At 36.5% G+C, this 72,089-nt stretch overlaps 4 protein-coding genes across 4 annotated transcripts; 2 read left to right on the top strand and 2 right to left on the bottom strand.

Moving 5' to 3' along the window:
- Positions 1–30,024: 30,024 nt before the first annotated feature.
- Positions 30,025–31,877, top strand: LOC131635387 (protein CANDIDATE G-PROTEIN COUPLED RECEPTOR 7-like). Its single transcript, XM_058906010.1, has one exon. The coding sequence runs from the start codon at positions 30,215–30,217 to the stop codon at positions 31,535–31,537; it is 1,323 nt and encodes a 440-aa protein (XP_058761993.1). The 5' UTR covers positions 30,025–30,214; the 3' UTR covers positions 31,538–31,877.
- A 3,984-nt stretch (positions 31,878–35,861) lies between these two features.
- On the top strand, positions 35,862–38,151 carry LOC131635384 (uncharacterized). Its single transcript, XM_058906006.1, has 2 exons — positions 35,862–35,988; positions 37,574–38,151. The coding sequence occupies exons 1-2, from the start codon at positions 35,862–35,864 to the stop codon at positions 38,149–38,151; spliced, it is 705 nt and encodes a 234-aa protein (XP_058761989.1).
- A 1,219-nt stretch (positions 38,152–39,370) lies between these two features.
- On the bottom strand, positions 39,371–56,418 carry LOC131635365 (uncharacterized). Its single transcript, XM_058905980.1, has 8 exons — positions 45,960–56,418; positions 42,691–43,611; positions 42,349–42,596; positions 42,061–42,264; positions 41,708–41,800; positions 41,514–41,621; positions 41,030–41,392; positions 39,371–39,788 (listed from the first exon to the last, which is right to left on the bottom strand). The coding sequence occupies exons 2-6, from the start codon at positions 43,475–43,477 to the stop codon at positions 41,547–41,549; spliced, it is 1,407 nt and encodes a 468-aa protein (XP_058761963.1). The 5' UTR covers positions 43,478–43,611; positions 45,960–56,418; the 3' UTR covers positions 39,371–39,788; positions 41,030–41,392; positions 41,514–41,546.
- LOC131635383 (uncharacterized) lies at positions 44,029–57,606 on the bottom strand. The gene is made up of 5 exons (XM_058906005.1): positions 57,005–57,606; positions 56,542–56,706; positions 55,435–55,497; positions 46,409–46,471; positions 44,029–44,503 (listed from the first exon to the last, which is right to left on the bottom strand). Exons 1-5 carry the CDS (start codon positions 57,604–57,606, stop codon positions 44,029–44,031), a joined length of 1,368 nt encoding a protein of 455 aa, XP_058761988.1.
- Between the last annotated feature and the right edge of the window lie 14,483 nt (positions 57,607–72,089).

Below are 72,089 nucleotides of genomic sequence, written 5' to 3'. Positions count from 1 at the left end.
ACACACCACATTACCGATCGTATACTGATAATTAAACGCTACACCAAATATATATACATAAAATAATCAACCAATACACATATAAGAATCAAACGCTACAGTAAATATATATATATATATATATATATATATATATATATATATATATATATATTGTAACACCCCATACATATATGTCTAGAATAATATGTAGTGATGCTATAAATGGTACAAGAAACATACATAAGCGATAAACACAAGAAATTAAAATCATATACAATTCAAATGTCCATCCAAAAACGTATATGATCGGCTTGTCTTCAACAATGCACAGCGGAAAGATAGCGTCTGACGAGGTCTTCCTGCCAACTACTTGTCCACAGTCTTCAAAGCAATCCTTCAAGCAATCCGTCTACTACTAACCTGTTCCTGAAAATATTAAGATGATTGGGGTGAGATTACTAAATCTCAGTGAGTTCCCCTATCTTACGGGTTCTCTCGGTTCTACAAGGTTCATGCAATCAAACGGACTCACCGAGAATCCGGGTTTTCCTCACGGCTAGGTACAAATACAAACAAGGTAACACCACCATTGGAAGTCCCATAACTATCCAATGAGGCAACAACAACAAGAACAAGCCAAGTACAAACAGATATGCAGACCCGTACCCATGTACGAGGAATCCAGGAGTAAGTTTACTTGCCTGCTACATAGACTACGCATCCGCACCCTCGATGAGTTACCTCTCATGCCTAATTGTCGAGAGACTTGTACATGCACATCGCAAGTGAAACGAATAATCCTATGTGGTTTATCCGCGACGAGTTACAGCGGTGATTTGCCTATATGGCATCACGGCCCCGTCAATCACTATACGCAGATGTGATCACTACAATGTACAAAACACCATCAAGACTACATGAGCTCACCGGGCGAAAGCCTAGTGATATGGTCTACATGACATCACTAGAGGTGAGTTTACTGAGAAGTGCATCCTATATGGTACCACTACCTCACCATACCAAGCACGCAGATGTTTACCTGCTAGAGGAACGCCATAGAAGACCCTCTCAGCGCATCGCAATGGTAGCTCAGGTGCGTAAGACATACCAAGATCACACAGCAAGGTATCCCAGACCATACAGCAAGGCACGAACTAAAGATCACACAGCAATAGTCGTGGTCTTAAGCGATCTATCATCTATTAGCCAGGCCTACTCCGATTCAAGCATACACACATCCCCGAGATCACACAGCACGGTATAAGCCATCACACAGGCAATCACATCCGAATGTTCAACCGGAACAAACGGGAAACAATGCATAATTATACATAACATTACATGTGATTCATACATCATCAAACATGTATACAAATGTCATAACCATAGTGTAATCATGCATTCAATAATCATAGAAACATATATTCAATCAATTAATTCTATGAAAATTCTCATTTCATAACATGAGGCTTTCGGTTCCCGATTCGGAACGAAACTGCACTCAACAGGGAAAGGTATAAATTCTGCATCAGGCCATTTCGCGACGCGAACCTCCAGCGAAGCCCCGATTCGCTACAGCGAGCAGTAGCGAGCTCCAGCGAATAAATCAAATCAACTCCCAGACTCATTCGCTACTCGTTCGCTACAGCGAACCATTCGCTATAGCGAGCCAAGGTTCGCTACAGCGAAGTTCTCAGCACAGGGAAAATCATAACTTCTATAGTACTCAAACACTTCTTTAAATAAGTTCAAGGGTCCAATACTCAGGTTAGAACAATATTATACAGCCTAATAACCAAGGTAAACATCCTGGCCAAAGTTCCACACAAGGTAAGCATCTTATAGACATAATCTCAAGGCTAAAAGTGCTTATTCCAATATCAAGCAACACCTAATCCTATACCATAATTTATATCTGCACCAAAAGCATGTTATCTAGGCAATTCCATATAAAGAACTGGAAGACCTTTCCAACGCTTCTGACGGCGCTCCGTTTCGAGTTGTAGAACTCAAGTTATGGCCGTTTTAGTGAAAGCACAATTATGCAGTCTGCAGGCATTCGCTGCAGCGAACACAGAGTTCGCTGTAGCGAACCTGACAGTGCAGAATACGAATTTGGGTTCTAAAATCCATACTTTCCACCCCAATTCATCCCAAAACAAGCCCTAACATACAATGATGAACCAAGGCTTATATTAATCATCCAAAGCATAAGGAAGCATCATAAGAACACATTTATATGAATTGATCAAGCATGCAACAAGTTATCTCAAACTAAACCCTTGACATGTAAGGTTCCCAAAATCCTACCCACATTTCCTAACTATGGAACTCACCTTATCCCATGAAGATTCTGAGTTGTAGAGGTCAAAAGGATGGTAATGGTGCTCTCAAGGTTCTTCTTTGATCAAAACTCTACCTCCAATGTTGTCAAACCCGCATGCATGTCTTCCCTAAAAATCAGCATCAAACCCTCTACTTCAAACGCGTTTTTCTCCATGATAAGGAACATGCAAGAGGCGACCCATATATGCAAATTGTAGAGAAATTCGTAAGCTTTCCAACGGGACCAGAATCAGCTCAATCGGAGTTACGAGTGAAGAGTTATTACCTTTTTGGTGGAGGCTGTCTCATAGGTGCGAAAATGGAGGATGAAGATGATGAACATGAGTCTTCCTCTTCTCTCCCATGCTTCTAAGCTCTCTCCTCTTCTTTCCAATTCTGATATTCTAAGCCAAACAAGCCCTTATGTCCATGCAAGCAATACTAAAATTCCATTTTATCCTCCAACCAAGCTTTATTCACCATAATGCCATTTGGTTAGTTTCTAACCAATCTCATTTGGTCTTAACCAATCTCTTTTATTTCCAACTACTCTATCAACTCACTCATAACCATTCTTAGATTAATATGAAATAATACTAAATGTGCACTCTAATTACCAATTAGCCAATTAAATGATAATTACCAGTGTCAAAGAATCGGGGTATTACATATATATATACATTCAAAAACATAAATTTAGCGAATTCACAGAACAATTAGTCGCACACAAAGAGATATTATAATTCCTTAAACCCCACATATGGTCCATCATATCCCCGTTTATAGAGCAAGAACCCCACCCTTACCTTGTATCCGGAGTCCACTCTACGATTCCGGTCGAATCCAAGCTTTCCGGCTTCGCGTAATTCTTTCGTTTTTCTCTTCGCGGCCTAATTCTCGTATCTCTTTTCTTTTCCAATTTTCCTCTTCTCTCTGCCGTCCTTCTCTTTTTCCCAAATGTTATGTTACTTAGTTTTTAAAAACCTAGGTGTATCCTCACTTCTCAATTATTCCAATCTGGGCCAAAACCAAATTTCAACATAACACCACTCAGCCCATCTAATTTATTTTATTAAAACTCCCAATTTACTCGTTAACTCTTATTTTACGGTCTAATTTTATTTGCTCTGAAAATTCCCAAAATAATACCCGACACTCTAATAATATTTCTACTACTAAAAATATTAAAAATCTCGATTAATTGTCGATCCGCTATCCCGAACTAATACCTATTAAATCATCCCAAAATGCGAAAAATTCCATAAACACTCCAAACGTCTAAATTAAGCGAATAATCGAATTTTCGGGCGTTACAACTCTCCCCCACTTAAAAGATTTTCGTCCTCGAAAATTTACCCGACACCGCCATCATCAACTTCACTCCCACGTCCAACCTTTCAACATATCAATCAATTAACACATCTCACTTCGACTACGCATATGTCAACCATTACAGTACCTCTTTGCACCTTGCAACTAAACCACTTTCGAGAAGCAAAGCTTCTCCCCCACTTCGCTCAAACTAACCCTGCAACAAAACAAACAAGTACCAACAGTGTTTCACACACATGTCGCGTACTAAGAGATAAACAACAATTAGACGACTCTGGCCGGACGGACCGACCTGCTCTGATACCACTAATGTAACACCCCAAATCTACCCGACAAATTTTACGGAAAAATCAGAGTATAAATTTCAAACAAGTTCATTTGAGGTATCACATATTTGTCATTCGAAAACATTTACGACTTACTTTCCTTCATATAGATACATAGCACAGAAATTTAAAACGACAATTAAATCATTACTCGAAAATCACTTTGTTTCAAATTAAAACAATTAACTCGCAGCGGAATCAACAAACTTCATAATTATTCAAATAATATCGTAGCATCTTTGCACGGTAACTTTAAGTTATAATTTAAACAAAAACCATATAAAATTCAGCAAATAAAACAATAAGTAAAACAATCGTTTATCCCCCCCGAGTGCTACGTATCAGAGCGAGACACCAACTCGAATAACAGCAACTAAAGACTTCATAAAATCACTTCAAAACTTCCACCGCTATCTTGAGTACCTGTCCGTTTCCCACGGTAAGGGAAACATCATTCAGAAGGGGTGAGATATCAAACAATATAAACAGGGTGATGATAAACAGTATATTCAGGTTCAAGTTATAATAATTATCGCTTTGCGGTATAATCGTTACCGCCTAGTTTACTTCACTGTTTCAATCAACAACACAAGTCACAATATCTCACATAAGATCATATTCAAAGTTCACAACAAGTCACATAAATTCACACATCAAAATACATAACATCATAATCACACAAATGAAATGCGACTCTAACAAATGCACATGCATGTGGTACCCAGGGCTTCAGCCCCCATCGCCAATTGCCAGATAATAGAGGCATCAAAACAGGCATAAGCCTTTGTCGCTGTTTGCCAATCCAGGTCGTCGCTAAAACATGCAAATCATGAGACACTGATGAAATAAAAACAAATCACAAACATCTCAAAACAACGTCGCGAGACATACGCCTATATCACAAACACGTCGCTAAACATCGTCACAAAGGCATTCGCCTACATCGCCAAAATATATCAATAGTTATTGATAAACAATCGTCACCTTAAATCCTACACTTCGCAATAATTCACAAAAACTCATCGCAACATCGCAATATATCACACGACAAATCAACAACAATAATTCATCACAAATAACTCACGCAAACATCGTCATACTTCACAAAGCTCACAAAAATACGTCACGTCGAAACATTACCAAAAACACCGCAAGCACAAGGGTTATCAGATTATTCTCGAACACTCCTAATATTATTCAACTCGCTATATTTTTTTTTCCGTCTATTATTATATTTCTCTGCTACTTATATAATGTCTCTGTTACGAAATTGGTCATTACACTGATGGGCAACAAAGTGCTACTGTTATTTTAATTAACTTCTTCTGTATTATTAACTCATAAAATTTATAATAATATATAATTATAATTCGACAGAGTTTCGAAGAGACTCTAAAGAACTCTACAATAATTCATACAACTCTAAAGTGCCCAAATATACCCTACTGACAATTCTTATTACATATAAGGGTAACTCTTATGCATCAAATTGGCTAATAGTCTGACTCAAGTAATAATAAAACAACTCTAAAGGGTCAAATACCTTCAATTTTAATCTATAGTTTATCAGATTTTACTCTAAACAACTCGAAAGTAACTCTGACAACTCTGTTGACAACTCTAATGTAACACCCCACACATAAATGACTAGTATATTATGCATGAAACGTTAAAATTGATATTGAGTACATACAAAAGCCAAATACATAAGAAGATCTACATTGAATACAACATGGAAAATATACTAAAAAGCATAATGCATGAGTCTTCAATGGATCTTGCACAGCGGAAAACAAACCAACAAGGTCTTCGAGCCAACACCACTTCTCTGTCTTCAGTCCAAACCTGCTACTGACCAACCACTGCTAAACTACACTTGAAAAAAAGATAAGTTGATTGGGGTGAGATTACTAAATCTCAGTGAGTCCTCCTATCCTATGGGTCCACTCGGATCTACAGGGTACATGCATCAAAACCGAATCCACCATTGATCCGGGGTTTTTCCTCACATCCGGTACAAGTACGGAGCAAACACATGAATCGTCCACCATAGGAGTCATCATATCACAAGTACACAAATAGTACAACAAACACGTATGCCAAAACCCATACCCGTGTATGGGGAATCCAGAAGCGCGTTAATGCCTCGACTAGGTTATAAAAACACACCCTCGATGAGTTACACCCATGCCTATTGTCAAGAGACTCGTACAAGCACACTGCAAGAGTAGTTAAGCGGGTTCGCACAAGCCTAATTGGCCGCGAGATGACATTATCCGAAATGGCGTCATTGTCCCGGTAACTACCTGTACGCACGTGTGTTCACACCAAGTACCGAACCGCCATCTTGACGCATGAGCCCATCGGGCGAAAGCCTAGTAGTAGTCTACATGACTTCACTAGAGGTGAGTTACCGATTATGTGTTAACCTAAGTGGTCACATAACCCCCACCATACCGAGCACGCAAGTGTGTTAACTCCAAGTGGGAAAGCCTCCAGACCCTCACAAGCACACTGCAACGGTAGCTCAGGTGTGAGCCCAAGATCACATGATCGGGGCTGTCCCATTGATCACAAAGCCCGGGACGACTCATTGATCACAAAGCCCGAGTCATAAATCAACCTAGCCCCTGGCCCGCTTCGATTCAAGCATACACACGCATAACAAGCGCAAGGTCACACAACGCACACAAACCCAATGTTTAACTGAAACAACGGGCTTTAGCAATTATTCATGTTCCATCACATTGCATTCATAAAAGCATTAAGGAACAAGCATTAGTAGTTACACTATCACATTCGATTTATGCATAATTCACAATTTCCGTATGTTCAAATGGAAGTATTGAAATTTAATACTTAACAGCGTCACATGCTACCAACAGGTACGCATAAACAATAAGGGAGGAACCCGGTTACGAATGAAAACCAGAACTGCACTCAAGGGGTAAGAAACAAAATTCTGCAATCAGCATCTTCCGCTTAGCGGCTCCTGTCCGCTTAGCGAGTTCGCGATATTTTATTTTTCCACAAACAGCATCTTCCGCTTAGCGGCCTCACGTCCGCTTAGCGGACTCGCGATTTTCTGGAAAAATGTTCATCATCCACTAAGCGGCCTTAGCCCGCTTAGCGGACCATAGCAGAATCAGAAAAATGCAGAACGCACCAGTTCCGCTATGGGGGTAATCTAACCCCTAGAATCCACATGCATGCGACAATTAAAGACATATCCAGCCAACAAATAACAAGAGCAACCAACAATTAACACAATTATCATGTTAGTGTCATGGATTTATGATTATTTCTCACAATCCCTAAACCCCAATCACTAACCCTTACATGCAAATCCCCAAGTTACTATCTAAGGACTCACCTTGGATTAATAGAGGTTTAGATGGTGTCAATGCAGCCTTTGAACTCTTATCTTACTCAAACTTCCATCTCCATTAGCAAGAAATTCGTAGCTCTCCATAACACACATTCAGCATAACTAACACAACTTCAAGGTCATTTTTCTCCTCCAAAACAGAAGCTATGAACGTGAACCATAGGTGCAAATCGAAGAGAAATTCATTAGCTTTCCAATGGGACCAGAATCAGCTCAAACGGATTTACGAGCAGAGAGATATACCTGATTTAGTGGAGCTGCACCATGGAATACGAAAATGGAGATGTGGACTTCTTTCTCCTCTTGCTCTTAAGTTATTCTTCCTTTCTTTCTCCACAATTTCTGATTTAGAAAGTCCAACACCAAACAATGCCTTAAGTTCTCATGCAAGTGATATTTATTGTCCAATTTGCCCCTTCAACTAATCTTTATTCACAACAATGCCATTTAGTTCCATTCTAACCAATCCTCTTTGTTTCTAACCACTCCACTAATTCTTCTAATAATCATTCTTAGATTAATAGAGAATAAGACCAATGATCTCTCTCTAATTACCATTTACTCATTTAAATGATAATTATCGGTGTCAAAAGATCGGGATATTACATCCCCCCCTTAATTAGAATTCGTCCTCGAATTCCGTCTGTTCACCACGAAAACTAACCCCTCATATCTATCCAACCAAGGGAAAGAATGTTACTCACACTCCTGTTTAGATAATTTCACTACTCTGTCTGATGGTCATTCCATACGAAGAGACATAATCTGCCAAAATACTTGCGTCCCACTATACATGATTAGAAACCTTAACCGTCAAGCAACACATCTATTCAGATACTTCGCCTTGACATACCTTGGGAAATATCCTTCCAGGGTCCTTGATCTTCACTGCTCTGCACTGAATCCCCAGAACTTCAGAAACCCTAGTAATCCACTCATATTGGATATCTGCTGTTCAAACTCTATTGTGTTCACCCTTGTCCAACACACTTATTGATTCACTCAGGCTCCTTGAATTACTTCCCATCCAAGCATTCTTGTCACAATATTCCGTTCTATGGCGACGCTTCAAATTATTCTCTACCAAAGTCCATACAATGATGTTAGGTGTTAGCCAAATATCTTGGTCTTAACTTCTGGTTTCCAAAATGTTAGGATGGTTGTCTCAAGTTTACCCCTCACTTATACAACTGAATCTCCTTACTTAACTCTCGCCTCAGTGCTAGACATATCAGTCATAACCGCAATCCAGGATAGCGTAGCATCTTGCAACTATATCCTCGACATTCGACAACCTCACACAAGATTCTACTGATGAGAGGTGAAATTCAATAGCTGACCTGTAACCATTGCCTAAGTCTTTCTGCACGATCATAGTGCACAAGGCTTAACCACAAAGAACTTGTGGCAGCTGAATGTCTCCACTAGCCTCCAGCATTTTGGCGATCACGATACTATGTCCAACCCTTGATGCTTACAAGTTCAACTGATGATCTACGAACATCGGATCACATGTCATCCACAAGGTCTCTCCCCAATTTGGCCCAATGCCGGTATCTCTCGTGGTTATGGTGGATCCCCGAGAGAGACTGACAAAATGAAATGCTGCTTCGACGAGTTCCTCTTGGGAAGATACTTCCATCCCAAGAGAAGATCCTACAATTAGTCCGTTCATTCCTACCTCAGACTTATTTGGTTCTTCCTCGATCCGTTGCGCTACTCTGATTCCAACGATTCACACACCTTGAAATCCTCTGAGTTACGCTATATCCATAGTTCAGTTAGTTTCCATTAATACACAATAATTCCTTATCTACAGCTGTCCAAATACAACATGTGCCAGGAATCCATATACATCCATCGCCGATTACAACTCCTCGAAGTTGCATATTCCCCAGAATCAAGTCTCTAGTTACTCTATCATTTCAGATTAGATCCATCTATCACAAATTAGGCACACGTTTCGATCTCAGGACATTGAAACCCAAATACTCACTGACTTAGAGGTTCGTCCTTGTCACTGATTTCCACAGCGTACAACTGCTACGTTTTTCATCCAACCAAACTTTGTTGCTCAACCGGGTGTATCGAATCCTTCACGACGTACTGCAGCTCATGATAACTCTAGCAGTTTTACACAACTTCCACCCTACCATACACCTTCATTCTCTTAGTGTGGTATCACCTCTGATAACTCGTGCGACTTACTGATATAACAATCCTCCCATAGCCACACTCCATTCACACAGTCATCTAATGTCTGTTCCACCTCTGAATCAGACACTAAACCGACTTCCTCGGCGGTTGCATCCTTCATTGCAGCGCTTTCAACGGTCTGAGTGTAGCCACAATGAAAGAAATTGTACTTTGCACCTCGAATATCTCTTTCATAGACTCCTCAGCAGTTCTCAAACAAAAATGTTTATGCTTTACCAAAATTAACACTTCTCCATTCAGAGCATCTAGCAATACCTTACCAGACACATCACACATCGAGCCGATCCAAGATACAACTTGCATATTCCATCACCGGTCGCCAATGATACATGATAGCCACTCACCATGCTGACCAGGATATCATGACCGCACATGAGTCCCACTCTAGACATTCATGCAAAATTGCCGACTTAACACTTCATGAAACGAGAACATCCCAAGGTACAATCTGATACTAACTCACACGATCACGATCGCTCAGGGTCTCCATAAGTATAGTATTGGATCTTGATCCATTTCACCATCGGCTGTCTAGTCATTCCTCTACTATCGAGCGCGACGTATGGATCCTTATCCCACATACCTTATGAGAGTCTGGATCTTCATTTCACAAGTGCCAAATCAGAATTCTACCTTGAGCTTTAGATCACCTTTGTCCCACTCATGTCGGAAAAAGGATGACTCACGCATCTTGTGCACGATAGTGATACTGTGGAATTATACCCGTCTGGTAGTACCAACATGGTGGTCCAACTCCGAGGCCATGTATCCAGGTAACCTACCTCAGTGGCGTATAACGATCTCCACGCGTATCCTAAAGTCACAACCGACAAGTGTTTGAACAGGCCTCCAATGGGTTCATTGTTCCTCAAGTCCTTCGAATCACACTCCTCAGGATGCTAAAACCTGAGAGTGCTACACACCAAGGTTTACTTACTCGGAAAGCCAAAACGCCAAGCACGAAGATTTGAAGTTCAACTTCGGATTACCATGCGGTGCGCGTACCCACTCGTCCCACGCATGCATGAGATTCCAAGGATAATTCAGTTCAGATAGGAATATTATAGTTCCTAACATCCGACGCAACTGCGATTATCCTGCTGACGTTCCAGATAGATCTTAGTTCCTACTCGCCTGAACGCCCAACACCAAGCGTAGTTTTATGACTTCACTCGGGGTCAGACAAACAACAACTAACAAGAACTTAGGTCACTGCATTTCACGCTTCTACATCATTTCATATTCCATCTAGCGTAGTTCTAGAACTTAAATACAAAATGATAAGAACGGAAATGCATGCCCTCTTCTATTGACAAGGTATTCAAGCTTCGCCAATCTTAAGTTACCACACTCATACATTCCACCAACACCTACTAGGTAACTACTCTCGCTTAGGGTACTTCAAGTTGGATCAGGATCTAATACTTCATCCATCCAATTACTGTCCGTGCCAGCGTAATCAGAGAGGTCTGACTCCTCTATCCGCGCTTCCAAAGGTTATTCTGTCCTATCGGCTCACCAGCCACACCTAACACCGACAGCATCATTAGTACTGAATTCTAATAAATCCCAGCTCAACACCTTCGGAGAATCTCACTTACAAGGCCCTATCTCAATCCTTACTGGATTTCCTTTGCTATTACCAAGACTTAGAGAAAGTTTCACTCCGTCCAATCAAAATCTTGTGAGTTCTAGTTGTCTCGATCCACACCTTGGTAGTCCGGGTATCACTACTTCACGTCAACCGCTCTCCTTAAACTTGACGACTCCATTATTCTCCACTTACATCGTCCAAACAATCCATTACTCATCCCACTCCAACTACTTGGGTTCACAACACTTACAGGTTTACGAGTCCTCGTGGCGGCTCTACCGTAATTCTACCGTCCCACACTCAATCGATGAGTTGATCAAGTTCAATGACTGAATGAGATACTAGTAAAATCAGGCTAGCAACGCACACATGTGAGGAGGAAAGGATTTGCTAGTGATGTCTCATGGCTCGGCCGAGAATCGACCTGCTCTGATACCAACTGTAACACCCCACACATAAATGACTAGTATATTATGCATGAAACGTTAAAATTGATATTGAGTACATACAAAAGCCAAATACATAAGAAGATCTACATTGAATACAACATGGAAAATATACTAAAAAGCATAATGCATGAGTCTTCAATGGATCTTGCACAGCGGAAAACAAACCAACAAGGTCTTCGAGCCAACACCACTTCTCTGTCTTCAGTCCAAACCTGCTACTGACCAACCACTGCTAAACTACACTTGAAAAAAAGATAAGTTGATTGGGGTGAGATTACTAAATCTTAGTGAGTCCTCCTATCCTATGGGTCCACTCGGATCTACAGGGTACATGCATCAAAACCGAATCCACCATTGATCCGGGGTTTTTCCTCACATCCGGTACAAGTACGGAGCAAACACATGAATCGTCCACCATAGGAGTCATCATATCACAAGTACACAAATAGTACAACAAACACGTATGCCAAAACCCATACCCGTGTATGGGGAATCCAGAAGCGCGTTAATGCCTCGACTAGGTTATAAAAACACACCCTCGATGAGTTACACCCATGCCTATTGTCAAGAGACTCGTACAAGCACACTGCAAGAGTAGTTAAGCGGGTTCGCACAAGCCTAATTGGCCGCGAGATGACATTAGCCGAAATGGCGTCATTGTCCCGGTAACTACCTGTACGCACGTGTGTTCACACCAAGTACCGAACCGCCATCTTGACGCATGAGCCCATCGGGCGAAAGCCTAGTAGTAGTCTACATGACTTCACTAGAGGTGAGTTACCGATTATGTGTTAACCTAAGTGGTCACATAACCCCCACCATACCGAGCACGCAAGTGTGTTAACTCCAAGTGGGAAAGCCTCCAGACCCTCACAAGCACACTGCAACGGTAGCTCAGGTGTGAGCCCAAGATCACATGATCGGGGCTGTCCCATTGATCACAAAGCCCGGGACGACTCATTGATCACAAAGCCCGAGTCATAAATCAACCTAGCCCCTGGCCCGCTTCGATTCAAGCATACACACGCATAACAAGCGCAAGGTCACACAACGCACACAAACCCAATGTTTAACTGAAACAACGGGCTTTAGCAATTATTCATGTTCCATCACATTGCATTCATAAAAGCATTAAGGAACAAGCATTAGTAGTTACACTATCACATTCGATTTATGCATAATTCACAATTTCCGTATGTTCAAATGGAAGTATTGAAATTTAATACTTAACAGCGTCACATGCTACCAACAGGTACGCATAAACAATAAGGGAGGAACCCGGTTACGAATGAAAACCAGAACTGCACTCAAGGGGTAAGAAACAAAATTCTGCAATCAGCATCTTCCGCTTAGCGGCTCCTGTCCGCTTAGCGAGTTCGCGATATTTTATTTTTCCACAAACAGCATCTTCCGCTTAGCGGCCTCACGTCCGCTTAGCGGACTCGCGATTTTCTGGAAAAATGTTCATCATCCACTAAGCGGCCTTAGCCCGCTTAGCGGACCATAGCAGAATCAGAAAAATGCAGAACGCACCAGTTCCGCTATGGGGGTAATCTAACCCCTAGAATCCACATGCATGCGACAATTAAAGACATATCCAGCCAACAAATAACAAGAGCAACCAACAATTAACACAATTATCATGTTAGTGTCATGGATTTATGATTATTTCTCACAATCCCTAAACCCCAATCACTAACCCTTACATGCAAATCCCCAAGTTACTATCTAAGGACTCACCTTGGATTAATAGAGGTTTAGATGGTGTCAATGCAGCCTTTGAACTCTTATCTTACTCAAACTTCCATCTCCATTAGCAAGAAATTCGTAGCTCTCCATAACACACATTCAGCATAACTAACACAACTTCAAGGTCATTTTTCTCCTCCAAAACAGAAGCTATGAACGTGAACCATAGGTGCAAATCGAAGAGAAATTCATTAGCTTTCCAATGGGACCAGAATCAGCTCAAACGGATTTACGAGCAGAGAGATATACCTGATTTAGTGGAGCTGCACCATGGAATACGAAAATGGAGATGTGGACTTCTTTCTCCTCTTGCTCTTAAGTTATTCTTCCTTTCTTTCTCCACAATTTCTGATTTAGAAAGTCCAACACCAAACAATGCCTTAAGTTCTCATGCAAGTGATATTTATTGTCCAATTTGCCCCTTCAACTAATCTTTATTCACAACAATGCCATTTAGTTCCATTCTAACCAATCCTCTTTGTTTCTAACCACTCCACTAATTCTTCTAATAATCATTCTTAGATTAATAGAGAATAAGACCAATGATCTCTCTCTAATTACCATTTACTCATTTAAATGATAATTATCGGTGTCAAAAGATCGGGATATTACATCCCCCCCTTAATTAGAATTCGTCCTCGAATTCCGTCTGTTCACCACGAAAACTAACCCCTCATATCTATCCAACCAAGGGAAAGAATGTTACTCACACTCCTGTTTAGATAATTTCACTACTCTGTCTGATGGTCATTCCATACGAAGAGACATAATCTGCCAAAATACTTGCGTCCCACTATACATGATTAGAAACCTTAACCGTCAAGCAACACATCTATTCAGATACTTCGCCTTGACATACCTTGGGAAATATCCTTCCAGGGTCCTTGATCTTCACTGCTCTGCACTGAATCCCCAGAACTTCAGAAACCCTAGTAATCCACTCATATTGGATATCTGCTGTTCAAACTCTATTGTGTTCACCCTTGTCCAACACACTTATTGATTCACACAGGCTCCTTGAATTACTTCCCATCCAAGCATTCTTGTCACAATATTCCGTTCTATGGCGACGCTTCAAATTATTCTCTACCAAAGTCCATACAATGATGTTAGGTGTTAGCCAAATATCTTGGTCTTAACTTCTGGTTTCCAAAATGTTAGGATGGTTGTCTCAAGTTTACCCCTCACTTATACAACTGAATCTCCTTACTTAACTCTCGCCTCAGTGCTAGACGTATCAGTCATAACCGCAATCCAGGATAGCGTAGCATCTTGCAACTATAGCCTCGACATTCGACAACCTCACACAAGATTCTACTGATGAGAGGTGAAATTCAATAGCTGACCTGTAACCATTGCCTAAGTCTTTCTGCACGATCATAGTGCACAAGGCTTAACCACAAAGAACTTGTGGCAGCTGAATGTCTCCACTAGCCTCCAGCATTTTGGCGATCACGATACTATGTCCAACCCTTGATGCTTACAAGTTCAACTGATGATCTACGAACATCGGATCACATGTCATCCACAAGGTCTCTCCCCAATTTGGCCCAATGCCGGTATCTCTCGTGGTTATGGTGGATCCCCGAGAGAGACTGACAAAATGAAATGCTGCTTCGACGAGTTCCTCTTGGGAAGATACTTCCATCCCAAGAGAAGATCCTACAATTAGTCCGTTCATTCCTACCTCAGACTTATTTGGTTCTTCCTCGATCCGTTGCGCTACTCTGATTCCAACGATTCACACACCTTGAAATCCTCTGAGTTACGCTATATCCATAGTTCAGTTAGTTTCCATTAATACACAATAATTCCTTATCTACAGCTGTCCAAATACAACATGTGCCAGGAATCCATATACATCCATCGCCGATTACAACTCCTCGAAGTTGCATATTCCCCAGAATCAAGTCTCTAGTTACTCTATCATTTCAGATTAGATCCATCTATCACAAATTAGGCACACGTTTCGATCTCAGGACATTGAAACCCAAATACTCACTGACTTAGAGGTTCGTCCTTGTCACTGATTTCCACAGCGTACAACTGCTACGTTTTTCATCCAACCAAACTTTGTTGCTCAACCGGGTGTATCGAATCCTTCACGACGTACTGCAGCTCATGATAACTCTAGCAGTTTTACACAACTTCCACCCTACCATACACCTTCATTCTCTTAGTGTGGTATCACCTCTGATAACTCGTGCGACTTACTGATATAACAATCCTCCCATAGCCACACTCCATTCACACAGTCATCTAATGTCTGTTCCACCTCTGAATCAGACACTAAACCGACTTCCTCGGCGGTTGCATCCTTCATTGCAGCGCTTTCAACGGTCTGAGTGTAGCCACAATGAAAGAAATTGTACTTTGCACCTCGAATATCTCTTTCATAGACTCCTCAGCAGTTCTCAAACAAAAATGTTTATGCTTTACCAAAATTAACACTTCTCCATTCAGAGCATCTAGCAATACCTTACCAGACACATCACACATCGAGCCGATCCAAGATACAACTTGCATATTCCATCACCGGTCGCCAATGATACATGATAGCCACTCACCATGCTGACCAGGATATCATGACCGCACATGAGTCCCACTCTAGACATTCATGCAAAATTGCCGACTTAACACTTCATGAAACGAGAACATCCCAAGGTACAATCTGATACTAACTCACACGATCACGATCGCTCAGGGTCTCCATAAGTATAGTATTGGATCTTGATCCATTTCACCATCGGCTGTCTAGTCATTCCTCTACTATCGAGCGCGACGTATGGATCCTTATCCCACATACCTTATGAGAGTCTGGATCTTCATTTCACAAGTGCCAAATCAGAATTCTACCTTGAGCTTTAGATCACCTTTGTCCCACTCATGTCGGAAAAAGGATGACTCACGCATCTTGTGCACGATAGTGATACTGTGGAATTATACCCGTCTGGTAGTACCAACATGGTGGTCCAACTCCGAGGCCATGTATCCAGGTAACCTACCTCAGTGGCGTATAACGATCTCCACGCGTATCCTAAAGTCACAACCGACAAGTGTTTGAACAGGCCTCCAATGGGTTCATTGTTCCTCAAGTCCTTCGAATCACACTCCTCAGGATGCTAAAACCTGAGAGTGCTACACACCAAGGTTTACTTACTCGGAAAGCCAAAACGCCAAGCACGAAGATTTGAAGTTCAACTTCGGATTACCATGCGGTGCGCGTACCCACTCGTCCCACGCATGCATGAGATTCCAAGGATAATTCAGTTCAGATAGGAATATTATAGTTCCTAACATCCGACGCAACTGCGATTATCCTGCTGACGTTCCAGATAGATCTTAGTTCCTACTCGCCTGAACGCCCAACACCAAGCGTAGTTTTATGACTTCACTCGGGGTCAGACAAACAACAACTAACAAGAACTTAGGTCACTGCATTTCACGCTTCTACATCATTTCATATTCCATCTAGCGTAGTTCTAGAACTTAAATACAAAATGATAAGAACGGAAATGCATGCCCTCTTCTATTGACAAGGTATTCAAGCTTCGCCAATCTTAAGTTACCACACTCATACATTCCACCAACACCTACTAGGTAACTACTCTCGCTTAGGGTACTTCAAGTTGGATCAGGATCTAATACTTCATCCATCCAATTACTGTCCGTGCCAGCGTAATCAGAGAGGTCTGACTCCTCTATCCGCGCTTCCAAAGGTTATTCTGTCCTATCGGCTCACCAGCCACACCTAACACCGACAGCATCATTAGTACTGAATTCTAATAAATCCCAGCTCAACACCTTCGGAGAATCTCACTTACAAGGCCCTATCTCAATCCTTACTGGATTTCCTTTGCTATTACCAAGACTTAGAGAAAGTTTCACTCCGTCCAATCAAAATCTTGTGAGTTCTAGTTGTCTCGATCCACACCTTGGTAGTCCGGGTATCACTACTTCACGTCAACCGCTCTCCTTAAACTTGACGACTCCATTATTCTCCACTTACATCGTCCAAACAATCCATTACTCATCCCACTCCAACTACTTGGGTTCACAACACTTACAGGTTTACGAGTCCTCGTGGCGGCTCTACCGTAATTCTACCGTCCCACACTCAATCGATGAGTTGATCAAGTTCAATGACTGAATGAGATACTAGTAAAATCAGGCTAGCAACGCACACATGTGAGGAGGAAAGGATTTGCTAGTGATGTCTCATGGCTCGGCCGAGAATCGACCTGCTCTGATACCAACTGTAACACCCCACACATAAATGACTAGTATATTATGCATGAAACGTTAAAATTGATATTGAGTACATACAAAAGCCAAATACATAAGAAGATCTACATTGAATACAACATGGAAAATATACTAAAAAGCATAATGCATGAGTCTTCAATGGATCTTGCACAGCGGAAAACAAACCAACAAGGTCTTCGAGCCAACACCACTTCTCTGTCTTCAGTCCAAACCTGCTACTGACCAACCACTGCTAAACTACACTTGAAAAAAAGATAAGTTGATTGGGGTGAGATTACTAAATCTTAGTGAGTCCTCCTATCCTATGGGTCCACTCGGATCTACAGGGTACATGCATCAAAACCGAATCCACCATTGATCCGGGGTTTTTCCTCACATCCGGTACAAGTACGGAGCAAACACATGAATCGTCCACCATAGGAGTCATCATATCACAAGTACACAAATAGTACAACAAACACGTATGCCAAAACCCATACCCGTGTATGAGGAATCCAGAAGCGCGTTAATGCCTCGACTAGGTTATAAAAACACACCCTCGATGAGTTACACCCATGCCTATTGTCAAGAGACTCGTACAAGCACACTGCAAGAGTAGTTAAGCGGGTTCGCACAAGCCTAATTGGCCGCGAGATGACATTAGCCGAAATGGCGTCATTGTCCCGGTAACTACCTGTACGCACGTGTGTTCACACCAAGTACCGAACCGCCATCTTGACGCATGAGCCCATCGGGCGAAAGCCTAGTAGTAGTCTACATGACTTCACTAGAGGTGAGTTACCGATTATGTGTTAACCTAAGTGGTCACATAACCCCCACCATACCGAGCACGCAAGTGTGTTAACTCCAAGTGGGAAAGCCTCCAGACCCTCACAAGCACACTGCAATGGTAGCTCAGGTGTGAGCCCAAGATCACATGATCGGGGCTGTCCCATTGATCACAAAGCCCGGGACGACTCATTGATCACAAAGCCCGAGTCATAAATCAACCTAGCCCCTGGCCCGCTTCGATTCAAGCATACACACGCATAACAAGCGCAAGGTCACACAATGCACACAAACCCAATGTTTAACCGAAACAACGGGCTTTAGCAATTATTCATGTTCCATCACATTGCATTCATAAAAGCATTAAGGAACAAGCATTAGTAGTTACACTATCACATTCGATTTATGCATAATTCACAATTTCCGTATGTTCAAATGGAAGTATTGAAATTTAATACTTAACAGCGTCACATGCTACCAACAGGTACGCATAAACAATAAGGGAGGAACCCGGTTACGAATGAAAACCAGAACTGCACTCAAGGGGTAAGAAACAAAATTCTGCAATCAGCATCTTCCGCTTAGCGGCTCCTGTCCGCTTAGCGGGTTCGCGATATTTTATTTTTCCACAAACAGCATCTTCCGCTTAGCGGCCTCACGTCCGCTTAGCGGACTCGCGATTTTCTGGAAAAATGTTCATCATCCACTAAGCGGCCTTAGCCCGCTTAGCGGACCATAGCAGAATCAGAAAAATGCAGAACGCACCAGTTCCGCTATGGGGGTAATCTAACCCCTAGAATCCACATGCATGCGACAATTAAAGACATATCCAGCCAACAAATAACAAGAGCAACCAACAATTAACACAATTATCATGTTAGTGTCATGGATTTATGATTATTTCTCACAATCCCTAAACCCCAATCACTAACCCTTACATGCAAATCCCCAAGTTACTATCTAAGGACTCACCTTGGATTAATAGAGGTTTAGATGGTGTCAATGCAGCCTTTGAACTCTTATCTTACTCAAACTTCCATCTCCATTAGCAAGAAATTCGTAGCTCTCCATAACACACATTCAGCATAACTAACACAACTTCAAGGTCAGTTTTCTCCTCCAAAACAGAAGCTATGAACGTGAACCATAGGTGCAAATCAAAGAGAAATTCGTTAGCTTTCCAATGGGACCAGAATCAGCTCAAACGGATTTACGAGCAGAGAGATATACCTGATTTAGTGGAGTTGCACCATGGAATACGAAAATGGAGATGTGGACTTCTTTCTCCTCTTGCTCTTAAGTTATTCTTCCTTTCTTTCTCCACAATTTCTGATTTAGAAAGTCCAACACCAAACAATGCCTTAAGTTCTCATGCAAGTGATATTTATTGTCCAATTTGCCCCTTCAACTAATCTTTATTCACAACAATGCCATTTAGTTCCATTCTAACCAATCCTCTTTATTTCTAACCACTCCACTAATTCTTCTAATAATCATTCTTAGATTGATAGAGAATAAGACCAATGATCTCTCTCTAATTACCATTTACTCATTTAAATGATAATTATCGGTGTCAAAAGATCGGGATATTACATCTAACAACACTATTGAAGATAATTTAAATTAACCAAATAATACAAATATTCATCTCTAACTCAAAATTACTAAAATATTTTACCAATAATATTAAACCATTATTATTATTATTATTATTATTATTATTATTATTATTTTTAATAATGACCTATCATATATTAAGAATTGAAACGTAACAGTCAGAAGTTACATAATATCTATGTTAATTGTTGGATATGATTAGTTAGAAATTGTTTTTTTTTTTTGTGGTACATATTGTTCCTATATAAAGCATAATAACCATTCAGTATATATATACAAGAATTATATGATCGATGTTATAGTGCATACCGAATTGTTCCCTACCAAAACTTATTATACACATGTCGATGCATTTTATACACCGGCGCTACACACCACATTACCGATCATATACTGATAATTAAACGCTACACCAAATATATATACATAAAATAATCAACCAATACACATATAAGAATCAAACGCTACAGTAAATATATATATATATATATATATATATATATACATTCAAAAACGTAAATTTAGCGAATTCACAGAACAATTTGTCGCACACAAAGAGATATTATAATTCCTTAAACCCCACATACGGTCCATCATATCCCCGTTTATAGAGCAAGAACCCCATCCTTACCTTGTATTCGGAGTCCGCTCTACGATTCCGGTCGAATCCAAGCTTTCCGGCTTCGCGTAATTCTTTCGTTTTTCTCTTCGCGGCCTAATTCTCGTATCTCTTTTCTTTTCCAATTTTCCTCTTCTCTCTGCCGTCCTTCTCTTTTTCCCAAATGTTATGTTACTTAGTTTTTAAAAACCTAGGTGTATCCTCACTTCTCAATTATTCCAATCTGGGCCAAAACCAAATTACAACATAACACCACTCAGCCCATCTAATTTATTTTATTAAAACTCCCAATTTACTCGTTAACTCTTATTTTACGGTCTAATTTTATTTGCTCTAAAAATTCCCAAAATAATACCCGACACTCTAATAATATTTCTACTACTAAAAATATTAAAAATCTCGATTAATTGTCGATCCGCTATCCCGAACTAATACCTATTAAATCATCCCAAAATGCGAAAAATTCCATAAACACTCCAAACGTCTAAATTAAGCGAATAATCGAATTTTCGGGCGTTACAGAAGGTAAGGGGGGACTCTTCCTTTTAGTATCTATTATGTGATTATAGGTAATCGGACTAATTAGGATATTATTTAATTCAATTGGTTGTATTGGTATTGGGATTCTTAGGTTTGGGAATGAAATAGTTTGGGGGAATTGATGATATTGCATGAAATTATGAATGGAAAAATGTGTTTTCATGGTGTTTGATGATGTGTGATAATGTCTGCGATGTTTTTATACCTTTATGTGATGTTTGGAATGCATTTTGGGTGGAGAATGGGAGAGATCGCAAGTCTGTTGCAGAGATGAGAATTCTGCATTCTCGCACATCCGCTAAGCGGAGCTAGTCCGCTAAGCGGATGCTGTTTGTTTTCCAGAAATTGTTTGAGCCCGCTAAGCGGAGGTCCCAACGTAGTTCACTTCTGTCACGAGTCGCTAGTGGGCCGCTGAGCGGACCCTGCTGTGCAGAAATTTTCCAAACTTCAAAATTGTGTATCTTGTGATCAGTGTACTCTTTTTATGTGTCGTTTTGGGCATTGCAAAGCTAATTAAATGTTTTATAATATAAAATAGAATTATGGGTAGTGGCCGACTTTATTTCTAAAACTTGATTTAATTGCTTTGGTGGGATGAAACATTGTGCAAATATGTGAATTGCGGATAAGATAATGTAATGTTGTGGTAATGAATGCATTGTGATTTGCTGTGTTCAATTAATGAATTGGTGACATGATTGAATGATTGTGGAACATGGGCATACTCGTTGGTGGTGATAATGGTGAGTTTGTGAGACGATGTATTTCATCGGATCGGTGATGTTTAAGTATGTCATATGTGTGTGCATTCATTCATACATCATTTAATAACTAAATCTCGGTGACGTATGGATTAAGGGTGGACATAATTCCCATTGTGTGGAATTTGTGTCGGTAGGGCCGTATCTCGGTGATGTTTAGATCGGTCGGGTGGATTAAGTCCACGGTTTATTAGTACCACATGCATAGTGTCAGTTGGTCCATATGCATATTGATATAACATGATTGAATGAGTTCCAATGTTATGTTTTGGTGAGGTAATTGTTGGTATGGTTGCTTGATGATTGTATGAAGATCTGAATATAATGCAATTTGGGTGAATGGTATGCTATGAAGATATGTTGCTTATCAATGCATAATATTTATTAATTGTGAATGAGACTCACCCTTACATGTTGTCATTTTTCAGATTGAGGATAACGGCTTTCGACTTGGTGAGGATTAGCTCATAAGTCAGTGTGTTTAGTATAGCGTCAAGTGTGATGCTCTGATATTGTAACTTTATAGCGTCAAGTGTCATTTTTTTGAGTTTATAAGTTTATAACTTTAATTGTTTGTTTTTGAGTTATTTTATGGGATATGGTATCAAAGATGTTGTGCCTATCCGTTTGATTAATTTTCCGCTGTGTCGACATGAGATGTTGTGAACTATTGATGAATGTTCCTTAGTGAATGCATGACAATGAAGTACGTTATTTGTGTTTTAAATCGAATTGTGGCACCCGTGTTTCATGTTATCTGATTATTTATTTAATTGCCGCAGGGTTTAGAAGGGTGTTACATTATCTCTCCTATAGGTCATGATAGATAAAGAGGAAATCAGCGACGACTTGCTCTCTAGGTTGTGGCAAGTCAGTTCTCCATCTTCCCTCAACTCTACTGGATTAAACCCCAAGATAGAGTTCAAACTCGTTATTTCTTATCCTATAGGTTGTGATAGATATAAAGCAGTCTATGATATAATTTGTTGAGCAATAATGAATTATCTGATCTGTGTTACTTATCCCTCTAGGTTGCGGTATGTACATAGTGACTACGATATATTTCGTTGTGCCAGTCCCAAAACGACAATGAATTACCTAAAATTTTCTTATTTGTCTTCTAGGTTGTGATAAGTATGCAAAATCTAAGATATAATCCATTGTATTAGTCTCGAAGCATCAACGTATTATCAAGTTGGTGTTATTTATCCCTTAGGTTGTGATAAATTTCCAAATCTACGATACATCCTGCTATGTTAGTCTCTAAGCCTTAGCAAGTGTTCTTATAAACCTTTTCAACCTTATCAGATTAGTCCCTTGGCAAAGATAAGATCGAACTCGCATTATCTATCCCCTAGGTAATGATAGATAAGCACAATTCGCGACACAACTTGCTCTGCCAGTCTCTAAGCCTTAGCAAGTCAGTTATCTATCCTTCCCCAGCAAGTTATCACCAACAAAAGACGTGAGCAACCTCGCACGCTTCAATCAACAAAAATATGTGATCAGCCTCACATATTTTTATCAACATAATCATAAGCTACCTTCGGATCCGCATTTCAAAAAACACGGGCATTGCATTTATCAATCATCGCATCATATCATTTCATAACATTTTAATATCAAGCATACATACCATGCATCATACATACATCAAGCATAATCATATCAAACATGCAGTACATTCAAACATGCCCATAAAAAACTGCGGAAAATCTCAAGGCAGGCTTATCAGCAAAGATGCGCTCAATGTTCAATTTCCAAGCTTAACATCATCTATATCCCATAATACCTCGGTTAAGGACAAACATAACCTCTAGAGGTATCAAAATCAAATTGACATTAGGCGGTATATCTACGATTCATAGCCTAGTTATTCAAGTTTCGATTGTCAAAACTCAATTTTCAAGTTCAAACTTTCCTATTTTTCAAAATCACACTCTCAATTATCGAATTCAAATTTCACCCTCTTGCGTTAGTCTCCGAGCAGTAATAAGTTACCTTCAATCATAATTAGCCCTTTGGAAGTGATTGATTGGCTATTTGCGTCATCTTTGTTTAATTTCCTTCGATATGTATGAGTTATCCGCGTCGCTATACCAAGGTGGTATATGTTCGCTTATTCCAGGCATTGATGAGTTATCTGCGTCATCTTTGCTCTCCTTTAAGTTCTCACTTACTTTATTTACAAACTATTATTCAAACATTTTCAAAACCTTAACAACTCTATTGGATTAGTCCCTTGGCAAAGATAGAGTTTATGCCTGCATTTGTTTACCCCCTATGTTGTGGTAGAAATGCAAAATATGCGATAGCATTCTTTCTCGTATCTATCGGATCAGTCCCTCAGCAAAGATAGATATGTCAAATTCATACTCCAGGCATCGATGAGTTATCTACGTCATCTACGCCTCTTTCGTACTTTTCATAATAAGTTGCGTTTTACTGGTCAAATTTTGGGGTATTCTATTATTTAATAACCCTTCAATTCTAACGTGCGAGAACCGCACCCTCTCGCACCCTTCAATCGAAAAGTAATTAAATAAGGGCAGCTGTCATACCCCAAATTTGCCCATCCCATTTCAAAAAGTTAAATAATCTTAAAATTGGGTTTTAAATTTCTTTGGTTTATTTACACTAACATTTTGGGTTTTAAAATTTCTTTGGTTTTATTTCCACTAACATTTTGGATTTTTAAATTTCTTTGGTTCATTTACACTGACATCTTGGGTTTTATGAATATTCTTTTTCAAGTCTATTTAAAAATATAAGAGTTTATTTAAAAATTAATTATATTTTAAAAATAACCAATGCTTGTTCACCGTTATATACTTTCAATTGACTTTTTGTTTCGAATAAATGACATAGCACAATTGGTAAGGAAACAAAGCTTGCAAGCATGAGGTCATGGGTTTGAATCCCATTACTCCACATTTAACATTTTTTTCTTCTTATTTTTGTTTCCATTACTCCACATTTAACATTTTTTTCTTCTTATTTTTGTTTCCATTACTCCACATTTAACATTTTTTTCTTCTTTTTTTTGTTACTAATTTTCTTTCCTTTTTCAAATATCAAACTTTGGGATTTTTATCTTGGATAGTTTCATTGAGATTTTAACCTAGTTTTTTCACTTATAAATAGCCCTTAAGTTCGCACTTGGGAGGACATCAACAATTTTTCAGCCTCTTTCTTACAAACTTTCTTTTTACTTTTGGTTTATTCTAAGGTTTCTATCTTGAGCAGAAACCTTGTTGTTGTCTTTAACAGACAACGACCAACAAATAACCACAGTTTCTTCAATTCACAACTCATACTCTTTTAAGCCTTTCAAACTTTCTAGGATTTTTGGACAATGATTTAAATATGAGCCCCCCTTTACTTTTCAAAACTTTTGTTAAAAACTATTTTTTTAAAATTTTTTTGGCCAATGAGTAAACCTTCAATATGAGGCCTCCTATTGAATTTCAATTCTTTTTCAAAAAAATTGTTTGTTTTAAACCATATGATGATAAATCTGATGGTATAACTTTAAATATATTTTCATATTATTTATCAATTCCCCAAAGTTGTTGTTCTCGACGAACAACAACAACAAGGTTGTTGATCTTGACGAACAACAATAATTAAAACCCAAAAATATTGTTTAAAAACCTAAAGGCTAAATAGGTCCCCTTGAGTACAAGGGAGGTAAAGCGTGCCTAATACATTCCCTTTGCCTAATTTAACTACTTACCCAGATCTCTTACTTTAAGGGTTTCCCACTTGCCATGTCCTTTCATTAGGATAAAACAAGTAGTGGGTGGAGGCTAGTTTAAACGTAAATTTTAAAGCAGGTTGCTACAGATGCATCATCAATGGGAATAAAACTTCTGTGGTTCTTTTCTTCTTGAATAACAAGATAATACACCCAATTGATGGATGGTAAATGGTCCATGAGCAATATTAAAGTTTTCAGAATAGAAAACAAGTATTTCAAATCTATGAGAAATTTAATGACTTTATCTTCAAGTATGTAACTTTGAGCAAGCTATAGAGCAACACAACTGTTGAAGTTGGTATTTGTGAGTTTGTTTGAAGTCTCACATTGCTTAGGTTCCCGGACTGTTGGGTGTATAAATATGTGAGGACAACCTCACCTCTTGAGCTAGCTTTTGAGGTTGAGATCCAAGCATATTTAACATGGTATCAGAGCCGGGTTAAGGACTGCAATGTGGGCGTTTGGCCCATGCCCACGCTAGGCGTGAGGGTGGGTGTTGAAGTTGGTATTTGTGAGTTTGTTTGAAGTCTCACATTGCTTAGGTTCCCGGACTGTTGGGTGTATAAATATGTGAGGACAACCTCACCTCTTGAGCTAGCTTTTGAGGTTGAGATCCAAGCATATTTAACAACAACTACATTGTTAAATACATGTGCAAATTGGTAGAGGTGTGTGTGAAATAAGTTCTTCTCATAAACCTTTTAATTCAAGAACATATTCAATAATTGATATGGAGGATTACTTCAGATTGTTGATAAATGAACAAAGTGTGGTAATGTGAATTATGCCAGTATTTGAAAATCTTTTAAGTAGATCATTCCATACATCAAAAAATTTCTCACAGAATACCAATGGCTTTAATTCAGATCAAGAACAATGTGAATTTTAATCGATCTATTAATGAATTTGAAATTATTTTTGGCATCCATGATTCGCTTCGTTGATATACTTTAAGCCAAATAATTTGAACCATCTAATTTTGGTTCCAAAGTAACAATGCTAAAACCTTCGCGTGGATGAACATATAAGGAAGATTCAGTGTCAATCTGAGGAACTTGAGGAGCGGTGCATAAAGGCATGTATGGATGATCAACGATGGAAACTTAAGTTGCTGAAAATATCAAAAGATGAAATGCAAAACTAATTATAATAGAATTGCTACAATTTGATTGTAGAATAAAAAACAAATATAAATCAAGGGGATTACTTCATTGACTCGGAACCACCCTATGTAAACCCCAAATTGCACTTCATTGACTCGGAAGTATATTTTCGAATGCATCTTTTAAGGATATGCATCTCTAAACTAAATTACGAAAATATGAGGGTGCGACTCAGTTAAGAAGGGGTGTCATACATTTTTGGAAAAATAAGTGTGGCTCACTTTCACATATATTTGGTGTATACTTCCATAATCAACCTTTAGGCAGTAACATTTGATATTATTTTTAACCTTTGATTGTTTATTTACTACATACCATGAATAATTTCCTTTAAATAGTTAAAACTTTATTAAATATGAACTTCACTTAGAAAATCCTAAACCATAATCCATGCATGATGTTAACTTAAGTTTGATGCCATGTTTTGAGGTTTACACTTGTTCATAACATGATTGATCCTTTAGAGTTGTTCTCATTTATTCTTTCCATATATTTTGTGATTTAACCTTATATGTTTGAAATGATTACCATTTTCACATGCTTGGTACATCGTGATATGATCGCTTTACTTGATGATTATCCATACTCATTTAATGTTCACACCTTGTTAGATCACATGTACATATTTGTTTGGCTTACATGTTCCTACCATGATGTATATGTATGCTTTGTATAGACTTATTTTTCTTGATTATTTGATATCCATGTTAATGATTGATCACATGTTCACCTATCCATATGTTCATGCCCTTAGATCATACCTTACTTGACTTTATGATTCATCCATATACTTTTTGAGTACTTGCCTACCATGTTACCATGTTTAACTTTGAATTTCCTTGTTGATTATTATTATCATTATATATCCATCCTTATCCATGAGATTACCATGATTCACATACACATATTCATATGTTCATACACATCTATATGACACATATACTTGATATGATTATGATCTTGATGCTTAACTTTGTTATGGTATGTCTTCTCTTCTTTAAATTATAATATTTGTATACTTATTTGTGAATATATTGACTCCTTTATTTTGATTGTTGAATTGTCTCCTTTGAGTCATATTGATGTTCCATCTAGGATTTCCCCTTTGATATCATTTTACCTATGTGAAGGATTGACTTTGATATATTTATTTGACTTTGTTCATGATACATATACCATATCTCACACATATTACTTGAGATACTTTGATTGCTTGAGATGCTTATGCTTGCTTGATTCCTCATTGATATTGCTTGTGTCTCAAAATCCAAAGGAATGAGATAGTATTGACTAAAATTGTCAAGGTACTCATCTCTTTCTTATCTTAACCTTTGCTTTTTTACTTTTAAAACTTAGCACCTCAATTCCTTGCTTTGCATTTCTAAAGCTTAGCCCTTTTAAATCTTGCTTTGCATTGCTAAAGCTCAGTCCCCTTTTTAACCTTGCTGTACATTTCTAAAGCTTAGCATATTTTAAACATGCTTTATAATTTTAAAACTTAGCATTTCAAACTCTTGCTTTGCATTTTTAAAACTTAGCGCCTTATAAAACTTGCTCTGCATTTCTAAAGCTTAACATTTCAAAAAACTTGCTTTGTATTTGAAAAACTTAGCACTCAAAAACATTTTGCCACTTTGACTCTTTTCTTTAAGGGGAACTACAAATGCTCTGACTTTCCTATTGCACTTAAGGGATATGTAGGCCCAAAATGCGATGTCTGGTTGAGCACATAATAAAACTCTCTTCTCACCACCCCACTTTTTTCACAAACAAGTATACCAACAATAAACTTTAATATGCATATTTTAAAGAGGTTCCTATAAAGTATTATAGATACATAGGATGCTAATACCTTTATTTTATATAACCAACTCGCAAATTTAAAAGCTCTATTTTGTTTTATTAGTTTTGTTTTAAAAATTTCCTTGGGTTTTACTTCGTTATTTTCTCATTTTCTTTGAAAAAAATTAAGCGCGGTGACGAATTTTACTAAAATACGAGTTGAGTCAATCAATAGTTAATTCTCAATTTTTCATTGATACATTGACAACTCTTTCTTGTCACAAATCATGATGATACGACCTTGAAAAACTATATATGTAGAGCTATTTAGGGGTGTTCAAAACCAAACTGACCCAATAGAAAACCGCAAAACCGAATCAAACCAAATCGAAACCGCAAAAAATTGCATTTGATTCAGATATGTTTGGGCCATTTTTTAACAAACCGCGTTATTTGGTTCGATTTGCAGTTTGTATTTTACAAACCGAACCAAACTTCATTATGTTACAACCCCCAAACTTCAATTAACTTATATCCAACTCAAACTCAAACCTATTATGCCTTAGCCTTACGATTATGAATGCTTTTCTCTTTCTCACACTTTTAAGGTTTCAGTTTAAGTCTTCTCAAATCTCTCCTAGTGGTATTGCACCTTTTTCTCATCTTCTTTTCCAAACACATATCACACATTCTTTTCTAGTCTTTCATCTCTTAAGTTCTTTATTTTTCATCTTATTATTTTTATTCAACTGTTCTCTCTTCCAATTACGTTTTTAATGTTCCTTTTCTTATCTAATAACATCTCTTATGCTCTTTCTTTTTCATTTCTCTAATATTTCATCTTCTCTCTTTTTTTATTTATTTCATTATAATGTTTTTGATATTATTTTATGCTACTATTTTATGTTTTTTATTCCACTTTTATCTAATATTATTTTTGTATATTAAATGATGTTATTCAAATATGATGAATTTTGTTGTTATTTGATAACGTATAGATGACTAAATACAAAGTTACGTTGTCATCAATATGTGTATGTCTGACTCAATAAATTTTTGTAAAAAAAAACCAAACCAATTCAAATTGCATTGGTTTGGTTCGGTTTTATTTCTAAAATCCAACCGAACCAAACTAAACCGCACACTTTTTTCTCATACGATTTAGATGATTTTTTACGTCAAAATCGTCCAAATCGCACCTCGAACACCCCTAGAGCTATTGAGACACAATGTGTGTTAAATAAAGTGATTGTAAAAAGATGTTGGTGTATTTAGTAAAAGATACCAGTGTAAAAATTTACAAATGACATCAAGTTTTCTTAAAAAATATTGGGCTATATAGCCCATAAAACCAGAATACAAAATTGGGCCAGAACGCACCCTCAAATTCTTTCCACAGCGTAACGACCACGACTTCGTTTTAGAAAGACCAAATTCTTCTTTCACATCTCAATCACCAACCGATTCAACACTGAATCGCTACCTTCAACAATACGCCAACAACACAACACAGAAAAACACTCTTTCACAGTTTCACTCAAATCGCTTCTTCAGACTCTCATCAACCATTCTAAAAATGGCCAAAACGACGATCACCACCGTCGTTTCACTCCTCACAATCCTCTTCCTCTCAATCCCACCCCCATCAACGGCTGAGATCAAATCCCTCACCATAACCTCCGATACCCGACCCATGATCCTCTTAGAGAAATTCGGGTTCACCCACACCGGCCACGTCCGGATCGCCGTATCGGAAGTCTCCGTCGCCGCCTCCGGATCACAACCGGATCCATCTCGTCTCGGATTCTTCCTCCTCAGCGAAGAGTCCCTTCTTCAAGTCCTAATCGAGATCCAACAAAACCCTAGCTTCTGCGTTCTCGATTCACGTTACATCACGCGTCTCTTCACTTTCCGTGACCTTTCACCTCCTCCCACGGCGTCGTTGAACGGTTCTTACCCCGTCTCATCGCCGAATGAGTTCAGTCTCTTCTTCTCCAACTGCGCGCCGGAAACCTCCGTTTCCATGGCGGTTCGCACCGAGCTTTTCAACCTCGACGCCGATGGTTCCTATGATTATCTCTCCGCCGGTCAAACACAGTTGCCGTCTCTGTTCTTTCTCTTCTCCATCGTTTACTTCGGGTTTTTCGGTGTATGGCTATACGTCTGTTACAACAACAAACTCTCCGTTCACCGGATCCATCTCCTCATGGCGGCGCTCCTCCTCATGAAAGCTCTTAATCTCATCTGCGCCGCCGAGGATAAACACTACGTCAAGATCACCGGAACTCCACACGGTTGGGATGTTCTGTTCTACATCTTCCAGTTCATTCGTGTCGTGTTGCTTTTCACCGTCATTGTATTGATTGGCACCGGTTGGTCATTCCTCAAACCATTCCTACAGGAGAGGGAGAAGAAGGTTCTTATGGTTGTTATTCCTCTTCAGGTTTTGGCGAATCTAGCTTCGGTTATAATCGGTGAAACCGGTCCTTTTATCAAGGATTGGGTTACTTGGAATCAGGTTTTCTTGCTTGTTGATATCATTTGTTGTTGTGCAATCATTTTTCCTATCGTATGGTCGATTAAATCGCTTAGGGAAACATCCAAGACGGATGGAAAAGCTGCTAGGAATCTCGCGAAGCTTACGCTTTTCAGGCAGTTTTATATTGTTGTTATTGGTTACCTTTACTTCACACGCATTGTTGTTTTTGCTCTCAAAACCATCACTGCTTATAAGTATAGGTGGGTTAGTAATCTTGCCGAGGAGGGTGCTAGTCTTGTCTTTTACATTGTCATGTTTTACATGTTTATGCCTGTGGAGAAGAATGAGTATTTTGTGCTTGATGATGAGGAAGAAGAGGCTGCCGAGATTGCTCTCAAGGAAGAAGAGTTTGAGCTTTGAAAAAAACAATGTGTTTGCCTCAATCACACGGATATTAGGTTCTCGATCTGCCTATAACTGCAAGTGCAACTACATTTGTGGTTCAAGTCTCTACTATGCTGTTAGTGCCTTGCTGTTCCTTTTTTTCCTTTGACCCTCTATTTATTTTCTAACATTCTATTTTACGGTTAGAGATATTGTAATACTGCCTGTATGTTTTTAGATTTTATTTTGTATTTGTTTGGATTGCTCAAATTGTATTGTGCGGAATAGAAAAAGTCTGTTCATGTTTGTACTCAAAATCAAATGCTTATTTCACTCAAGAAGATGATTGCTCGGGTTCTGCCGAGTTATTTTGTTACTTATTGTTTTTGAATTTTCCATGTTCATCACATTCATCTTGTTGTATGGTTAAAACGAGCAATGTACCATAATCAGTTGGACATACATTATTTCATAATCTACAATACATTCCACACCTTGCATTATGACATAGTCTTGTAATTTGTGTTTTCCTTTGATAGTTTAACAGAAGCTTGCAATCACATCTCGCTCTTTTCTATAACAAGCTCTCACATTTTATATAGTTGATTGATTCCTAGTTTTCGATTCCAAGGTCTGATATTTCCTTATAAGTGTAATATGGTTTCATTTGTTGATAACATGTGAAAATTTATTTAGAGCAAATTATGTGTGCAATTGAACAGATTACCTATTAATGGCTCACCAACGGCTTTTCTCATGCCCCACTTGGTTACTCAAAATGAAACATTTTGCATAGCTAACTAACTGCAAGGTTTGGACCTAACTATTTCTTGTTAAATCTGTGTGTTGTGTTTGTACTCATTCCTGCATTCTACTGTCATTTTGGTGTAAAATCTGCTAGAAATAGCAATGATTTTAACACTTGAAATTTAAGTAGAGCACAAACACAAAGGCACCAACTTGACCTTTTGTAGAGAAGGAGTTGGATTAGAATTTGTTGCAGTGAGCCAGGTTGGTTTTTCCGACATTTATTATGGAATTTGTCTTCTAACTTCAACAATATGAATTGCATGGCCATAGAGAGATTCTAGTTCTGTATAAGAGTGTCTATTCTTATTCTTAGATAAGTGAATGTTCTGGAAGAAACAGAGTGAGGTTCTAGAAGTTAGTTGGTGTAACTCATAAGTGTATGGATTTCAAAAGAATGCAATACATGATATACATGATGGAAATGCCTATGGTTGCCTATGTTATGCACGATGGAAGCCTGTGTGACCTGCCATTGAACTTGAGCTCATGCATCCACATGCTTTTGATTTTGAAGTTAACATATTTTATTGCCATCATTTGACTACTATGATGATGTACAGTGTTTTCAGTTTTCTCAAGTACATCTTTAGTTGTCAGGTTGCATATGGGACTTATTAGCTGCTCTAGGGATATTTTTTTGAGCTAAAATTGTTCTAATTTGTGTCATCCATCAAGATACAGATTATTCCCAGTGAACTTTTTAGTCAATTAATTCTGGTTGATTGGTTCATGTCTAACTGCTGGTGTGGCTTCTGTTTAGGTTTGCAAGGAAAAGTAAGCCTTGTAAATGGTTAGTGAGGAAGTTAGGTTCTAGACTGATTAGACAAAAACATAAATGAATGTTTGGAATTTATCCTTGAAGTTGAACAATCAACATCACCTTAGGGGGTAGGGGGAGTTTATTTGTAGATTGGTAGTGGGTTGGTTGTCTATGTTTCCACTTTCCTTGGTACCAAAGTAAGATAAGAAATAGAAGTGTTGTGGGATAAGTAGAGACCAAAGGCATAATGTGCAAAGTATGAGATGGGAGGATTAGAACTCTTTGTAGTCTTCTATTCTTTATGAAGTAGTAAATGTCAGCATTGGCCTAGTTACTTGTTAGGCAATATAACCCTTCACATCCTCCGCAGTATATCTAGCTTGTGGGAGTTCCCGTGTAAACAGATTTGAGAATCAGATTAAACTTTTGTCAGGCTTAATTGCTACCTTACACAACTGGACTATTTTAGTTGTAATCTCCACCCATTTTTCTCATTCCCTCAATTAGATCTTCCACCCATTTTTCTCATCCCCTCAATTAGATCTTAATACCAGTTGTAATCAATACTAGTTTTAACAATTAAATTGGATGAACCGAAATTATAACTTAAATAAGACTCGAGACAAAGAAAATAAAGATTTTGTTAATGAATATGATAAGAGTACTGATAAGAATTGTTAAAAATTAATTATGTTAATATTTCGATATAGAATAATGAATTAAATATACAAAATTCCCTAATATACAAAATTCCCTCTGTAATGTTAGCAAGATTCAGTTTAGTCCCATTGTAATATTTGTTTTGGGATTCTCTTGTAATGGTAAGATTTTGTCTTTAGCCCATCAGTTTGACAAAGTGACATGAAATTTTTAATTTTGCTTCCGTGACATGTTTTCTTTTAATTTAATTTAATTTTTTATTATGATGGGATAAATAAAAAATCGCTAACATTACAGGATAAAATATATTTTTTTTGTTTTGATAATTTTTACTAATTTTTTGTCCATATGAATTTTTTACTAATTTTTTTTATAATCTCAATTATCTAAAATACTTAATGATGGTAACCTAAGATTAATAGGCTGTAATATTCCTTCCATATGCAGTTTGTGCATGTTCCATCAGGAAACCCCATAACACTTGTTAAGGGTGCATACTCCTTATAAGATCTTCAACATATTGAATTTATGTAACATGAATTTGAGCCCCTCAATGTAAGGTGGTTATTCAAGCTGCAATTGTCTCAAGTATCAACATTAACTGGTACTCCTGTAATTAATGACTTCACCATCATCAAAAACTTCAATGTCAAAATTCAGCGTCCTAGTTCTCTCTAAATTATACATGTTTTGCGGGAATCTCCTTCACGTGGTTGGCTTAAATGCAACACTAATGACTCTTTCTTGACTTCTTCTATGGATTAATCATGGACTTCAAAGGAGATGTTTTCTATGATTTTGCTGAGTTGGTGGACTACAGTTCTTTTTTTTAGCCTTATTGTTTGGGAAACTCTCATTTCTTTCTTTGCCCCTTTACTCATTTACAACAAGCTACGAATGTCAAGTTTTAGATTTGTTAACCATTTAGAGGGTCAGGTTGGGTTCTGTCGTTTCCTTTGTTTTTCTCTTTCTTGAATTATGAGGTTCTTGTTTAAAAAAATGATAATTAGTTACATTGTAAGAATGTCACGTGTAACGCCCGTTTTATAGTGTGTAAATGGTTAACCTATCATCAAGAAAGAGAATTATGAGGTTACACATGACATTATAAGAACCCAACATGTCATCATACTAATTAATAAGAATGTCATGTGTAACGCCCATTTTATTTTAATTATTTATTCTATAGTGTGTTTTGTGAATTATTTAATAATTATGAGGTTATTTGATATTATGTTAATTTACTAGGTAATTAGTAATATGATGAGATATTTAGCATTGGGCTTAAGTGTTAGAAAAAATAACATTGGGTAAATTAGTGGGTTAAGCTCATTTGATTTGAGAAAGATAGTAAGAGGGATTAGTGTCATAACTTTCACCTTTGGGAAAAAGAGAGAAGAGTAGAAGAAGAAGAGAAGAGGAGAGGAAGTTAGGACAAATCCCATTGAAGGTTAAGAGTTGTCTTCAATCCAAACCAAGGTAAGGGTGAGATTCTTTCATTATAAGGGTTTGTATGATGATAGGTTATAGTGGGGATTTGATTCTATGCTTTACTATCCATGTTTGTGTGAGAATTGAAATCTTGATGTTGTTGATGAATGTTGAAATTGATGAGTGATTTGTTGAGTATTTGATGAAATTGATGTGTATTTTTAATAACTATTTGATACCAATGTTAGACCTGGGAAATCATAACTTAAAACGAGGTTTGGATGTTTGGGAATGAGGTTTGTTGGGGTTAAGGAGAGAAATCTTGTAGCAGCAAAAATCTAGGATTTTTGGATTCTGTAACAGCGGGAACCGGTTCCCAGTTTGGGGGAACCGAGTTCCCGGATGCTCTGTTGCGTAAAAATGGCATTTTTGGGGAAGGGAACCAGTTCCCAGTTTAGGGGAACCGAGTTCCCGGACATTCTGGGAATGGAAATTGGGTTTTTATGGATGGGAACCGATTCATAGTTTGGGGGAACCGATTTTTCAGACCCTCTGTTGCGCAATTGGTTTGTTTTCTTGGATGGGAATTGGTTCCCAGTTTGTAGGAACTGGGTTCCATTGTACAAAATTGAATTATTTTCTTTAAAACTTCAATGGCTATATTGGCAATTTTTTGAGATGGAGCTAATGTTCACTACGATGGCATTAGCGGTTTTTGAGATGGGAGTTCTGCTCCAAATGGTACCACATGCATCTGCATTAGCATTGAGTCGCATATTAAGTCGAATTCTGAGTCGTTGTGATGATGAAGTGGTTGTTATACTGGGTTGATGATATCGATGTGAATTTCAATTTGTTGTTATGATTGGTTGATAATCTTGTTGTGATGAAAATTGCATTTAGTTGATAAGTGGTGAGTTGCATACGATCTTACTTTAGCTATAATTATTATCATACGTTCATTTGTACTGTTTGATATCTCACCCTTCTGTTTGAATGTTACTCTCTGTTGGTAATGTGCGGGTAACAATGAGGAGTAGGTGTTACTGTTGTTAGTTCGAGTTTGTGTCTTTTGCTCTGATGCGTAGCACTCGGGGAAATTGACGCTTGCTTTGTTATTTGTTATGTTTAAGTTGAATCCTTGAATTGTTTATGGAGAAGTTTATTTCTTATTGTTTTCAAGTTAGACAAAGATACCACTATTTGAAGTTTATAAAATGTGGATTCCACTGCATTGTTTTATTAAAGTTGAAACATTATTAGCATGCCACTTAAGTTAAATAGAAGCATCCTTTTTAATTGAGATTATATATATATATATATATATATATATATATATATATATATATATATATATATATATATATATATATATATATATATAATTAGTAAAAAAATCACATGGACAAAAAATTAGTAAAAGTTATTAAAAAAAAAGTATATTAGCGAATTTTGATGTACCCCCTCGTAATTAAAAAAATAACAAAATATAATAAATTTTTTTTAAAAAAAAATTATGTGGATTTTAAAAAATAAATAAAAATTAAAAGAAAATCTACGTGGATATGCCCTGTAAGTAAACTTGACGATTCCAAGCCACTTTATAAACTGAGTGACTAAAGACATGAAATTTTAACATTACAAAGTAGAATCTAATTTTTTTACAAGGGCTAAACCGAATCTCGCTAACATTACAAAGAGGTTTTGTATATTTTGCCCTAGCATATTTCTATAGGAGAAAAATTACCTATAATTTTTTAGGTGTGATTTATGCTATTTGCCAATGAAAATATAGTGTATTTTAACATCATCTACTATCTACCCAATACTAATAAATTGCCCAAACTTACCATTTTGCCCTACACTTAAATTTTTTTTGCCCATTCAAAAGGGTTTTCATGTAATTAACAAAATAAAATATAGCATATGCCAAACGTAGCTATTTCATTGGTCTGTTTACTCAAATGTTGTACTTGCTTTAACCTTTTCCCTCCAACCAAACAAATACTTTTGCAGCTACATATCACACAGTCTCTCTCACTCTTCATTTTCAATAACACGTCTCTTCTTCTTTTTTCTCTCAAACGTGAAGCTCTGTACACGCTCCTTCTTCCAAGCGCCGGTAACTCAAACATCAGGTTTGCATCTTCCACCGTTCTCACTCGCACGTGTGTCCTCTCCATTTTTCTTGGTTTAGCGTCCTCTCCAATTATCTTCAAAGTTGTGCAATCTTAGCTTCAACAATTGAAGTAGTTGATGATATCAACCAATATATCACAAACCTTCTTCCAGGTATTCAATTGCACTTACGAGAGAATTATTTATGTTAATAGTAAAAAACTTTTTATATATGCACTAACTGTTTTTGCTATATCTTCTTAACTAAATATAGCTATTTTGCATTGTTGTAGGCGAAGAGAAAGAATACTTCAGTAGTGATTCCATTGATAAATCTGATGTAACTAACTTTGATGCATATGAGCATGTGACACCCGAGTTCCTAAATGCTCTTAAAACTTCAGGATTGCCCAATCATTCAATCATATTGAAAGTTGGTGCCACTATTATGCTAATGCGCAACCTAGATCAGTCTGAAGGCTTGTGCAATGGTACAAGGCTAACTGTAACCAGACTTGCTGCTCATGTCATTGAAGCTAAGATCATTTCTGGCAAAAATATTGGTAACATCTTTTATATTCCTAGAATGTCTTTGTCCCCCTCACAGTCCCCATGGCCATTTAAATTGGTAAGACGCCAATTTCCAATTATCGTTTCCTTTGCCATGACTATTAACAAGTCTCAAGGCCAATCACTTGACAATGTTGGTTTGTATTTACCAAAAGAGGTTTTTAGTCATGGGCAATTATATGTGGCTATCTCAAGAGTCAAATCCAAAAAAGGATTACGGATTCTTATTCATGACAAAGATAAACAACCCATGATCTCTACCACCAATGTTGTATTCAAAGAAGTGTTCCATAACATTTGAAAGGTGTGTTTTTACATAATTCACCTTATCATACCCATAACAACATAATATACCTTATTGTTTTTCTTTACATCCAACATATCACTTTATTTTGTTTTCTGGCTATTTCAGGTTCAAAGTTTCACTTCATTTTGAAAAGTCATGCTGCAGCTTTATATTCCTTTTTATAAGACTTTGTAATTCAATTTGTAATTGATATTTTGTCATTTAACACACCTTCATTTGTATAACATTATCAATACTTATGATATATTATTTGGAGGCTTTTTTCTTTTCATGAATATGTCGTATTCGGTATGTTAATTTTTTATGGATGTACACAACATCATTAAAATATAACCCGTGCGGCAGCACGGGTCTCTTACTAGTTTAAGGAGTGAAAATAGGAGAAAAATGCATGTGTAAGAGGAAATTATACACTTATCATATTTTCATTAAAAAATAGTACCAACTACACCTAGGAAATTGTATCTAAGTATTCTCCTATTCTATATTCTTTAGTCTATTTAGAACATAATAGAATAAACCGTGATATATTTCTTATGTAATTAATATAATAAATGGTAATTCTTATTATATAATATAATTTATGCAGTGCTATTGAAATTCATTGTTTAAGTCAAATGTCTCTCACTCTTTTCAACATGGTATTAAAATCCTATTAAGAGGAAACCTTTCATCGTGCTTTATCCAATTGACACTACAAGAAAAAAGGTCTCCTGCCACGCCCAAGAAACCGAGGCTATATGCAAAATAACCGTGGCGTAACGCTGAGGCCACGGTTTGGCCACGAAAATCCAACTGTGGGATATGCGGCCGTGGCCTAAAGTATAGTCCATGGTTTTTTGGTATAGACCACATTTTTTTGACCACCGTGGCTTTTATAGGCCACGGTTTAGGTAGCTTGATTAAGGCCGCGGTTTATATTTGCCATGATTACAGAATTGTGGCTATATGGTAAAGCCACGGTTTCAATTTAACGTTTATTATACAATTTTGGTTCAAGATATAGCCACGGTTTGGTTATGACCACAGATTTAAAACCGTTGTTATATGTTATGCATTCTAAACCATTTATCTTGCCACGGTTTATTTCTGTATCATTACATAAATATGTCATTATATATATATATATATATATATATATATATATATATATATATATATATATATATATATCAATATAAAATTAACAATAATATTGATGATTAGAATCTAATTAATTACAAGCAAATTAACATTAACTCAAAAGTAAGTTTTTTTTGTAGTGCCACTAATAAGTTGGATACTAAGTTTTGATGTCATCCCAAATTCAAAACAACCATGGGATTCAAAACAAGATTCAAAACAAGAGCTAAATTAAACATAAGTTTCTCTCTAAGAGTCATCCCAAAATAACAAAAAAAGTTCTAAGAACTAGCTAGCTAGATAATAAAACTTCTTCCACATCTTTCCAAACATCAAAACTTCTTCCACATCTTTCTAAACACAACTTCTTAATATTCTTCTTGAACTTCTCCTTCTTCTTCCACATCTTCAGGACAACCTTCTTCCACATCTTCAGGACAACCTTCTTCCACATCTTCATGATCACAAGCTTCTTCCATATCTTCATCACAATCTTCTTCGTCTCCACTCTGCAATAAATATCATTCCAAACATCATTCAGCATATTACAACTTGTCCAGCATAAGTGTATCAGTTGGAACAAAATCAATAGAATTTATAAGTGTACTTGTCCAGCATTCTATATTATTTAGAATTTATAAGTGTACTTGGAACAAAATCAATAGAATTACTAGTCATGCTTGTGCAACAGAATCATGAATCAAATGGTTGTGCTCATCTGTTGGCTAGTCATGGCTAATAAGCACAAAGCATTGTCGCGCAAAAATAAGCTACATAGACATATTCACGGTACAGACACCCAAAACAGTCCCATTCGCTCTAAAAAATATGCACAATACCAAACTCATATTCATTCAACCATCCCAGACAATCATACAAGCTAGTGCATATGTTCACAATCCATACATTCACGTTGACAGAAAAATTAAGCTTCCAGTCTAAGCATTTCAAACAGGGTTACTTAATTGTTTTAACGGATCCCAACTAACAGTTAGTAATGGATAGAAGAGAACTAATACGAGCCAAACATTCGAGTCGAAGTTCATACATACGGTTCGCACTTAAAAAAGGGAGGGAGGAAATTTAATTCAAAACAAACCCAAGCAGCAACATATATTAACATACTAACAGTTCAATCCTACTAACATACTAACAGTTCAATCCTACTAACCATTTTCATAGTTAACTAACTTTGTAACTAAATCCAGCTCAGCAAACTTCCTAACTGAGACTAACTACCAAAAAACCAACCTAACAGATTTGTAACCAACTTTCCTAACTGTCAAACTGAATTCTCATCCCTAACTGAATCCTCAACCTTCCCTCAGTTTATATAAAAGAAGATAAAGAAGTCTTTTGAAAGTCTTGTACAAAAGCTATTTGTTCTCGTTGACGCACTATTGTTCTAGTCACATAGCCGGTCATGTCCAAAATCATTACTATTAGACAATGCATCAAAGAAAGCTAGTCAATTTATAGATCCAAGAAGGAAGCATGGATGAGAAACATGATAGTAACACGATACTTTCACGTTAAAGCTTCTGCCAGTTTGAAAGCCTGAAAACTGTATTTTTAGCAAAAGCAAAATACAAAAGATTCTGCATTATATATGCCATTGGTTATGCATATTTCTAAATTGTTGGCTTAGATTTAACAAAGCTCATTTTTTCATATCTGCAATATGATCTTGAGCTACATTCTAAAGTGCCCTATAGCTAGCTATCACTAAATTTTGTAGTTTAGAGTATACCTGTTCGCAATGCGGAATATGAGTTGATGCAGACGAATGTGGATCAGCAGGGGCAGCAGTAGTACTAATGGAACAGCCCATAGCAGTTGCCATCAAATTAGAGATCTCCTCGTCGCTCATATGTGGGTTTTGTTGCTTCATCATGGTCTTAAATAGTGCCTTCATACCATCCATCTCCCTCTTCATTCCAGCCACTTCATCATTATGCTGCTTTTTAATAACCAGAATTTCTTCTTTTATTTTAAGCACGGTAGGTGTTATTGTTCTTCCATAGCAACGAACTCGTCCAGATTTTTCTTTCCCAAACAAGGAGTTAAATGTCTCAGATTCAGTTGAGTTCTGAACTGATTCTTGAAGCTTAGACTAATTAAAAAATATTCACATTAGAAAATATTCACATTAGAAAAAGACATAATTTTCTAATAGCCTAGTTTCTCAATTTCTTTCAAATGTTGATTAAAGCATAATCAAATAGAAAACTTACAATTAGACTTGAAGTTTCCTCATCTGGCTATTTTCATTTTCGACTTTGTCGAGTCTCAATGAACATCTCTGCCTGGCTAACTTCCTTTCCGTCCTCTTTCTTAGCACGCTACATTGGTTGATAATAAACACAGCAAAAGATGAATCACTCAATCAATACAGAATTGTAAATTGAAGGTTGTATAAACACCCTACCAGTTTTGCACGAATCCTCGCAAAGTTTGTTGGGCCCATCCGATGCATATACTTTTGCTTAGCTCTGTTCACTGCATTGATTTTGCTAATTTTCTATATTCAGAAACAGCAAAGTTAGGGACAGCAAATGTTAAATTACGGAATCAAATATTAGGGACAACATAGTCATAATATTAGGGACAACATTGATCATAATATACAACATTGCATGATATTAGGGATAACATTGATCATAATATACATCATTGCATGACTAGGGACAACATTGATCATAATATACAGCATTGCATGATATACAGCATTGCATTGATCAAATGTTAGAAAATAGGATATCAATTGCTAATTTATCTTACTTGGATGTTATTGTTCTTCCAATAGGATATCAATTGCTTGAAATGAACTTCAGGTACAGTCTGGGGACGATGCTTCAATCTTTCACTCATAGTAGTGTACTTTAAAAAACAACTCTTTTTGAGATCTTTCTTGTAACGCCTCCAAGCATCATTTATGCGAGAGAAAAACGCTCTACTTCCATTATCAGGGATAATGAATTTATCCTACAACAAAGAAGGAAATTAGTGACAAGTAAATAAGGAACACAATTAACAAAATGATTCATATAGTGACAAATTCCCACATACAGCGACAAATTCCCATATACGGTCCTTGTTTGCTTTCTTCAAAGCTTTGAAGTTAGTATAAACTAAGGGACACAAGTCTGAATTCCTCGTGACAGTGCCAAGGAAACAACTCAAATATGTCACGGTACGATCATTGGGTCCAATAGGTTCTCCATCATCGTCTAAGACCACCTCTTCACAATCCGTACTCTTTCTAGCATGGATTTTCAAACATTGAGTTGGTCCACGTGTCCTTTTCTTACTTGCCCCTGTGTTAGATAAAATATAATTAGAATGGGATATAAATTCGAATGAAACAATAATAAAGAATGATGCATAACACAAAGCTTAATTAGTACGTACCTTCAGTTTGTTCACTTACAATTTGCTGAGTGTTTTCTTCTCCACCCATTATATTTTCTTCTTCCTCAAGATTTTCACATTCATCTTCTTCACTATTTTCCCCATTTTCTTTGAGGAATTCTTCAACTGAAGTCGATTTACACATTGGGATTCGTTTTGTCTTCTTCAAGCCACTTCCTTGCTCTGTCCCGGAATTTCCATCAACTTCTATCATTGCCCTTTTCATACGATTCTGGTTTGACCTTGAATCAGCAGTGTCAACCACCCGTTTCTCCTTAGGTTGCTGCTTTGCATTTGAAGGATTCTGCTTTGCACTTGAAGGACGTTGCTGATTCGCACTTGAAGCTTGTTGCTTAGCACTTGAAGCTTGTTGCTTGGCACCTGAAACTTGTTGCTTAGCACTTGAAACTTGTTGCTTAGCACTTCCTTGTTGCTGCTTGGCACTTGAAACTTGTTGCTTATCACTTCCTTGTTGCTGCCTGGTCCTTGAATCAACAATTTCAGGCCCTGTTTTTTTAGTAAGTTGCTGCCTGGTCCTTGAAGCAACTTCAGGCCCTGTTTTGGGAATTACTTTCTGCCTGGTCCTTGAATTAGTAAATTCAGCCCCTACTTTTCTGGGAGTTGTCTGCCTTGTCCTCATTTTGGTTGGATACAACACATCGGCCGAACTATCAATCCTTGAATCAGCAGTTTCAAGCTTAGATAAGTTGAAAAGTTCCCTAGATGCAAGCACAAAAGGAGGCCGGATGCCTACTTTACTAGGTCCTTCACGGTTCTTATTTACCATCTCACATTTGATATCATACTTCTTAGCCAATTCAGCACTGGATCTAAATAGAGGCAACCGAAAATTGGCGGTAACTTGTTCATCCTTTTTGCGACAACCGTCTTCTTTTGCAAGTTTGAAACCTTCTTCATTTTCTGTTAACATTGCAAAAAACATAACATTAGGAATAATTTAATCAATCATTGTAATATAGTGTAATATAGTGTACCTGTAATATAGTGTACCCATGCATATCTATTCTTCATCATAATGGAAACTTTTTAAAACATATCTATTCTCTAGATACAGTGACCCATGCATACATACATATATATATACATAATCCATAAAGTAAGAAAACTAACAATTAACAACATTAACAATATCTGATTTATATAAAATAAACAATGAATTTGTCATTGGAACATGATTGCCAGAAAGTAAGAAAGCTAACAATTAACAACATTAACAATATTCAAATACATAAATGGAAAAGAGATGTATTTGTTCAATGCCATATCCAATCAGTTACACCAAAAATGGAAAAGAGATGTATTTGTTGATGGTATACATTAGTCCATGAAATCAAATAGGGTATCATCATAATCAAAATCCTCTCCATCACTTTCAGCTTCATTCATTTCATGAGGTGTTTCAGCTATTGTTGCAGGTATGTCTTCCCTAACCCAATTTAATTCACCATCAGTATTTTCTCCGTTAGAAGGTGCTTTAGCTTGTAAGTTTGACGTGTCAGCAATGTTAAAGAAATCTCGTGGAACTGTTTGCAGAGCATAATGCCGGTTTGGATCAAAAGGGTCTTGGACATAGTAACATTGATGAACTTGAGAAGGTAGCACAAACGGATCATTCTGATAAATTTTCTTATTGAAACGCACAGAAGTAAGTCTGTATTTGTCTTTTTCAACCTCAAACCAATCGCACTTAAACAACACAAAGTTGAAGTTTCCATAGTAGTATAACTCAATTATATCAACAATGGCTCCATAATATGTGATGGGTTCTGTCCTAGGATTTCCATCCTTGGAGCTAGCAAAACTTGAAGTTAGTGTGTAGCAACCTGCCTAAAAATTTAACTTAGAGAGTCGCCACCTATTCTGAAGGGCGAATAGGAAACCCTACGCAGATGTGAGATTCAGGGTAAGTTACTATATTCAGGTCGAGGGAAGGTGTTAGGCACCCTCAACCCTTTCCTATTGGCTTTGAATCTAAGGCAAAGGTTTGATGGCTAAGAGTATTAAGGTAAGGTTTATGCTAAAGAATTGAATAAGGGGAAAATTGAGATTTTAGGGTGGGGGACTCGCCTTGTTGCCAAGTGCCTACGTATCTCCTTATGGAGAATCAGAGTCAACGTAGTTCGGGAAGGGTTGTACGCCATTTAGAGTTTGAATTTGATTTGATATGGGTTTTTTAGAAATTGTTTTGAAATTGTTTTGAAATGCGAAGTTCGAAGGTATTTTGAATTACCTTATCGTAGATTTGAACATCGCAGTGTCGAAGGGATGAATTTTGTAGTTCCGTGGTTTAGTGTGTTTGAAAAGGTTTGGGAAGTGTTTTAGGATTTGGGCGTACAACCCTGGTTTTAATTTGTTACCGTTAGTTGCAATAATCAATAGATTTGATTACCATGGCTAACGGATTAAAGGGAGGATTGCTAACCACTATAATCGATAGATTCGATTATCACGAATAGCAAATATGCGTATTTTAATTATCGTTACTCCTCATAATCGATAGATTCGATTACAAATAATAACGAATTTTTAAAGGACAAATGCTAATCATCGTAACCAATAGATTTGGTTAAAACCATTTAGCAAAATAAATTGTTATTATTTCAATTTAATTGATTTAAATAATTAAAATGATCGATTATTACCCATCGCGACCAATAGATTTAGTCGAAACGAATAACAAATTAAATCATATTATTTTGGCTAGAAAACTAATGGGATTGGACAAACCCTAATGCCTTTTCTAGGGTTTTTGAGATTTTATAATTAAAGGTTAGATTAAAATTAATTACATCGAATAATCGCAATAGTCGGGAGAATAACTCTAATTAATTATAGCCTTAGTTCTAACTATCTACCAAATTGTAATAATTGGGAAAATATTAGAATTTGTTTGTAACTCAACTTATTGAATGATTTTTTAGAATAATGATATTAAACCAATAATAGTAAAATATTAACATAAAATATTTACAAGTAACTATGTGGAATTAAAAAATTTAGACAGTAAGATAAGGACTCACGTGGGGATCCGCCCCTTATTCACCAGTTACTATCTATTCCTTATTTTATTTATGATAAAAACTAACCACCCTTTTTTTCATCATTATTTTTCATCATTTACAAGTAATAATAGTAAAATATACAGCCATGAGAGAAAGAATGAAAATCAATTAATCACTTCTATGTTAAGAGAACTCAAACAACACAAAATATCAATCATTCAAAGAATAGAGGAAAGATAACATTACCAGGTCCAAACCCGACACAGTGATTTTGGCAATTTCAGGATGCAGTCGAATGTGGTCGCCGATCGGGCCGAGGGTATGCGATATCAGAGCAGTTGGCGGCGTAAGCTTGAGGCGGTTTTGGATCTGATTCGGCAAGTGTTGCGGTCATCGTTGATGAAGGATCACGTGTGGTTGTTTCTGGCGGCGGTAGGTGCCCGGATCCGCTTCGGTTTGCAAACTAGTGAGTAGTGATGCGGCTTCCGGATCTGGTATTGTCGAAGCTATCGCGTCAATGTTGCCGCTGAGCAGATGAAATGGTATCGTTGCGATTGAAGTTGAACGGTGACGATGATGTGGACTCGATGATGTTTGTGCAGTATCGTGGTGATTAGTGATGATGTCTCGCGCAGGTGAGGTTGGATCCGTGGGTGAATTTTGAGCTTCACGGCGGAAGTCGATTTTAAACTCACCCTTTGAATGTGTTTATGCTGCTAAGCTCTATTGTTGTTGATTTTGAACTTGTATGATGTTTCCTGAAAACAAAGACAAAAACAAAAAAACAAATAGCAGGTACTAATGATAGTGGTTACGGTTAGATTGAAGGTCGTGACTCTTGACGGAGTCGCGGTGGTGGATCCACAGAGGATGGCTGAAGGATCATTTGTATTGCAATAACTGCGAACATGTGAGTCTAAGCATAAACAATAGCTAATTTGCAAGAGAGTTTAACACCTTTGAAAAGCATAAAAGCCTCTGAATGTTACATAATGTGGTTTTTTCTAGTGAGTGATTGAAGAGAAACAAAAGTTTTCGGTCAAAGAAAATGTAATTGTCAACAATAAAAAATTGGTAAAAAGGTGTATAAAATAAGGATTGCTTGTTGTTTTTTTTCAGTCTAATTTCTAAGTGGAATTTCTTGAAAGAATTGATTTGACTCAGAACCAGAACATGTGAGAGGTGAGAAGTCTCCCCCCGAATGATTAGGATTATGTACCTCTTTTATATTGCACCGATTAGGTTTTCTTTTTATTCCTAATGGGCCTATTGCCCAAATAACATAATAATAATGAAAAAACTCCTAATAATTAAAATTAGTAAGAATAATAATAGTTAGTAATAATATATACAAATTCTATAATACTAGATAATATTAATAATAATATCACCTAATATTAATATTAATATTAATAATAAAATTAATAACATTAAATACTAATAGTTAGAAGTAATAAAAATTACTAATAATAATCCAAAAAGATGCAAATGTTAGTAAAAGGGAAAAAAATATTAACAAATGATGAAACCCTGTAATAATTTGGGCCCCAGGTTTGGATCCCAAAACACCTGTTAATCGCACCCCATTATGTTCTCAGGATATTTTATAAGAGGGCGGGTTTGACAATAGGAATGTCAAACCCCATGGCTCTTAATTCTAATCCTTGAGGCGTAGATTTGATCGGGCAAATTTCGGGGTATGACAGCTGCCCCTGTTCAATCTTCTTAAACCTGAGAGTCGGATAGGCACGTCTGCCTATTGTAATCTAAAGGTAGAAGATGATTGGACACTGAAATGCCCTGAAATTTGCCTTTGTTGGGACAGAATTCCGCGGGAGATGGGCTTACAGATGCCACCCAAGGTGAATACCATTTCTCAGGATGTGAAGCAGATGCTTTCAAGAGGAACCACTTGCTTTGATTGTAGTACGGCCTAAAAGGCAACCTGAATTTATGCAATGTGTATGATGCATGCGATGCATGATGCAGTGAGCTTCTCAAAATAAATGAGAGCGATGTATGTATATGTACTATGTATGAATGAGATATGTTAGTTGGATGATGCATGACTATTTAGTTATGGTAGTCGAAGTATGTTAGTAATTCTGAAAAGAAAGATAGCACCTTTGATTGTTTGTTGATGATGTTTTGGAAGATATCACTGCCGAGAGACTAACGTGATAAACCCAATTGAAGAACGGTTTAAAAATCTTGTATGCCTGGAAAAGCTCCTAGAAAGGATGGAATACGTCTTGAAGAAGACTTCCTGGAAAGGTTCCTGAAAAGGAATAGCGAGGACCTTCTGTTGGTTGTGTAATTGGCTTGCTATGGTCAGCAAGCTTCCGCAGCTTGTGAACCCCCACTTACTATAGTGCTGGTAAGCTACTCGCAGTTTGTGAACCTCTCACTTACCATAGTGCTGGTAAGCTACTCGCAGTTTGTGAACCTCTCACTTACCATAGTGCTGGTAAGCTACTCGCAATTTGTACCTCTCACTTACCGTAGTTCTGGCAAGTTACATCGCAGTTTGTACCCCAATAGGATTGCTTGCTATAATTCTAGCAAGTTCACCTGCACCGACAGGGTTATCGGCGAATATCATCGCAGAATTTACCTGTTTCACCAGGGTTATCTGCGAGTGTTATCGCAGAATTTACCTGTACCACCAATAGGGTTATTCGCGAGTGTTGTCGCGAAATTTACCTATGTCACCAGGGTTATCTGCGAGTGTTATCGCAGAATTTACCTGTACCACCAATAGGGTTATTCGCGAGTGTTGTCGCGAAATTTACCTATGTTACCAGGGTTATCTGCGAGTGTTGTCGCAGAATTTACCTGTACCACCAATAGGGTTATTCGCGAGTGTTGTCGCGAAATTTACCTATGTTATCAGGGTTATCTGCGAGTGTTATCGCAGAATTTACCTGTACCACCAATAGGGTTATTCGCGAGTGTTGTCGCGAAATTTACCTATGTTATCAGGGTTATCTGCGAGTGTTATCGCAGAATTTACCTGTACCACCAATAGGGTTATCCGCGAGTGTTATCGCGAAATTTACCTATGTAGAATTTTGTTTTGTAAATACGTATGTATCATGCTTATGCGTTATGCACATGCCCCTGTTGTTTGTATAATGCGTATGTGTGAATGCTTACACATGTATATGTTGTATGTATACTGATGAAACGGTCAGACGAGGACTGACTACCAGACGGGAACTGGACTTTGTAATGGTTTGGATTGCCAATAAAAATTGGGCTTTTGTGATATGTATATGCTAATGCTAATGCGTATGCATGTATGCTAATGCTGATGCAATCTCATGGTTTTATCTCCTCAAACCCTTTGAACTTGTTTATTCCATGCTTGCACTTATACCCTGACTATGCTTATGCTGGCTTTGTAATGTTTATGTATGCTTATGCATATGCGTATGCTTGGTTGACGTAATGAGTGGAACGAAGTAATGTCTTCTGTAAGATTACCCGAAAAAGGTCTTTTGAATGGATGTGAATGTTTGTCTTGAAGAAGACCACATAAAGAGTTACGGTGTAATGTATCAACCAATGTATGTAATGCGTGATTTGTATGTATTTGTGTGATGCTCCAACGGTAGGTTATTAATAACCAAAGCGTATATAGTTCGCTGGAGTTGCAGGTCTGTTTGCTAGGATGGGGTGTGATGCTAGCGCGATTTCCCAATACCTGTCTTGTTTGAGCTCGGAAGATCGTAGTTAGGAGAAAGAATTTGTTCGATGTTGTAAAGTGCGAGAACGCCTTTTTCCTTTTGTTGTGTGTCTTGCGGATTTGATATCCGTTGCCCCAGTATTTTCATGGAGAAAGATGCTTATGAAGGAAGTGCCCCAGGGAATAGCCTTGTCATATGCTTCGATGTTTAGATTGAAGGGTGTGCCCCTGATCTCCAGGTCATGGAAGGTTATCCATAGTGTTCTATCCTCTGAATTTGAATTCTTCCCATGTCTGACATGCCCCTGTTTGAGATTGCTTTGAGATGTGCCCCAAGTCGATTGAACCTTAGGAAGACTGCCCCTAGTTAATAGGATGTTCGATTGTATGCCCCTGTGCTCCTTGAAATTTTTTGCCCCTGTTTAGGAGAACCCCCTAGATGTGGTTCCCCCGACTCCAGGGTCTTTATTAGAAATGATCACCTTTGATTAACCTATTTCGAGATTTCCTCGATGCTAAGTGTATAATCGTAGATGGTGTCGTACTTTTTGAGAAGTAGCTCCAATGGAATGCGTATGCAAGTTTTGAAATCAAAGTCCGTTATGAATTAGGACTGGATGGTTTTGAAAAGAATGCTTGGAGAAGCATAGTGATTAGAAGTAGTTTTAACAAACATAGGAGTCAGTATAACAAATTCCTGCTTAATATGCTTTCGTAGTTAACCTTGCCTCAATTAGGACTTTTAAATGTTGTAGCTTGGCCTGGTTCATGTTTTAAGAAACAATGGATATAAGGCTCAAAATTTTATTTATCCCACCCCTTTCTCCTTGATGTTCTCCAGATCCTAAAAATTCTACTAATCTAATGGATGTGCTTTGTTTGCAAGAGAATCGTTTCAGTTTCGATGTTGAGCAGAAGCCTTAATAGAGATCCAAGCATTGATGAAAATATTGTGAAGATCCAAGCATGGATGCGAAGCTTTGATGATTTAGCAGTCACCAGATTATCCATTGTATTTAGCCTTTGTTTTTATCCCTTATTTTTGCATGAACCAATTCTTTTGAATTTGATCCATCGGGATGCCCTAAATTTTGCCTAAGTCGTTTTCTTTTTTTTTTATTCATGGAATTTTTTTTTGACTTAGCGGGCGCTCTTTCTCCTTCTTCTTTTGAATACTCCTTTTGAGATTGATCCTTGGATATTGAATATTGTGACTGCTATGTTGATTTTGATTTGTAAGCTTCGCCTTTGATACTTCCTCGATCTTGAATATTGTAATGAGGAAGAAGGTGTTGTAAATGTTACCTCCATTGCTTCCTCAATCTTGGATGAATGCGAGGAAGAAGATATGCTTGAACCTTATGCTTGGATTGACTGATTCTCTTGACAACCAAAATACATCATTGAGTTAGTTGAAATCTACCCTGCCCCTGGTTAAAATCAAGGTTCTTTTGAAAAGTAGAAACAAACTCCAACTCCTGGCTCGAGGGGGTAACGAGGGATTAACATCCTTATATCTCCACTGTTTGGGAATGGAAACAATGCCTGTACATCCTCGGCTCGGTCTTACCTTGAAAGCATATGTTTAGCGAGACTTAGTTATTTGTAATCGTCATTCTCCCTCAGGTTTGTTAATACTCTTAGATTTGAAATTGAAAATAGAATAGAAGCGTACGAGTGGAAAGTCGCAGTAATGCAAGAGCGGAGCGAAAGAATTGATTTCAAAACATGCATGATTATTGTATTGAATTACTATTCGAAAAGTACAACGTTTTACATCAAATAGCGTTTTGTGATCGTAGGAAATACAACTAGAAAGATACACCTATTAATCCTAAGGGCAATCTCCTTTGTGAATCCGTCGACTTTGTTTTACTCCTTAGTTCGTGGACTTGTAGAAGTAGAAGGTGACCTCGAATTCCCCTTGGGCACGTCAAACCTATCGGGAACAAATTGCTTGTTAGCGGTGGGTTTTCGTCATATAGGAACTTCATGAGTTTCCTTTGACTGAAGCTCTTTTGCTTTTTTTTTAGGATAGTATCACACCATTGCAACCTTCGAAGTTTGTAGATTGATAGAGAGAACACCTATGACTATTTTGCCCCTTGGTGCGGAGTTAACATATGTCGGCTTCCCTTCATAGTAGTCCTGCATCTTTGTTCAGAATTTTGCCCCAGTTGGACTAATCCTTGCCCCCAGGTTATCGTAGAGCGTCCGTGTAAGTTTGTTATGTTCGTAGATGAACCCCTTATGATTAGATACATCTTGAGTGTGTCTATGAGGGAACTCTTTGTTGAACTAATCCTTGCTCGATGACAACCTTTATTGTATTTATAATTCTGTTATGACAAGGCATGGACATGCGGCTAGCATGGTGAAAGACATCCTCTTTTCTTTAGCAAGACTAAGATCTTTTATTCTCCTTGCTCCATAGTCTACGATCCTTTGATTTTTTGGGAGTTTCGAGAAACCGGCTAGCATGGTTGGTATGGATGCAGGCGAAGATAGAAATGCAAATGAGCATGTATGAATGCATGAAAATGCCAATGCACGCGTAAGCGAGAGACTCCTTGTATTGTAACCCGTGTATGCAGACGTGTAACATATGATCCTAGGAATGGCCTTAGAGGCGACATTAGACCCTCTTGGAATCTTTGCAGGATAAATGTTATGACACGCTAAAGGAAATCCCTTGGATTCGAGAGTATGCAGAAGATATCGGCTAGTGACCGTTCAAGATAGTCACTAAATCTCATGGCCATCGAGAGGCCAATCAACGTGTACCAATGAATTTGTCCCTCGTGGGAAGGTTCTCCATGCGGAACACAACCTATCTAAGGACGATATGGACGAAGAGAAATCCCTACAGGCTAGGGATGTGATGTGTAAACGGAGGTCCCAAACTCTACAAGTTAGAGGGTGCGCGGGAATAAGCATGGAGTGACCGTTCAGGACAGTCACTAGATTTCATAGCCATCGAGAGGCCAATCGAACGCATGCTAGTGAAGTTGTCCTTCGGGGAAGGACGCGTCATTGTGGAAACACATGGATGTAACAGAAAATCCCTGTATGCTAGGGAGTACGTAGTAGCAAGCACGGGGTGACCGTTCACGACAATCACCGAATCGCATGGCCATCGAGAGGCCAATTGACGTGCGTTAATGGAAATGTCCTTCGTGGGAAGGACGCGTAGTTGTAAGAATACAAGGATATAAAAATAAAATCCCCACAGACTAGGGGATGCATAGATGGTGATGTCTTCCGTGGGAAAGACACGGTCTTTTAGAAATTAGAGTCCCTACAGGCTAGGGACCACGTAGGGATACCTGCAAAAATTGAAACACATAGATATTCGAAGTATTGCAAACATATAGCAAGCACAAGAGTGCGAAAGTCCTAAGTTCATAGGTTCGACGTAGGGGGCTCTAGGGAGCCAACCTTTTTATGGGGGGTTCTAGAAGGTCTCATGGGGTCGTTCGTAGCCTCCGAGACTTTTTGTCTCTTTGGGTTTTAGAACAACTCATTTTATCCATGAGGTTCGAATTTTTGGGGTAGGTTCCCGGAGAGATCAGCTAAGTATCCAGTCCTGCCCTCAACAAAGTCAAGCCTCGTTTTGGACATTTCCGAATACTCAACCCACTCCGAGTGGAGTTATCAATGAGACTCGTAGGCGATTCATACTCCCCTAGTGGTCTCAAAGTTAACTCCCACACTTAGGTTTAACAACAATTTATATTATCCAGCAGATGCAATAAGAATAGCAAATATTCATTTAAATAAATATTTAATTACATTGCAGTAATGAAATTGCAGAGGAAAATAAATAAATAAATAAAATTTAAATATTTATACTAACCTCGAAATCCGGCTGCTTACGATTAAGAAAAAATGCAAATAACAGCAAATATTTAAATATACAGATATTATTTAAGTAAACAGATAAATATTTTAAACGATATAAATAGATGAAATTATAGATAAATAAAATAAATAAAAATTAAATTTTTTTTATATATATTTTTTTTAAAGATGAACCTTCCCCCAAACCCTGAAAAATGGCAAGTTTGCCAACCCCTAAAATGCGCCAAACCTAAAACCTATAGGAGCATAGTAATTCACCGTTATAGTTGTCCCCAGCAGAGTCGCCAGCTGTAGCAACCTGCCTAAAAATTTAACTTAGAGAGTCGCCACCTATTCTGAAGGGCGAATAGGAAACCCTACGCAGATGTGAGATTCAGGGTAAGTTACTATATTCAGGTCGAGGGAAGGTGTTAGGCACCCTCAACCCTTTCCTATTGGCTTTGAATCTAAGGCAAAGGTTTGATGGCTAAGAGTATTAAGGTAAGGTTTATGCTAAAGAATTGAATAAGGGGAAAATTGAGATTTTAGGGTGGGGGACTCGCCTTGTTGCCAAGTGCCTACGTATCTCCTTATGGAGAATCAGAGTCAACGTAGTTCGGGAAGGGTTGTACGCCATTTAGAGTTTGAATTTGATTTGATATGGGTTTTTTAGAAATTGTTTTGAAATTGTTTTGAAATGCGAAGTTCGAAGGTATTTTGAATTACCTTATCGTAGATTTGAACATCGCAGTGTCGAAGGGATGAATTTTGTAGTTCCGTGGTTTAGTGTGTTTGAAAAGGTTTGGGAAGTGTTTTAGGATTTGGGCGTACAACCCTGGTTTTAATTTGTTACCGTTAGTTGCAATAATCAATAGATTTGATTACCATGGCTAACGGATTAAAGGGAGGATTGCTAACCACTATAATCGATAGATTCGATTATCACGAATAGCAAATATGCGTATTTTAATTATCGTTACTCCTCATAATCGATAGATTCGATTACAAATAATAACGAATTTTTAAAGGACAAATGCTAATCATCGTAACCAATAGATTTGGTTAAAACCATTTAGCAAAATAAATTGTTATTATTTCAATTTAATTGATTTAAATAATTAAAATGATCGATTATTACCCATCGCGACCAATAGATTTAGTCGAAACGAATAACAAATTAAATCATATTATTTTGGCTAGAAAACTAATGGGATTGGACAAACCCTAATGCCTTTTCTAGGGTTTTTGAGATTTTATAATTAAAGGTTAGATTAAAATTAATTACATCGAATAATCGCAATAGTCGGGAGAATAACTCTAATTAATTATAGCCTTAGTTCTAACTATCTACCAAATTGTAATAATTGGGAAAATATTAGAATTTGTTTGTAACTCAACTTATTGAATGATTTTTTAGAATAATGATATTAAACCAATAATAATAAAATATTAACATAAAATATTTACAAGTAACTATGTGGAATTAAAAAATTTAGACAGTAAGATAAGGACTCACGTGAGGATCCGCCCCTTATTCACCAGTTACTATCTATTCCTTATTTTATTTATGATAAAAACTAACCACCCTTTTTTTCATCATTATTTTTCATCATTTACAAGTAATAATAGTAAAATATACAGCCATGAGAGAAAGAATGAAAATCAATTAATCACTTCTATGTTAAGAGAACTCAAACAACACAAAATATCAATCATTCAAAGAATAGAGGAAAGATAACATTACCAGGTCCAAACCCGACACAGTGATTTTGGCAATTCCAGGATGCAGTCGAATGTGGTCGCCGATCGGGCCGAGGGTATGCGATATCAGAGCAGTTGGCGGCGTAAGCTTGAGGCGGTTTTGGATCTGATTCGGCAAGTGTTGCGGTCATCGTTGATGAAGGATCACGTGTGGTTGTTTCTGGCGGCGGTAGGTGCCCGGATCCGCTTCGGTTTGCAAACTAGTGAGTAGTGATGCGGCTTCCGGATCTGGTATTGTCGAAGCTATCGCGTCAATGTTGCCGCTGAGCAGATGAAATGGTATCGTTGCGATTGAAGTTGAACGGTGACGATGATGTGGACTCGATGATGTTTGTGCAGTATCGTGGTGATTAGTGATGATGTCTCGCGCAGGTGAGGTTGGATCCGTGGGTGAATTTTGAGCTTCACGGCGGAAGTCGATTTTAAACTCACCCTTTGAATGTGTTTATGCTGCTAAGCTCTATTGTTGTTGATTTTGAACTTGTATGATGTTTCCTGAAAACAAAGACAAAAACAAAAAAACAAATAGCAGGTACTAATGATAGTGGTTACGGTTAGATTGAAGGTCGTGACTCTTGACGGAGTCGCGGTGGTGGATCCACAGAGGATGGCTGAAGGATCATTTGTATTGCAATAACTGCGAACATGTGAGTCTAAGCATAAACAATAGCTAATTTGCAAGAGAGTTTAACACCTTTGAAAAGCATAAAAGCCTCTGAATGTTACATAATGTGGTTTTTTCTAGTGAGTGATTGAAGAGAAACAAAAGTTTTCGGTCAAAGAAAATGTAATTGTCAACAATAAAAAATTGGTAAAAAGGTGTATAAAATAAGGATTGCTTGTTGTTTTTTTTCAGTCTAATTTCTAAGTGGAATTTCTTGAAAGAATTGATTTGACTCAGAACCAGAACATGTGAGAGGTGAGAAGTCTCCCCCCGAATGATTAGGATTATGTACCTCTTTTATATTGCACCGATTAGGTTTTCTTTTTATTCCTAATGGGCCTATTGCCCAAATAACATAATAATAATGAAAAAACTCCTAATAATTAAAATTAGTAAGAATAATAATAGTTAGTAATAATATATACAAATTCTATAATACTAGATAATATTAATAATAATATCACCTAATATTAATATTAATATTAATAATAAAATTAATAATATTAAATACTAATAGTTAGAAGTAATAAAAATTACTAATAATAATCCAAAAAGATGCAAATGTTAGTAAAAGGGAAAAAAATATTAACAAATGATGAAACCCTGTAATAATTTGGGCCCCAGGTTTGGATCCCAAAACACCTGTTAATCGCACCCCATTATGTTCTCAGGATATTTTATAAGAGGGCGGGTTTGACAATAGGAATGTCAAACCCCATGGCTCTTAATTCTAATCCTTGAGGCGTAGATTTGGTCGGGCAAATTTCGGGGTATGACATAGTGAAACTAAAGTTACGCCAGAATTTTGAGTTTTACGATTTGTATCTCGTTTCGTAGTTTGGAACCTATATCCATTAATGACGTAACCTGGATACCTCTTTGCAACAAAACTAGGACCTCTAGAAAGTTTTTCAAGTTGTAATGGCACATCATCTTTCTGGGCACGAGTTTTAAACCATTCACCAAATTCTTTACTTTGACTTTTGGCCTTGGTCCACATCCTTTTGTTAGTGTTTGAATTAACACTCTGATCATGCTCACTACAAAAGTCAACAATTTATATGTTAACATAACTCTAATCGTAGGATTAGTAGATAAATATATAGGAGGACAATTAGTTACTGTAGTACCTGATGTAAATTTGAACTTCATTGCAATTGAATAAGATGTATCGATGGGCATCATCCTTTGATTTCACATCAAGATGAAAGGATTACCTGCCCCCCCTAAAGGACGACCGACAGTTGTAAAGTAATCATCTGGATCGGTTTCAAGTGAATCAGTAACATCATAATTCCGACTCTTCCTATTCAACTATCTACATTTCTATGCAAATACCTTGAGCAAAATGTTATAGCTTCTTCAGCCAGATACCCCTCGACAATAGAACCTTCAGGATACGCTCTATTGCGGACATAGTTCTTAAGTTTACACAAGTATCTTTCGGTGGGATACATCCATCGAAATTGAACAGGACCACCCAATCTAACTTCATTTACCAGGTGAATAGGCAACTGAACCATTATGTCAAAGAAACTTAGAGGAAATATCATCTCCAACTGACAAAGTATCTCTGCAATCTCATCTTCTAGGTAATCTAAATCTTCCACTTGTATAACTTTCTGACATAGAGAGCGGAAAAAGGAACCAAGACGAATTAGTGGGGTTGCCACCTCCTTGGGCATTGTGCTTCTTACTGCAATTTGCAACAAATAGTGTAACATGAAATGCGCATCATGGCTCTTGTAACCGGATATTTTTTTGTCAGCAACTTGTACACATTTTGAAATATTTGATGCAGTCCCATCTGGTAACTTGGCAGCCTTTATAACTCCACAAAAAATTGACTTCTCGTGCGGAGTCATTGAGAAACATGCTTTTGCAAACTCTGAACGTCCTCCACCAATCTCCCTTGGATGAAGTCTTTCTCTAATTCCCATTTCTTGCAAATCATAACGGGCTTTAATATGATCTTTTGTCTTCCCCAGGATGTCCAAGAGAGTTCCAATAATGCTATCAAATATGTTTTTTTTTCAATGTGCATTACATCTAAATTATGGCGCAATGTATTTTGAGCCCAGTAAGGCAACTAAAAAAAATTGACCTCTTCTTCCACGGGCCATCAACTTTCTTCTTTTTCTTCTTCCCGAATTCATTATTGAAATATTTTAAGAGTTCAAGAATTTCTGTCCCGCTTAACATGGATGGTGTAGTCCTATGTTCTTCTTCTCCGTTAAATGATTTGACATCGTCTCTCCAAGAATGAGTTCTTGGTAAAAAGGTACGGTGGTCCATATAACACATCTTATGACTGTGTTTGAGGTATAACGAATTGGTGTTAGATTTACAACATGCACACGCCAATTTTCCTTTGGTGCTCCAGCCCGACAACATAGCATAAGCAGGGTAGTCACTAATTGTCCACAAAAGAGCTGCACGCATTTGAAAAGTTTGATTCATTGAAGAATCATATGTCTCTATGCCGGATTCCTATAACTCCTTTAGCTCCTCTATCAGTGGTTGGAGGTAAACATCGATATTGTTGCCTGGAGATTTTGGTCCAGGAATCAACAATGACAACATTGTATATTCAAGTTTCATGGACAGCCAAGGTGGTGTGTTGTATACCATCATCAAGACAGGCCATGTACTATGAGATAAGCTCATTGTCCTAAATGGATTAAACCCATCACTCGTTAAGCCAAGTCTTACATTGCGGGACTCACTAGAAAAATCTAGATGAAGCTCATCAAAGTCCTTCCATGCTTTACCATCAGCAGGATGCCTCAATTTCCCATCCTTTGAGCGCTCTTCTTCATGCCATCTCATTGACTCAGCTGTCTTTGAACACATGAACAACCTTTGTAGTCTAGGAATCAACGGAAAGTGCCTCAAAACTTTTGCAGGAACTCTACAGTCATTTTTTGGTTGCTCAGACTCACATCCTTCAGTTGGAGCATTTTGTTTCCACCGTGAAGCTTCACAAATAGTGCAAGAATTGTCCTTTTCATGCTACTTCCAAAATAGCATGCAATCGTTTGGGCATGCATCTATCTTCTTATAATCAAGGCCTAAACCACTTATCATGGCTTTTGTCTTGTAAAATGATACCGGAATGTTCAAATCAGGCATTGCTTCTTTCAACAATTCTAATAGGGCAGTGAATGACGTATTTCTCCAGCCTTGGATACATTTCAACAAGTAGAGTCAAATCGTGAATGATAACGAAGAGAAGTCTTTGCATCCAGGGTACAGTTCTTGTTCCGCCTCTTTAATCAAATTGTAAAACGTTTTAGCCTCGTCATTGGGACCTTCATGAACTCCGTGTGCTTCTGCCCTATCTCCATATATATCATGCAATAAGCCAGGAATGTCATCATGTGATCCCTCTTGATCTTCCATCCCATCACCAATTTCCGTAGACCTTTGTAGTTTCTCCCCATGGTGCAACCAAACGTCATAACCGTTAAGAAAACCTTTGGCTATTAGGTGATCCTTAATAATATCCCTTGTTTTCCAATACAAATTTTTACACTTAGCACAAGGGCATAGAAGCTCATTTCCTTGAGGTCTTCCATTAGTGAAGACAAAGTCTAAAAACCGAGTAACACCGTTGATGTACTCTTGACTAAACCACAGAAATTTAGTCCACTCTTTGTCCATCACTTGATAATCTAAATATTTGAAACACAACACATAACACATTCAAAACACATAACACATTCAAAACTGAATTCATACAAAAAATGTACTAATAGTACCAAAACATGTGCTGCAATGACTTTAATTTCCAAAAACAGAACCAAAAAAATATTACAAAAGCATGTAACTATTAACTCTCAGAAACAAAAATAAACTCACATATAACATTTCATAAGACTAATACATTGGCCACAAGACAGGGACAAAATCTTTGCAAGAATTATTGTATATAAATGAAATTAAACTATCACATTGGCCACAAGACAGGGACAAAATCTTTGCAAGAATTATTGTATATACATTATACCTAATATACAACTAATTAGGTAAGAAAAGCACTAACATGATTACTGATTTATAAAATTCATTTTTAGACGGCAACGACATTATATAATCATCTACATAGGAATCAAAACATTCCATGAGATACGCTACCACGTATTAAAATTTATGTGGTGAAGCCTAAAAGAACACAAATTGTTACCTTAAAACATAGAAATGGAGTCACACACAAATAAAATGGAGTTGTCGCTTTCCTTCGTCTCCTTTGAGGGAACTGAGCTGTATTAATAACAAAAAGGAATCAATAACCACACTACAGCTATGCAACTTAATAATACACAAAATTAGATTTATAAAATTCATAACAGAGTCACACAAAAGTCATAAATTCCATAAATAACCAAGACTCATAGAAGGTAAATGGTTGTTTGCATTTATAACAAATAGTACTTTAAGATAGCAGTAGCAAAGAGAAATTTGTTTCATTGTATAGAAAACAGAAGGGTTAGAGTTAAAAAAAATCTATAGACAAAATCTTTGACGACTTTAAGTGTACTTGTTTACTTGGTTTTGAACCAAAACTTCCACATGATTGGTATGAGAGTAGAGATGGGTCAGGAGGGTGTGTTAGGAATAAAAATGCATCTGTTTGTAGGAATGGAGAAGGGTTTGTCAAAGTTGTAAGCTTGAAAGTTCCTGATACATCTGTGGCAGTTGTTAAAGGTGGTTTAAGTTTGGAAGAATATGAGAAATAATGCTTAAGAAACTGCTCTTGTACTGCCTATGCACCTGCTGATGTGAGGAGTGGTGGAAGTGGTTGTTTCCCATGGTATGAGGACTTAAATGACATTCAAAAACTTAGTGATCAAGGCCAGGATTTGTTTTTACGCGTCGATAAAGTTGAACTAGGTAAGATATTCCCACCTACTGTGGTTTTCTTTCTAACTAATTAACTTTTATTAACAGAATTACTAACAATCTACTTGTAACTTTTAACTGCATACTAACAGTGCTAACAGAGCCAACAGAATCAAACCCTATAACTAACCTAACCGAATTTCAACTGTTGCCTCACTCTTAACATTCCTAACGGAATTTACTACTAACTACTTACATTCTTCTTTTTAGAGATTATTACAACCAATCACTCATTCATTCATCTCAACAGGATATGTATTTGTATTTGTAAGCAAAAGAATCATGGACAATAAAGCTACCTACCTCATGAAATTAGCATAGTTTATATAAGCAGAGAGAACACATAACCAAATAGAAAGTTTTAAGACCATCTCAAAAATCATAGTTTATCACCGACACGACGCTTACGTTTAACAAAAATTGGAAAAAAAGCATAGCATGACAGTTGTATGACAAATCAAACTACCATAGATAATTTATCCAAATAAATGAGCAAGTCAATTGTGTTCAAGATAATGGTATTTTCTTAAATTAAGTCAAGTCTGCAATAAAAATTACTTCTACATAGGCAACAATTGTGTCAAGTATGTAGTTTGGTTGGTGAGATGATGGAAGCTGAGAGAGTTCTTCTAACTACAAAGTCCAGGAATCAAGCTTTTTAAAATTGGCTGGAAATCAAATGGAATTCAAACCAAGATTGTCATATCATACAAATTTAAGTTCCTATAAAACACAAAACGGAGCTAGAGAATTTATACCTCAAATTTCTCTTGAAGGCCTTGTTTTGTGGACTCAGCTAGTCTGTGGAACTCAGCCTCCTGTAGTAGCAAACTGCGTTCACATTAATCATTAGCAAATCGCAAAAGCATCTCCATCCATTAGAAAGAATAAACAAAACACATCATCTATTTCAATCAACATTGAGCATTAATGGCATTAACAATCAGCATGAACATTTGGATTTAACAGAAAATTTAACTGAACACCAACATTGAACTTTTTTCTTCTTATCAGCTAATTACTACAAAAAAAGCAAAGGAGTCCTTGATAAAAAGAGGTTGAGTGCAGATCAACAAAAAATCAAACAAACTGAACACCAACAAGAAGCAAACCCCGCCTAGTTGGTTGTTCGATGTGTTTCTTATTTGAGTTTAAATGAATATTATATCGATACATACTGTGTGCTTAAACTCACTTGTAAAACAGAATCAATGCCACCTTTTTATATTTTCTCGCGATGGAGAAAGGACATAAAGAGGAGATATACACTAATTAAGTGTGGTTTTGATCCTTCAACCGTAACTGTTGAATTGCAACGTGTTAATAAAGTTTGTGATGCCTTTTATGATGTTGTTGCTACAAGAGTAAAATCTGAAGATGATGTACTGAAATTAATGAACTGAATCAATGACTTGAAAAAAGATTTCATCGATACAGAGACAATTTCCGTAACTATAGAGGAAGACACTTCAATTCTAAACCAAGTGAGTAAAATCCTTGATCCTTCAATAACTCGAAGCAAAGGGCGTTCTCCTCCAAAAAGAAAGAGTTCTAAAGTTTATCAAATTGTGAAGAAGAAACTTGCTTCCAAATAATTATGAAAGTCAAGAAGAGGTGATATTAAAAGTTGAAATTTTATTTTCTTTCCTAAACAAAATAATAGATATCATATATTTTTAATTTTGGATTTTTGATGGCAGGGATTGTGTATATCTCAACTTCAGGAAACTGAAACTGAAGAGTTTCTTAGATTACAAACAGTTGAAAGAAGACCACTTTTGCTAAATTTTTAAGAGACCACTTTAACTAGTTTTGATGTTGTTAAGTTCTAGAGAATCCTTATTATTCATATTGAAACTTGAATTGAAGCAGTATCCTTTCTGGCTTTCTACTACTTGTTATTTACACAGTTTTTATACTATAGCAACAGACACTAATCCCCGACCTCAAAAAAATCTCAACAACCTAGCAGTATCAATTTGTTCAAAATCTTATACTATAGCATATCAATTTGTTCAAACTCTTGTACTACAACATAACCCTAACAAAATCTATCAACCTCAAATTAGAAGAACAAAATCTAACCCTATAATAAACACAAGTTAGAACAATATGGGTAAAAATTAAACCCTAACAAAAGATAAACGAAAAATCACATACATGCAAAACAAGAACAAAAATGACATACATGCAATGGAAGCTTTTGTTGGTTCAACGAAATCAAACCTGCAAAACGAAATACGGATTTAGGGTTAACTGCAAAACATAAATTGATTTAGGGTTTTTCAGATAGAGAAAGAAACGATTTCAGAGATGAGGAAGAGACGAGGAAGAAACGAAAAGAAAGATTTAACCTGTGACGAGACGAGGAAGAGCAAGGTTGTGCGCGAGAGCGAGAGAGTGAGAGAGAAGAAGAAGGTTAACAAAATAATGTTTTTATGTTTTTATGTTTTTAACCTGTGAAGAGACGATTGAGAGATTATGTTTTTATGTTTTTCAATTTTTTTTCCTTTTTTAATTTAAAAAAAAAATAGAAAACAAAATAATCAAGAGAGGGAAACTGAATAAAAAAGGGAAAAATCTGGCGGGGTATAATTTTTTGGGCTTGGGCCACAGTTTGAAGTCAAAATTATAGGTCGCGGTTTTACTTTGTGGCTTAAAATATCTGCAGTTAAATAACCGTGGGTAGTTGAAGGAAAGGCCACAGTTTCACAGTCTGGATTCAATGTTTTCAAACATTAGTCTACGCTTATAAAACCCTGGCCAAATCATATGTATGGCCACAGTTTCTGAGATGTGGAAAATTTTAGCGTGGCCGTAGGCCAAAAATGTAGTAGTGTGATCCCCTGTCTCCTAGTGATACAAAATTTTTGCCAAATCGTATCCCAACTCTGGGTTGCCTTTCACCCATTGAAAGATTCGGGAAGATATCAACGACTTGTGGGTAGGTTCAACTATCTTATAGTAACTAGATTGTATATTACATTTGCGGTATCATTGCGATTCAGTTTCTTAACACTCCTTCTGATAGTCATCAGGATATAGTCATTCAAATTCTCTTAGATATATAAAGAATGCACCAGGAAGAGGATATTAATATGAACATAAAGGTGATGCTAAAATAATTTGTTATTCAAATGCAGACTGAGATGGATCACTGTCAGATAGAAGATCCATGTCTAGAAATTATGTCCTTATTGGAGATAATATGATCTCATGGAGAAACAAGAAACAAAATACAGTTGCACTATCTAGTGCTGAAGGTGAATATCGTGCTATGGTAGTGGCCTCAAAGGAGCTTGCATGATTTAATAATTTACTCTCGGAGCTTAGGTTGAGAGATCTTCAAGCCATAAAACTCACATGCTACAATCAAATGACACTTTACATTGAATCTAATCCGGTTTTCCATGAATGGATCAAGAATATAGAAATAAACTGTCATTATGTAAGGGACAATGTACTTTTAAGAAAAATCACCATAGATTTCGTAAAATATGAAGACCAATTGGATGACATGTTCACTAATCCTCTTAGGAGTTCTCAAGTTGATTACATATGTAACAAGTTCGACTCATATGACATATATGATACAGTTTGAAGGAGAGTGTTAAAAATAAATTATTTTAATATTTATACATAAAATATTTTTTAGTCCTTCTAGAATTGAATAAAATATAATGTAGTATATTTTTTATGTAATTAATAAAATAAATTGTAAATCTCATTATATAATACAATTTCTGTAGTGATATTCAAACACACAATTTTATTCAAATGTCTCTCACTCTCACTCTTTCCAACAAAAACTGAAAAGAAAAATTATCTTAGAAATATAAATGAAATAAAAGTATTATAGAAAATTTTCTCTTTTATTACTTAACAAATATCTATGTTAGTGTTTTTCATAAAATAATAAGTATAATACTAAATTTATAGACGATTACCCCAAGTCATAATTATAAGGTACAATTCTTAAAATTTTCAAGCAAAGTTTTTTTTATTAACTAAATGATTTGATGCAAAAATAAAATTTTTGTTTTTTAATAAAAAAATTAATATTTCAAAAATTAGCTAAGAACAAGAATAATAATAAAAATAATGAATAATTCAAATGGGTAAATATGCACAACTCTCGAGCTTTTTGGTTGTTATAATACTACATATTTGAAATTTTGAATTTGCCCTTCATAAATCTAGAGATTCATATTCGGATGCACATAAAATCATGTTAATCTTCTATTTTTTTTAAGTTTCACCCTAGTTTTAAGAAAATATGGTTCGAAGATACAACTTCGTATACTGTTTGGATGTTTCTAGAGATGCATCTCCGAAATACTCCATGCACTCATTTATATGGTTTTGATATTCACTCAACTGATTTAAATAACAACTCAGTGTTATTTTCGAAGAGGCATCATCGAAAATGCCCAGCGGATAAGTTGATAAAACACCACCTTGCATGATCTTCATCTTCATGCTAAAACAAGAAACCATTCCAAGCCCTTGAAATTTTCTCTCTCATTCTCAATCAACTTTTCAATCTCAAAACATCATTTTTGTATTTCATCACTTCAAAGGGAGAAAAACAAGCAGAAATTGGACATAAAGAACATTCATTTCTTCCCTCATTCCTTGCATTAATCTTAGTTTTTAGTTGAAAAATGAAAGTTGAGCCCGAAGTTGCATCTCCGAACAAAGTTATTGGTGATCTGGATGTTTATCCCTGGATTGTCCTGATAGTTTAAGTTTTCACACAATTTTTCTATTATTGGTGGTAATAAATATGGTGCATAAGATATGTTTCTCAAAGCTATTGTAGGTGTGGATGTTAAACCGGTCGAAGTGAAGCATGATGTTAAACAAGATGAAATGAATGACAATGTTAAATTGGATGAAGCGAATGATGATGTTAAACCAGGTGCTCGACCGGTTGTTGTCTAGGTAGATGTTCATGTACACTTTACAAATAAAGAAGTGTTTATTGTTCTAAACATATGCTACATTGGATCCGTAGGGAGGCTGGAAAATTAGGATTTGGCGTTGTAATCGAAAGGTTCGACAATGGTTCGGATAGAAGACAAGAATTTGTAATAATGATATGCAAAAGAAGTGGCACATACCAACCAAGAGTTATGAAGTTGAAATGAGATGACACAAGATCGAGAAAATGTGAGTATCCATTTAATTTGCGCGAATACCGTATGGAGGATGAGACATGGAAATTTAATGTCATTTATGGAATATATAATCATGCCTTGACTGACAAGCTACAAAGTCATCCCATTGTATGTCGCTTTTTTCCAAAGGAGAAGGAACTCGTTTCAGACATGACATTAAACATGGCGACGCAGAAAAACTTGCATCTTTGAAATAGAAAAGACCTCTAAGTGTTTCAAATATCAATCAAATATATAATGTGCGTGATCAAGACAAAAAGGAAATAAGAAGACCAATATATTAGATGCAACAATTGTTGAAGCTTTTGGAAGATGACAACTATATTTTGAGGTACATAATTTGTGACGATATGTTAAGAGTGTATGCGATATATCCAAATTTGCTGAATTATAAGGGCATGGTTCTGGATTAGGTTAAAAAGAAGATTATTTGTACATAGACCGATAAGATTTGACATTTTGACTATACAACAACTAACAAAGTTAAATCTGCACATGCTAGACTGAAGAATCGGTTGGGAAATAATATAGGTGATTTTCATCGAGATTGGGACACCGTGAACCAGATGCTCAAAAACCAACATAATGAGATACATACATCTTTTGGTGGGATAATTAATGTGTTAGAACACCGATTCAAAGATAACATCCTTTATTCACAGTTGGTGGGAGATTTAATGTGTTGGCTACACATCTCGGGCGACATTGGATTTTGTTTTTCATCAAGCCAATCGAGCGGATAAAACAAGTTCAGATAGCTCAAAGTATGGATGTACACTTAGGAAGCCTATTGGTCTTCCATGTGCTTGTTTAATTTCATAGAAGTTGAAGCTTAAAAATCAATACGTATGAATGAAGTTTACACTAATTGGAAAAGGCTCTGTTTTGGTGATGGTGTGATGAAGGATAATAAATCAAACATATCTATCATGACCGAGAGGGAAGTCATCCAAGAAATATTTATGAAATTCGATGAAATAATGAAATTGCTCATCAAAGAGCAATTGTGGAAGATTGCCTATTCATAAACAACATATTCGAAACCACCGTCAGAACCTGTAAAAACAAAGGGTGCTCCTAAAAAGGTCAAATCGACACTTAGGTAGCCTATTTGTCTTCCACGTGCTTGTTTAATTTAAAATAAGATGAATCTTAAAAATCAATACGTATGGATGAAGTTTGCACTCATTGGAAAAGGCTCCATTTTGGTGATGATGGTGTGATGAAGGATGATAAATCAAACATATCTATCATAACCGAGAGGGAAGTTATCCAAGAAAGATTCATGAAATTCAATGACATAATGAAATTTCTCATCAAAGAGCAATTGGGGAAGATTGCCTATTCATAAACAACATATTTGAAATCACCATCAGAACCTGTAAAAAAAAGGATTGTGTATTAGGATTAATGACAAATTCCTTCTTGATAATTTGAATGTCTTAATGTGAATTGTGTAACACCCTAAAACCCCATGAATCTTATTTAATTAAAATCACGTGAATAGTAGATATATATTTAATCACCAAGAATGTCACACATTACTTTCTAAAAAAACATACTTCTCAAAACCTTTCTAAAAAATACAAAGCACATAATCTCTAATTGGTTTAACTGAATAATTCCAAAACATATTATCTCAACTTAAAATATCTCACAACTCATCAAAGCAAAGAACTTAATCTCAACAAAGGGAATTAATTAAAATATTAGAGCGACACTGCATACACTAAAACCCAAAATGATAAACACAAATAAAGAATAAGGCAATATGCGTCATTCCTCCACACAACAACTAATGCTCCTCTACCAGAATTTATGCAACATAAGCATAACAAGCCACACATCAACATAAACAGGGCGAGAATAACTTAACAGAAGTTATTGGTGTAATAAAAAACAAGGATACCATACACAACATAACTCAAAATCATATATAATAACTCTCATCCACAAATAGTTATAGTACAAATATGAAATGCTATGCAATTGTCGTCCAAATGCATGTGGTACCAAGTATTTTGGATGTCAGAGTTGTGTTATAGAATTATCCACGTCTTCGGTCTCTCATTGAAACCGTGTTCTCTCTGAACAATGAGAGCGTCATTGGTTCTCTCTGAACACTTGACTTTGTTTACCTATCTTCGATATACATGAATGCATGGACCTAGCAACAACATTCACAATAAAAAATCAACAACAATTATTATTCAATCTCATACGATCAACAACAAAAATACTCATATCTCATACTCAAAACAAGGTTCTCTCTGAACCACAAATTTGTTAATGCAAGGCCTACAGGGTAGTTCTCTCTAAACCATTCAACTCACACTAAAAAGTTTTCTCTCTGAAGCCACAACTCAATAATATAATTACGACTCATTAATTATATTAACAATCAATAAGAGAGTAAAATTATATTATTCCTCAACAACTCAATTTACACAACACTCAAATTATTCATCAACTCATAAAAATACTCAAAACATATCAACATAGTAATATTTATTTATTTTATACTCGCAACTCATCAAAGGGTGATAATCTTTATCTTTAACACAAAAGAGTTCTCAAGGCAAACTCTAAACAACTCCTTAACGATCTTTAAAACTCCAAAACAACTATAAATTACTCTAAAGTAGCCTAAAATGCTCAATTGACAACTATTGCAAGATTGATATAAACTCTCAAATAATTCTATTGGCTAGCGGTCTTGCTCAAGTAATAATTTGACTCAAAACAACTATGATGCAACAAATTTTACTCTTAGACTTATCAACAGGTTAACAAAAAATCAGTGAACTCAAAAATTGCTCGAAACTTGCCGAACAGGATATCGAACCCGAAAAATTCGAACCTCCTCCCGCCGACCCGAGTATCGCCACCTAAATGGAAGTCCGCATAATCCACTGTCTGTACAATTTGCCCGCAGTCCGTACAACCCGCACGCTGTTCGTACCCAATTTTTTTTTACTTTTCAACTTTCCTATTATTTTTTTTAGATTATTCTGTTATTTGATTCTCTCGTGAAAAATAGGTCATTTGGGATTTTTGTTGCCTTATCCTAACTCGATCATCTATCGCTTAAAACAGAACAAATACACAACACAGATAGATCATCACCCAAATATCAATAAAAATCCCCCAAGGGACACAACCACATATCAATGACAACAATATCAACAATATTAACAATATCAACAATATCAACAATAAACAACAAAATATATATATATATATATATATATATATATATATATATATATATATATATATATATATAAATCATGTTCTTGGGAATACAGACATACAACAATCGATCGCTTTAAAGAGTTTTGCATAAACCTTTTTTGACTACAAATATACTATCAACCAAAATATGAAAAAGAATGAGGAAAAAGAAGATAAGAGGGTTATGACCCCTAGCCATCTAACTGCCTAAACATCCAACATGTAAATAAATTCTCCCCTTACCTCGAAAGTGACGATATTTAATTTTCTTGTCGTTGGGATTCTACCCCACTCCCTTTCATACAATCTTTCTCCTTAAATCTTTCTGCCGCTTTATGTTTTCCACAATTTCACGTCCCTCCCAAAAGTCCTATCTAAGTGTTCTATTTATATTACCCTAATTCACTTATTTTATTAAAAAATTTAATATTCTATTATTTTATTCAAATATTAATTCTATCAAATATTTATTTAATTCTAATCCCATAATTCTCTAATTTAAATAAATATATCACTGATATTTAATTATTCAAATAAACTCTATGATTTACCTAAACTCTAATATTCCTCAAAATTTAATTAATTAAACAAAATTTTAAACTAATTATTTATGTTCCAACTCAAATAATATTTGAATTAAATAATAATTACTTAAATAAACTCAATTATTTTAATAATTCTTACTAATATCCACCATACCTTCGGTTCTTTCTAAAGAAACCTATTTTTCTCAACAATCTCTAATTACCTAATAAATAATTTCCACAACACACCTAATTCACACTCAAATAATTAAAATAAATAAATAAATAATAAATAGCTAAATTTTAGGTGTTACAAATTGCACAAACACACTAAACTTAACTTTTGCTAATCAATTATAAAAAATATTTCTTACACTTCACTTATGCATTAATGAAATAAATGTTGATTTAAAATAACTATAATATGACAAAAATGAATCAGAACAAGTGTGGTTTCAGTGTGTTCTTTCGGCTTCCTAAATATTGGCGAATCAATCTCACGGTCTTCTCTTTCATCTCTTCTCAATCACTATCGTCCATATCAATTGGTTTTGTGTCGCACAACCCTTTTGTAAACTTTGTTGAGCCAATAGACCCTTAATCCACCTTTGCCATAATTTGAATTTACTTGTCCCTCCAAACCTTGTCACCTCGAATTTTGCATCAACGTTAATCGTCATCTAATACTAATTGTTAGAACATCAACCAATATAAAAAATAACAACAAAAAAAAACAAAAAAAAATTACAGTAAACATAATCAATTTTTGTTAAAGCACTTAAAACAATGGTGCTTACCTCTAAGACTACAAAACATCTATATTTTTATTTATTTTTGTTTTGATACAGAGCCATATTTAACCACTACAAACACCAAACCTTGAACATGTCTCTCGTAACGTATTTAGAGTTGTCATCTAAGAGGTTAACAAACACTCCTTTTATGCTAATGGCATACAAATATATGTATATTTTATTTTATGATTAGAAAGTTAAATTGAACCACTCTAAAAAAATCATGGTAAGCAAATCATTGATATTTAAAATATCTGATATAGTTAATAATTTATAACGAATTTTAAATACCATTTACTTATAAAAATATATTAATGAACTAAAGAATAAACAGCTTAAAAAAAAAGTATTCCAACTTGACTGCGTGTGAATGATACACGGACTTGGTGTAGAAAGGGATTGCCCTAGTCATCATGTTATAGTGTTATATCCATTATCCTCATAATTAAGCCAACAGTGAACTTAAAGAAGCATACTGATTAGACCAGCACCAAAACATGGAGTAAACCTCAAGTTTCATTAAAGTCAATATACATATGGTTTGGTGGTAGTTATGATTATGTATTTATGTATTTGTCAATTTTTTCTTCACGCCCATTCTTTATGGCCATGGATGTTCATTCTCTTTTGGCTGCCACCACCACTTCGGAGCATTGAAATTGCAATCGTAACATCGAGAGGATCATCATTAGACTGTTATGCTAGTATGGCCTTGGTAGTCCATGTTGTTAAAGAGTAAGGGTCTTCGCGGTTCGGTTTGGATCGGTTTTAAGACAAAAATTTATCCGATCCAAAAATAAATTTACTTGTGGTTTGGTTCGGTTTTGGATGATATGTTGAAAAAATCTAATCCGATCCGATCCAATTTAATGCGGTTTAATTTGGATCGGTTTTTGGATATCCAAATTACAAATTATATTTTTTATTAATATTTTTAAAATACTAATAAATCATAGATTTGATATAATATATATCATATAGTATATTAAAAGTTAATATTATAAAATGGAAATGGTCGATTATAGTTGAAATAAATAAAATAATAAAAATAAATAGATTAAACTAAGCTAATATATAAGATAAAAAAAATTAATTATCATATATTAATAAATTTATGTAACATATCATACTAATAAAAAATAAATAAGTACAAAATACATATACATGCAGTTCGGTTTGGTTTGGATCGATTTTGAAAAATCAATCCGAAATCCGATCCGAACCGTGCGGTTCTCACAAAATGACATTCAAACACATTCAATAAACTTCGATTTTTTGCAGTTTTTGGTTTTTTTGAATCGGTTTGCGGTTTTTATTTGGATTGGTTTGGATTTAAACACCCCTAAGTACTATAAAAGGAACTAATAATTGATTATTTTTTATCAAAAATATTAATTCAATAATTATTTGAATTAAATATGTTGATGACTTCTGGAAATATTCTAATATTCATTTTTTTTTGTTTTCAAATATTTTCTTTAAAATCACGTCGTGTAAGAAATATACTTACCGACACCCCAAGGGTGGCCCTGAGCATGGGCTCGCGGGGCGGGAGCCCAGGACCCCATAATTTTAGGGGCACCAAAATTATTTTTTTTTACCCCTATATATAGTAAAAGAAAATTTTCTATTATAAAGAAATTTGTTAGAATTTTATTTTTAAAATACTAACTAAGAAAATTATAGGGGCACTACAGAGTCAAATTAATAAAAGAATATAATTTCCCATTAATAAAATATATAGTAGAATAAAATCAATTAATTTCCCTAAAATAAAATCAATTAATAA

Source organism: Vicia villosa, unplaced genomic scaffold (genome assembly GCF_029867415.1).
Source record: "Vicia villosa cultivar HV-30 ecotype Madison, WI unplaced genomic scaffold, Vvil1.0 ctg.001471F_1_1, whole genome shotgun sequence".
NCBI lineage: Eukaryota > Viridiplantae > Streptophyta > Magnoliopsida > Fabales > Fabaceae > Vicia > Vicia villosa.
The sequence above is the reverse complement of the archived record's forward strand: the minus strand, read 5'-3'. Positions and strand labels throughout refer to the sequence as shown.

Coding starts and splice junctions, on each gene's coding strand:
- LOC131635387 (XM_058906010.1), top strand. CDS start 30,215: ATGGCCAAAACGACGATCACCACCGTCGTTTCACTCCTCACAATCCTC.
- LOC131635384 (XM_058906006.1), top strand. CDS start 35,862: ATGGCATTAGCGGTTTTTGAGATGGGAGTTCTGCTCCAAATGGTACCA. Junction 35,989..37,573: donor TGAAGTGGTTGTTATACTGG/GTTGATGATATC, acceptor GCATTGTTGTAG/GCGAAGAGAAAGAATACTTC.
- LOC131635365 (XM_058905980.1), bottom strand. CDS start 43,477: ATGGTAAATAAGAACCGTGAAGGACCTAGTAAAGTAGGCATCCGGCCT. Junction 42,265..42,348: donor GTATATGGGAATTTGTCGCT/GTATGTGGGAAT, acceptor TCTTTGTTGTAG/GATAAATTCATTATCCCTGA. Junction 41,622..41,707: donor CGAGGATTCGTGCAAAACTG/GTAGGGTGTTTA, acceptor CAACCAATGTAG/CGTGCTAAGAAAGAGGACGG.
- LOC131635383 (XM_058906005.1), bottom strand. CDS start 57,606: ATGGGAATTAGAGAAAGACTTCATCCAAGGGAGATTGGTGGAGGACGT. Junction 55,498..56,541: donor CCTAGTTTTGTTGCAAAGAG/GTATCCAGGTTA, acceptor CTTTGTTTTCAG/GAAACATCATACAAGTTCAA. Junction 46,472..55,434: donor AGCATAAACACATTCAAAGG/GTGAGTTTAAAA, acceptor CTTTGTTTTCAG/GAAACATCATACAAGTTCAA.